The sequence below is a fragment of the Marmota flaviventris genome, chromosome 17 (assembly GCF_047511675.1).
Source record: "Marmota flaviventris isolate mMarFla1 chromosome 17, mMarFla1.hap1, whole genome shotgun sequence".
Taxonomy (NCBI): domain Eukaryota; kingdom Metazoa; phylum Chordata; class Mammalia; order Rodentia; family Sciuridae; genus Marmota; species Marmota flaviventris.
In genome coordinates, this window is record NC_092514.1 from 44,496,550 (window position 1) to 44,568,638 (window position 72,089).

At 41.9% G+C, this 72,089-nt stretch overlaps 1 protein-coding gene, 1 long non-coding RNA gene and 2 pseudogenes across 7 annotated transcripts in view; all 4 read right to left on the reverse strand.

The window, feature by feature from the left end:
* Positions 1–4,273: 4,273 nt before the first annotated feature.
* On the reverse strand, positions 4,274–24,549 carry LOC114082406 (ribonuclease SLFN12-like; annotated as a pseudogene).
* Positions 24,550–25,921: 1,372 nt separating this feature from the next.
* LOC114082465 (uncharacterized) lies at positions 25,922–47,806 on the reverse strand. Of its 2 annotated transcripts, XR_011705172.1 has the most exons (7): positions 46,895–47,806; positions 43,984–44,097; positions 43,231–43,302; positions 35,021–35,211; positions 34,351–34,401; positions 27,819–33,308; positions 25,922–26,260 (listed from the first exon to the last, which is right to left on the reverse strand). It is a non-coding gene; the product is annotated as an uncharacterized lncRNA (long non-coding RNA). The 2 variants fall into 2 exon arrangements; XR_011705173.1 differs by lacking the exons at positions 43,231–43,302; positions 43,984–44,097; positions 46,895–47,806 and adding an exon at positions 42,865–42,950.
* Positions 47,807–57,445: 9,639 nt separating this feature from the next.
* LOC114080978 (DNA repair protein RAD51 homolog 3) overlaps positions 57,446–72,089 on the reverse strand; it is a 32,780-nt gene continuing 18,136 nt past the window's right edge. For 2 of the 5 annotated variants that reach the window (XM_027922553.2, XM_027922550.2), the window contains exons 6-9: positions 68,825–68,891; positions 68,027–68,087; positions 59,136–59,199; positions 57,446–57,894 (exon numbers count right to left, since the gene is read on the reverse strand). In XM_027922553.2, coding sequence (XP_027778354.1) covers positions 57,811–57,894; positions 59,136–59,199; positions 68,027–68,087; positions 68,825–68,891 — 276 coding nt within the window. In that variant the 3' untranslated portion in view covers positions 57,446–57,810. Of the gene's footprint in view, positions 57,895–59,135; positions 59,200–65,253; positions 65,329–68,026; positions 68,088–68,824; positions 68,892–72,089 lie in introns of all 5 variants that reach the window. The other 3 variants (XR_011704954.1, XM_027922551.2, XM_027922552.2) reach the window with 3 other exon arrangements.
* Positions 69,790–69,959, reverse strand: LOC114080982 (small nucleolar RNA U3; annotated as a pseudogene).

Here is a 72,089-nt window from a genome sequence, read left to right on the forward strand (position 1 = left end):
AGATTTTTGGAACCAGAGATTAAACTCAGGGGGACTGAACTACTGAGCCACATCCCCAGTTATTTTTTATTTTATTTAGAGACAGGGTCTCACTGAGTTGCTTAGGGCCTTGATAAATTACTGAGGCTAGCTCTGAACTCAAGATCCTCAGCCTCCTGAGCCATTGGGATTACAGGCATGTGCCACCACATCTCGCTCTAGGATAAAGAACTATTGTCCTAAGGAGAAAAAGATATAATTACATAAAAGGATGTTTATTTCAGTGTTGTTTATAATTTTGAAAAACTGGAAACAAGCCAAATGCCCAGAACACCCCAGCCAGGATGTATCTGGCTCCACTGGATTCAGGGCAGTCCCTAGCTCATCTTTGATGAGGGAGAAACGCCAAACCCTGGTGCTCCTCTTCTTATGGAATCTTTCCATATCGGTGAGGGTTTCTACCTCTATCTCAGATGCTTTCCTCCAGAAATGAGTGAGAGAGATTTTTCAGGATTTTCTCAACTCAGATTCCTATTCAGAACTGTTTGTAGAAAAACAACCTTTCTCGTGAGTATTTACAGGGGCTACGTGAGTGATTAGGATAGCTTCAGTTCCGCCAAGTGAACAGACCTAAAGAATGCCTGGGGTTTTTCTTTGGGGGTAATGACATTTCTCTTCTTTTCATTCCCATTGGGGAAATTATGACCTTCATCAATGATGTTCTTTTCAAAATCATAGATTGTCTGACTAGATCCTGGGCAGTTTTTCATTGCTGTTAAAGGAACAGCAAACTGTCTTGATTTTAAAATGAAAGAATGTCTATCCATGAACAAGAAAAGAGTAAATAAAATTTGTGCACAGAATAGGTAACTAATTAATCTTTCTAATTGCTCTTAAGCAACGTATGTAAAGACTATTCAGGAAGAAGTGAACAGAAGCTAAATTGAAGTTCTCCAACATCAGGTGAAGCTGCTTAATCTGCAGCATCTCAAAGAAACATTTTTGAAAATTAGAGAACAGCATCATCTTTATAATGAAAAATATCTTTGTAGCCCAGTCCACCTTCCATTATCCAGGTAAGGCTTTGTCAAGTGTTATAGTTTGTATGTAAGGTTTCCCACAAAACCTCCTGTCTTGATTCAGGAATGTTCGGGGTAAAGTGATTGGATTGTGAGAGACTGAGAGAGCAACATGAAGACCAAAGAAGGAGGGCTGCCCAAACCCTTGGGAGAGCACATGGCACAGCCTTGTATCTTAGATGAGCCATCAGGGATGGAGTTCCAGGAACTCAGCTGGATTTTGGTCTTTCTTTGGCCCCTTATTTCTCTGTGCCTATTTCTCCCCTTTGGAGTCACAGTGTTTATTCTGTGCCATTGTATATTAGAGATTGTGACTTGCTTTTGATTTTACAGGGCCTCACAACCAAGAGTTTTCAGTTGAGACTTTGGACTTGGACTTTGGGGTAATTCTTACAATGTTAAGAAAGGGAAACTCTTGGAAAAAAATTAAATGAATTTTGCACTGTGAGATGGACATGAGCGTTGGGGGTCAGGTACAGAATGTTATGGTTTGGATGTGATGTATCCCACAAAAGTTTTTGTGCCAGTGCAGTAATACTCAGAAGTAAAGTGATTGATCAGGGAGAGCTGTGGCCTAACCAGTCCCTCCTCATGTGAATGACACTGGGAGGTGACAGTCGGTGGCTGAAGGAAGTTGGTAAATGGGTACCTGACTTGGAAGGGTGCATCTTCCCCACATTCCCTTGCCCTCTCCTCTATCTCTCTCTCTGCTTCCTGAATCTGTCATAAGCTGAACAGCTTCACTCTTCTGAGACATTCTCCCATGATATGCTACCTCATCTTGGGCCCAGAGTAATGGGGTCAGATGTCTATGGACTGAGACCTCCAAAACCCTGAGCCCCAAATAAACTTCTCCTCTTTTAAGTTGCTCTTGTTGGGTAATTTTATCACAGTGACACAAAAGTTGACTAAAACACCAAGTTTTTAACATCTGTATGGCATTTTAATAAAAACAATCTATATTGATTATCTGGTAGACATTTGAAAATCCCAAGGGCATGCTGCTCCCTCAGACAGTCAATCTCCTTCAGACTACATAGAGGGCTTCACCTGGTCCCTTGTGGCTTCAAAGATTGTAAGCCAGTAGGATGCAGGTACGACAGTTTCAATCTTGAATCATAAAGGAGATTGTTTTGGCATCAAGACTCACACAGATAACACCAGGGGGGAAATAATCCAATCAATAAATGGGCAAAGGAACTAAACACTTCACAGAAAAAGAAATACAACTGGTCAACAAACATAAGAAAAAAATATTCAACATCTCTAGCAATTAGATAAGTGTGAATCAAAACTACACTGAGATTTCATCTCACTCCAGTCATAATGGCAATTATCAAGAATACAAGTAACAATAGATGTTGGCAAGGATGTGGAGAGAAAGGTATGATGCAACCACTATGGAAAGCAGTATGGAGATTCCTCAGAAAACTCGGAATAGAACCACTATTTGACCTTGTTATCCCACTCCTCCTCAGTCTATACCCAAGGGACTTAAAAACATACTACAGTGACTAAGCCACATCCATGTTTATAGCAGCTCAATTCACAATAGCCAAGCTATGGAAACAACTGAGGTGTCCTTCAACAGATGAATAGAAAAAGAAAATGTAGGACATATACACAGTGGAATATTACTCAGCCTTAAAGAAGGATGAAATAATGGCATTTGCTGTTAAATGGAAGGAACTAGAAAATATTATGTGAAATAAGCCAATAAGTGAAATAAGCCAATCCCAAAAAACCAATGTCCGAATGCTCTCTCTGATTTGTGGATGCTGAATCACAACAAGGGAGGGTGGGGAGGAAAAGAATAAAGTTCATTGGATTAGATAAATGGAAATGAAGGAAAGGGAATGGGGGAATAGGAAAGACAGTAAAATTAATTGGCCATAACTTACCTAACCTGGTATTTGGATACATGGCTAGGGTAACTCTACATTATGTACAACCACAAGAGTGGGAACCTAAATAGAATAAGATACATTCTATGTATATATATTCTGCCAAAATATATTATATTGCTATATATAACTAAAAGTAATTGAAAAAAAAAAGATTCAAGAAGAATATCTTCCTCATGATTGTAAGTTTCTTAGGGAAACCACCAAGTTTTGCCAGTTCTGCTTTAAAGTTTGGGCAGTTTGGGAAGAATAGCCTTTAAGCTTATATCTAGTTCCCTGAGAAAGAGGGGAATCATCTTCTAAATTCTCAACTACCCTGTGGAAAGTGTCCAGGACTAGTGGATTTTCCTGGGAAATCAGAAGCACATCAAAGGTGACTTCCTCATTCTTTGGCAGGTGCAGATCCAAAGACCAGCTATTAGAGAAGACCAGCGGAGAGTGCTCATCCAAGTCCATGTCATTCTGTTCATTGTTCAAGTGCTTCCTCTTGAAGAAGAGTTCCCGGCAGAGGCTTTCTGGAATAGATCTCATCTTTTTCTGTAAGCACTAGATATGGAAATAATGATAACAAAATATAAAGAAGAAAACCCTGGGAACGTGCCATGGAAACTGTGTCTACTGTAGCACCAACCCTCCCACCCGAAACAGCTACGAAGCCTGTACAAAATAGAGCCAACTGTGGCGTCCAGAACTGGAGGGCCAGTGGGACAAGCAGGACGACAAGGCCAACACGTGTGATAGGAGCACAGGAAGCCGCTGCACTCTCCAGCCTGCTTCTCCCTCAGATATTTTCTGGGCCGTAGCATGGGTCACTAGAGCCCCGATAGCTGTCAACAGGCCACTGACATGAGGAGAAAGGAAGGGGTCCAAATCCTAGAGGGGCTAGAATCTGAGAAGAAAACCTCAGAAAGGATGAAACTGCAGAGGAGGAGCCTAAGTCAACTTACAAATTCCCCTCAACTCACTGATCCAGGATGAGAGGCTGGGAACCCAGAGAAAGCAGAAACCGGGAGCCTGAGGAACTGGACTAAAATTTCACCAACCTCCTGAGCTGAGCAGACACAGGCAAGAATTAAAGTCCCAGCAAAGAGGAGGCCCTGGGTGAACACCCTGACTTCAGCTTAGACTGCAGAACAGCCTCAGCTAGTAGTAAGAGCAAAATCTTAGCTAGAAAAGCATAAAACTAAACTTCAATTAGAGCAAGACAATCACTGATGCCCATCTTCCTGCCAGAAGAAAGGACAACCCTATATGAAAGGATAGAACATCTTTCTTTTTTTTTTTTTTAAAGAGAGAGGTGAGAGACAGAGAGAATTTTTTTTAATATTTATTTTTTAGTTTTTTGGCGGACACAATATCTTTGTTTGTATGTGGTGCTGAGGATCAAACCTGGGCCGCACGCATGCCAGGCGAGCGTGTTACCGCTTGAGCCACATCCCCAGCCCTAGAACATCTTTCAAAGTTTCCCTAATTCATAATCCCTGATATAATAGGAAATTAGGAAACATGATAAAGTCGGACAATTTGAAAAAAAAAAAAAAAACCAAAACAAACAATAAAGCAACCACGAGAAAAGGAAAAGACTGCTGAGTGCCAACTGTAATTAAAATATACCCCCAAATGAAGAAGAAATGAAAAGACAAAAATTTCCTGATTCTCTTACAGACTCATAAATTTGAAATCAATAGATAAAAGTCATGTCAACATCCTATCACTCTAAAAGGCAGTATCTGATATTAAGGGCCTTGTTACTACATGTGATAGCAGACCAACAGCAGAAACCAAGATTAACTGTCATGATACAAGGTAGCAAACACTTCCAACCCACACAAAGAAAAAGAATGGAAAATCAGAACACAGGAGCCATGTCAGAGGTACTCCAAAGGTCTAACACAACGTAAGTCACAAGAGGAGAGAAAAAGACAAAAGCATGATCTGAAGAGATAAACAGCAATGATTTTCTTGAAATTGACGAAGGACACCAGTCACAAACACAAGAAGCTCAGCAAGAAATATTTTAAAAAGAACAAATACCACTGGGCACAACGGCCCACGCCTGTAATCCCAGTGATTCCAGAGGCTGAGGCAGGAGGATCACCAGTTCAAAGCCAGCCTCAGCAAAGGCAAGTTGCTTAGCAACTCAGTGAGACCCTGACTCTAAATAAAATACAAAATAGGGCTGGGGATGTGGCTCAGTGGCCAAGTGACCCTGAGTGTTCAAGAATGGGGCGGGAGGAGGGGCCAGGGCGGGGAAGGAGAGCCTGGCCCACTCCCTGCAGCGCATGGAGATGTGGGACTTCAGCCTCAAGTAGCTTCACCAGTAGGTCGGTCGAGTTGCACAAGCTGCGCCTCCTGCTTGAGGTCAATGGGAAAGTCTTCGCTGTGACCAAATGCTGCAAGTTGTAGGGCCCCGCGGGTGCATATGGAATATTTGCTGGTAGGGATGCCTCCAGAAGACTGGCAACATATTGCCTAGATAAGGATGCACTTAGAGATGAATATATGATCTCTCAGACTTGAATGCAGCGCAAATGGAGAGTGTTCGAGAATGGGAAATGCAGTTTAAAGAAGAATATGAATATGTAGGCAGATTCCTAAAACCAGGGGAAGAACCTTTAGGATATGCAGATGAAGAAGGTACCAAGGAGCACAATAAACAGGATTGAACTCTGTAAACAACCAAAGTCAGGGGCCTTCAGAACTGCAATTCTTGCTCCCTTTCACAGACTGTCCAGTGTCTTTGGGTTTGATTCACCTGCTGCAACAAACATTCGACATATTGTGTACAAGATGTATGGGTCTCACTATGAAGACTTGAACACTAGACATTTTTTATGCTGCCAGACTCATTTGTTGCAGTTGTTTGTAATGTCTGGGGTGGCTTCATCGTCCTGAAAAGGAGGAAACAGGGATTTCTTAAACTGCAAGAAAGTCATGAGGTTACTTTTAGCTTTTTCCCTTTCTCTTTTATCTTCCTCTCTTCCCCCCTTCCTCCCTTCCTCCCTTCTTCTCATCTTCCCTTCTTTCCTACTCTCCCTTCCTTCCCCTCCCCCTTTTTTAAGATATCAAAGACAACCAGATGTGTATTTGCTACTCGGTGTTTTTGAGCACTGAGGAAGGAGGAGACCTGAGCAGGGGAGGAGGTTGTTACACATGAGTTGAGTAGTTTAGGCTACTGAAACATGGAAATGTGAATTCCCAAACTTTTCTTTTGGGGGCTCTGTCAGGGAAAAGAAAAAAAAAAACATTTCTAAGAAATCTTAGGAACTTAGAATGGATTTAAGTGAGTTCAAGTCAAAGCAGTTTCCCAATTGAGATCATTTGAAACCAGTTTGACTCCTTTCCTTCCTTCCTCTAGGTCAAATCAATATTTATTGTGCCTTATTTCATGTCCATAGACTTGAATTATTATTAGGGTAAGCCTTCACATGAATTCAGAAGTCACTACAAGCAGCATTGAGACTGAAGTTGGAATATTCTGTTGATCACAAAACCTTGATGTCATTCTGTGTATATAGAATGCAAAAGGAATAGTCAGTGTTAACTGACATATATGTTAATATACCCGAACTTAGTTAGCAATGTCATGGCCAAATACATTCTTCCCATGCTTTACTCTTTCCAAAACAAAAAACAAAAAAACAAATCAACAACTCTTATCCCCCAACAGCGACCTAATTTCAGGAGTCTGACCCTCACATCTCACTAGTGTGGGAGCAGGGTCATGGTGTGGATGTCTGTGTGGGTGTGTCTGGGTGTGTGAGGGTAACTTGCAAGGGACTCTTTTTGCAGAAACTGTAAATACAAGTATCGTTTTGATAAAGCATGTACAATAAATTTTTTTAAAAAGATAGAAATACATGAACAGATTTCCTATGTTCAAGGATAAAAAGACCGGTTGATAGAAATGTGTCATTCATTCCTAAATTTATCTATATATTTAATGTAACTGCAATAAACATCCAGAAAGGCATTTCTAAGGTGCTCAAGTAGATTCTAAAATTTATGAAAGGTTAAAGGACTGAAACTGTCCATATATTTTCAAAGAAAGAGAAAAAGAAGACTTACTCTTTCCGATATTTATATTCAGTTTAACATCACAATTCTGTAGGAAAAAACACACTGACCAAACATAAAAGAAATTCTACAACCACAGCTACCCATAGATGTATGCAGAAATACACTGGAGACGGTTGGGCAGATCAGTGGTGAGGGTGGGAAAATGGCTCTTCACATGGAACAAGAGGAAATAACACTCCGAGTCAGTGTCTACTGAAATGAATTAAATATTTAAAATTAAAAGGCTCAGAGCAAAACTAAAGTGTCCAGAAAACAATGAAAGGAAACATTATAGTACCTTAGAGTAGAGGAGCATCTCTCACATAAGGCACAAAGAGCACCAAACTTCAAATTTTTAACTGGTAAGTTTGACTCTCTTAAAATTTCAAACTACTACTTATCAGAATAGGCCTTAAGAAAAGAGAAAATGCCAAGCAGAAACTTGGAGAAGATATCCACAATCTGTAACACCTGTGACGACATGGTGATTGATTCTACAGTCTGTAAGGTATTCTAACAAAGCAAAAAGAAAATGACAAAGTCTAATTGGAATATAGACAAAAGACAGAACAGGCACTGCATAAAAGGTAAAGTACTTTGAACCAATAAATACATTAAGGTATGATCAACCAAATTAATAAACAGGAAAGCTAATGCCACAAAGATACTATCTTGTACCCATTTGATGGAACAGACAAAGACGAGAAGAGAGACAGAAAAACAAAGAGAAGTCTGACAATTGGAGGAAATGTGGAATTTCTAATATATTCCTGATGGGAGTAAAATGACCTGTCTAATCTGAAAAAAGTATCAGCATTTTCCTATTACTTGAATATTCTCACACCTCCTGAACCAGCAATTCCACTACTAAGTGTGCTCCCAAGAGAAACTTTCACCCATGCCCCAGACTACACATGAATATTCAAGATGACACTGTTTTTAAGGCAGAACCCAGGAAATAAGTCAGTTACCCATCATCAACAACAAAAAAAGGTAATGAGAGATGTAGGGGACTGTTGTGATTTTTCAGTGACTGAATACAGCCACATTGGGAGCTACATCTCAAGCTAGGCTACCCAGGGACATATATAGACAACATAATTTGCTTCAACTAAACTGAATTAGTTTGCTCTTACTTTCATGTACAGGAGCGCCTATTTCATCAATAAAAGTCTACTCAAATTCTGAGGATTACGAATTTGACAGAATTAATGGCAAAAACATCAAAGTATTTTGATAAACACAGAATGTGTTTCGATGACACACATCAAGACAGAGCTGGTTTCTGCAAGGGGGTTTTGAACAGTCACATCAACAAATACAAAGAAAATAGAATAAACTACCAGGAAGGTGACATCTCTATGACTGACTGAGAAAACAGTCCCAGGGCACCCTGTGACCCAGGACAGCCTAAGGAACTCTTTCTCTGGGAATTGTGAAGGCATGGCTGCAGTGTAGATCCCAAGGAGGAAGAGATACCAGCACTGACCAATGTCTGACAAAAGAAGCAGCACCCAGCATACAATACCACCCCAAGAGAGTGAGCAGGTAGCCTGCAACCAGCACAGTCAGAGGGGCAGTGTGCCCAGATGCCAAACATGGAGCTGTAGGATTTAGTGTATGCCCTGCTGGGTTGCAGTCTTGCTTTGGTCTGAAACCTCCTTGATATTTTCCTGTTCCTCCCCTTTGAACTGGGAATGTTTACCTTGTTCCTACTTACTATTTCAAATCAGAAGTAACATACTGTTATAACTTAATTTTTATAGCATCCTAAAGCTGAACTGCCTTGAGTCTCAGCATACACAACTCACACTATTGAGCAATGCCAAAGCTGTCAAAACGTTGGGACTCTTTGGAATTTGTGTACAAAATGTGGGTGCATTTTGCTTTGTTAAGATGGACATGAACCTTTCAGGTGGCTATAGTAGAATATCATGGTTTGGTACTGAACTGTTACCCAAAGACTCCTGTGTTAAAGGATTACTTCCCAGAGTAAGTGCTATTGGGAGTTGGTGAAGCCATCTAAAGGTGGGGCCTAGTAGAAGTCTCATAAAGAGCCCCAAGTGCTGTAATCAGAGCTTAATAAGCAATTCAAGTGGGAATTAAGAAGACCCTTCCCACTAGAGACTGTTAAATTGAGCATTGACATCTCAGGAATACTGATCTTGCTCCAGTCACACCTTCCCAACCACCCCGGCCAAATGTATGCTCATTGCTAATCCCCCTTCCGTAACCTGCTTCACCATGCACTTGATCCATTCCTCCGTGGTAAACCGCATCACTTGGTTCCCTTTCACATGCCAAGAATCAGGCTCCTCAACAAATACGGCACAGCAAAATCTGTCTACTTGGAGTGCACAGACGTAGCCACGATGTCTTTCTTCATCATGGACTTCAATGAGTTTGCATGAGTAATTTTGTCTTCTTCTCTTTACAGAAATGATGGACAGGAAGCTCCCTAATTGTCTTTTCTATCTCAGAAAGACACCAAGGCTGTACTCAAAGCCAATTACTTCTTTTGTTTGGCTATCTATACCAAAGAACAAATATCCCCCATCAGTATTTGCAAATGCAGAAACATACTGAGGTACCTCTTCTTTAATGAATTCCAACACATCTTCTCTTTTTCTTTTTTCTTTTTTTCCAAACACTAATTTAGTAGCAACAAGTGTTGATTCATAAAAGTTGACTTTACTTCTGTATGTAAGTTTTGTCTTGCTAAAAAACTCTGAAGGTGAGTCCACCACACTACTTTCTTCATGAACATCAGTAGGGACCTTCATTGCATTCGTTTTTGGTGTTGAAAATAATCTGGATCCAGTTTTCTTCTCTTGGAGGAAAGCCAGTGCATGGGTACCATCCATGACAATTGTAGATGTTATATTTTTGCTATACAGATTGGTTCTCAATGTGACAATCTGCTGACCAGAGCTATCCAAGCTCCATGATTTCACAAAAATCAAAAATGTGTTAGCATTCTGCATGAAGTCAAGGTAATTTAGAACACGAGGCAGCATATCGCTGAAAGATATTTCCAAATCTTCTCCTATTCCATCTTCATTATACTTATACTCTGTATTCTCGATTTCAGCCTTGATAACTCCTCCTCCAGAATTCAGCAAAGCACACATGGCTCATGAGACAGCCTCTTTCTGCCTTTTTCTCCTTTGTTTGTCCTTCATACTGTTCCTATTCTTCTCTCCAAGAGTGACTTTTCCTACATCTAAAACCAGCTCATTATAATCAGTTTCAAAATCAATTCTGATGTTTACGTCCACGGTGGCCATTTGGTTTCCAAGCTGAAATTCTTTCCTGTAAAACTGACAGAGCCATTAGAATGGGACCCATGCAGGAGTAAGCAAATTCTGAATTCTGAGGGAAACAGAGTGAAACCCTTTGTAGAAGTCGCCCTGGACTGGGAAGTACACAGCTAGGAAGTGACAGGTTTGGGGGCAGATTATCACATAAGACCCACAACTTACACTCTTACTGGTATTTTGATTTTGCTGCCATAGATTTCCATCATGCTCTTCTAATTCCTTAAATTTTCCCTTACTCTGTGCTTATATCATTCTTTCTGATCATTCATTTTGTATAGATTGTGTTTTCTCTTCTTTCCTTATACAAACCCCAGAAGGGAATCTATATTTTTGAACTTGTCCTTGAGTCAAGTTTTAATTATACAATTGTATCAAATTTCCATTGTGATTTTAATGATTTCAACTTTTACAGCTTTTACCTTCATTATCTCCTTTTGTAGGGAGTATTGGGGTTTGTTTGCGTGTTTGTTTTGGTACCAGGGATAGAACCAGGAGTGCTCAACCCCTGAGCCACATGCCCAGCCTTTTTCATATTTTATTTACAGACATGGTCTCACTGAGTTGCTTAGGTCCTCAATAAGTTGCTGAGGCTGGCTTTGAACCTTGATCCTTCCTGCCTCAGCCTCCTGAGCCACTGGGAGACAGGTATGGGCCACCACACCAGGCTATTGTAGGAAGTCCTTTGGGAAAATTGTCACTTGGAATTCTAGGGGCAATCAGCAATATGACATGTTAGTTATTTTTTTCTTCCTGTTAACAATAAATGTGATTCAAAATATTTGGCCCTTGCTCTTAAGCAAAGTGGGCCACGTCACTGTGTCCTTTTCCTATCAGAAAAACCACAATATCTTCAATGAGGGAAAATTCTTACACTTAACCTATCTGCATTATGGTCTGATTGTTTGTGTCCCCTCAACATTAATATGTTGAAAACCTTACCCCCAAGATGATTAGGCCTTTGGGAGTGGGGTCATGAAGACACAGCCCTTGACCATAGGATTCATGTTTTTACAAAAGAACCCTAGAAAGCGGGCTCAGCCCTTCTGCGATGGGAAGACACAGAGAGAAGCTGGGAATCACCCTGGGAGAAGAGGCCTCACCAGAACCCAACCATGCTGGCACCTTGATCTTGGACTTGCCAGCCTCCAGGACGGAGAGAGAAATACATTTCAGCAATTTATAAGCCGCCCAGCTCCCAATCAATGGTGATTTGTTACAGCATCCTGCATGTCCTAAGGCAGTCTGCCTTAGTCTGTGTACTTCTGATCCATTAGCTTGTGCCTTTGAGGCCACTGGCATTACTGCTTTCCTTTAGGTTGAAAACTAAAAGATCTTTGGGTTCATCAATAGGTATAGAGACAGTTGATAGAAAAGTCCATCCTAGGTAGTCCTCACTACCCAGAAAATGTTATCAGGAGGTCATAATCTTCCTGGCCACTGCTGGATCAGTAGTAGGCACAAGTGCAAGATATTACTCTATGATTTCCTCATCATGTGACCCAGACCCCAGAACACCTGATAATCCTATGTGAATGATGAGCACTCCATACAGAAAAGAGAGTCATAAGTCCATGTAAGAACAGTTTACAGGGACCAGACAAGCCTTTCAATACATGCCACCCCTCTACAGCATCAGAGTGATCACCATTCAACATAGAATAGGGGGCTCTGTGCTTTTGCCCAAACTTGCTGTGTGACACTAATGCCTTCCTCCGACAGACCTCCCATGTTCTTCCTTCTCCCCTTGGAATTTACACTGCACTGAAATGTGCAGAGAATGGTTTTCAAACTACAGGAAATCTGTATTTTTAAAGTCACTTAAGATAACCAGAAGGAAAGGCTCTGGGGCTTGCTTCTTGATGTGGACACTGACCCTTGGGAGGTTCTGAGCACTCTCCATGCTCTGGAATGCCCACCTTGAAATTTCCCAAGCCCCTTCCATGGCCTGAGGTAAACCAGGACTAGCAGTGTCCTCCTGGGAAGCTGCCCAAACCTAGAGAAGATGGCCCATGTCCCATTTCTCTCATTTTGAATACACCACGACCTTCTATCCAGGGATCCCTGGGCCTATTGGGTTGTCTGGGACCCTGTGGCTGGCTGTGGATCCCAGGAGAACACCCCACAGGACTATTTCTTTCACAGGATCAAGCCAGGTTGCCAAGTACATCCTCCCACCCGGTAGGTTATCTCAGTCTTTTGATTGTTTCCTGTAGATAAACATTTCGATTTGATGTAGTCCCATTCGTCTAGCTTAGGTTTTGTTATCTGCACTTTGGGGAACCTATTAAAAAAAAAAATCATTGCCCAAACTAATGTCATAGAGCTTTTCTCCTTTGTTTTCATGTGCTAGTTTTCAGTTTCTGGTCTTGCACAAGTTTTTCATCTATTTTGAGTTGATTTGTGTCTCTGTTGCAAGAAAAAGGATCTTATTTTACTCTTCTCCACGTGGATATAAAGACACTTGTTTTTTACAGCCTTTTTATTTATTTATTTATTTTTATTTTTTATTGTTGGTTGTTCAAAACATTACAAATTTCTTGACATATCATATTCCACACTTTGATTCAAGTGGGTTATGAACTCCCACCTTCACCCCATACACAGATTGCAGAATCACATCAGTTACACATCCATTGATTTACATATTGCCATACTAGTGTCTGTTGTGCTCCGCTGCCTTTCCCATCCTCCACCCTCCCCCCTCCCCACCTCTCCCCTCCCCTCCCCTCCTCTCTCTCTACCCCCTCCACTGTATAACCCTGAGGGTCTCCTTCCATTTCCATGCAATTTCCCTTCTCTCTCCCTTTCCCTCCCACCTCTCATCCCTGTTAAATGTTAATCTTCTTCTCCTGCTCTTCGTCCCTACTCTGTCTTAGTTACTCTCCTTATATCAAAGAAGACATTTGGCATTTGTTTTTTAGGGATTGGCTAGCTTCACTTAGCATAATCTGCTCTAATGCCATCCATTTCCCTGCAAATTCTATGATTTTGTCATTTTTTAATGCAGAGTAATACTCCATTGTGTATAAATGCCACATTTTTTTTATCCATTCGTCTATTGAAGGGCATCTAGGTTGGTTCCACAGTCTTGCTATTGTGAATTGTGCTGCTATGAACATCGATGTAGCAGTGTCCCTGTAGCATGCTCTTTTTAGGTCTTTAAGGAATAGACCAAGAAGGGGAATAGCTGGGTCAAATGGTGGCTCCATTCCCAGCTTTCCAAGAAATCTCCATACTGCTTTCCAAATTGGCTGCACCAATCTGCAGTCCCACCATCAATGTACAAGTGTACCCTTTTCCCCACATCCTCACCAGCACTTGTTGTTGTTTGACTTCATAATGGCTGCCAATCTTACTGGAGTGAGATGGTATCTTAGGGTGGTTTTGATTTGCATTTCTCTGACAGCTAGAGATGGTGAGCATTTTTTCATGTACTTGTTGATTGACTGTATGTCCTCCTCTGAGAAGTGTCTGTTCAGGTCCTTGGCCCATTTGTTGATTGGGTTGTTTGTTCTCTTATTGTCTAATTTTTTGAGTTCTTTGTATACTCTGGATATTAGGGCTCGATCTGAAGTGTGAGGAGTAAAGATTTGTTCCCAGGGTGTAGGCTCCCTATTTACCTCTCTTATTGTTTCTTTTGCTGAGAAAAAACTTTTTAGTTTGAGTAAGTCCCATTTGTTGATTCTAGTTATTAACTTTTGTGCTATGGGTGTCCTATTGAGGAATTTGGAGCCCGACCCCACCGAATGTAGATCGTAGCCAACTTTTTCTTCTATCAGATGGCGTGTCTCTGATTTGATATCAAGCTCCTTGATCCATTTTGAATTCACTTTTGTGCATGGCGAGAGAAAGGGATTCAGTTTCATTTTGTTGCATATGGATTTCCAGTTTTCCCAGCACCATTTGTTGAAGATGCTATCCTTCCTCCATTGCATGCTTTTAGCCCCTTTATCAAATATAAGATAGTTGTAGTTTTGTGGATTGGTTTCTGTGTCCTCTATTCTGTACCATTGGTCCACCCGCCTGTTTTGGTACCAGTACCATGCTGTTTTTGTTACTATTGCTCTGTAGTATAGTTTGAAGTCTGGTATCGCTATACCACCTGATTCACACTTCCTGCTTAGCATTGTTTTTGCTATTCTGGGTCTTTTATTTTTCCATGTGAATTTCATGATTGCTTTCTCTATTTCTACAAGAAATGCCGTTGGGATTTTGATTGGCATTGCATTAAACCTATAGAGAACTTTTGGTAATATCGCCATTTTGATGATGTTAGTTCTGCCTATCCATGAACAGGGTATATTTTTCCATCTTCTAAGATCTTCTTCTGTTTCTCTCTTTAGGGTTCTGTAGTTTTCATTGTATAAGTCTTTCACCTCTTTTGTTAGGTTGATTCCCAAGTATTTTATTTTTTTTGAAGATATTGTGAATGGAGTGGTTGTCCTCATTTCCATTTCAGAGGATTTGTCGCTGATATACAGGAATGCCTTTGATTTATGCGTGTTGATTTTATATCCTGCCACTTTGCTGAATTCATTTATTAGCTCTAATAGTTTCTTTGTAGAGCCTTTTGGGTCTGCTAGGTATAGAATCATATCATCTGCAAATAGTGATAATTTAAGTTCTTCTTTTCCTATTTTTATGCCTTTAATTTCTTTCGTCTGTCTAATTGCTCTGGCCAGTGTTTCGAGAACTATGTTGAACAGAAGTGGAGAGAGAGGGCATCCCTGTCTTGTTCCAGATTTTAGAGGGAATGCCTTCAGTTTTTCTCCATTCAGAATGATGCTAGCCTGAGGCTTAGCATAGATTGCTTTTACAATATTGAGGTATGTTCCTGTTATCCCTAGTTTTTCTAGAGTTTTGAACATAAAGGGATGCTGTACTTTGTCGAATGCTTTTTCCGCATCTATCGAGATGATCATATGGTTCTTATTTTTAAGTCTATTGATGTGGTGAATAACATTTATTGATTTCCGTATATTGAACCAGCCTTGCATCCCAGGGATGAATCCTACTTGATCATGGTGCACAATTTTTTTGATATGTTTTTGTATCCGATTCACCAGAATTTTATTGAGGATTTTTGCATCTAGGTTCATTAGAGATATTGGTCTGTAGTTTTCTTTCTTTGAAGTGTCTTTGTCTGGTTTAGGTATCAGGGTGATGTTGGCCTCATAGAATGAATTTGGAAGTTCTCCCTCTTTTTATATTTCCTGAAGTAGCTTGAAAAGTATTGGTATTAGTTCTTCTTTAAAGGTTTTGTAAAATTCTGCTGTATACCCATCCGGTCCTGGGCTTTTCTTAGTTGGTAGTCTTTTTATGGTTTCTTCTATTTCCTCAATTGATATTGGTCTGTTTAGGTTGTCTATATCCTCCTGACTCAATCTGGGCAGATCATATGACTTAAGAAATTTATCTATGCCTTCACTATCTTCTAATTTATTGGAGTATAAGGATTCAAAATAGTTTTTGATTATCTTCTGTATTTCTGAAGTGTCTGTTGTGATATTGCCTTTTTCATCCCGTATGCTAGTAATTTGAGTTCTCTCTCTTCTTCTCTTTGCTAGCATGGCTAAGGGTCTGTCGATTTTGTTTATTTTTTCAAAGAACCAACTTTTAGTTTTGTCAATTTTTTCAATTGTTTCTTTTGTTTCGATTTCATTAATTTCAGCTCTGATTTTAATTATTTCTTGCCTTCTACTTCTTTTGCTGTTGTTTTGCTCTTCTTTTTCAAGGATTTTGAGATGAAGTATGAGATCATTTATTTGTTGGTTTTTTTCTTTTTTTAAGGAATGAACTCCAAGCAATGAATTTTCCTCTTAGAACTGCTTTCAATGTGTCCCATAGATTCCGATATGTTGTGTCTGTGTTTTCATTTATCTCTAAGAATTTTTTAATTTCCTCCTTGATGTCTTCTATAACCCATTGATCATTCAGTAACCTATTGTTCATTCTCCAAGTGATGTGTGCTTTTTCCTTTCTTCTTTTATCGTTGATTTTCAGTTTCATTCCATTATGATCAGATAAGATGCATGGTATTATCTCTACTCCTTTATATTGTCTAAGAGTTGCCCTGTGACATAATATATGATCTATTTTTGAGAAGGATCCATGTGCTGCTGAGAAAAAAGTATAATTGCTTGATGTTGGGTGGTATACTCTATATATGTCAATTAAGTCTAGGTTATTAATTGTGTTATTGAGTTCTATAGTTTCCTTATTCAACTTTTGTTTGGAAGATCTGTCCAGTGGCGAGAGAGGTGTGTTGAAGTCTCCCATGATTATGGTATGGTGGTCTATTAGACTCTTGAACTTGAGAAGAGTTTGTTTGACGAACATAGCTGCACCATTGTTTGGGGCATAAATATTTATGATTTTTATGTCTTGTTGGTGTATGGTTCCCTTAAGCAGTATGTAGTGTCCCTCTTTATCCCTTTTGATTAACTTTGGCTTGAAATCTATTTTATTTGATATGAGTATGGACACTCCTGCTTGTTTCCGATGTCCATATGAGTGATATGATTTTTCCCAACCTTTCACCTTCAGCCTATGTATGTCTTTTCCTATCAAATGTGTCTCCTGTAGGCAGCATATTGTTGGGTCTTGTTTTGTGATCCATTCTACTAGCCTGTGTCTTTTAATTGGTGAGTTTAAGCCATTAACATTTAGGGTTATTATTGAGATATGGGTTGTTCTTCCAGCCATATTTGTTTATTTCTGTTACTAAACATGGTTTGTTTTCCTCTTTGATTATTTTCCCCCACTTTACTGTCCTACCTCCCACTGTTGGTTTTCATTGTTATTTTCCATTTCCTCTTCCTGTAATGTTTTGGCGAGAAGGTTTTGAAGAGATTGTTTTCTAGCTGCGAATTCTTTAAACTTTTGTTTATCGTGGAAGGTTTTAATTTCATCTTCCATCCTGAAGCTTAATTTCGCTGGATACACAATTCTTGGTTGGAACCCATTTTCTTTCAGTGCTTGAAATATGTTATTCCAGGATCTTCTAGCTTTCAGAGTCTGTGTTGAAAGATCAGCTGTTATCCTGATTGGCTTACCCCTAAATGTAATCTGCTTCCTTTCTCTTGTAGCTTTTAAAATTCTCTCCTTATTCTGTATGTTGGGCATCTTCATTATAATGTGTCTAGGTGTGGATCTCTTATGATTTTGCACATTCGGCGTCCTGTAGGCTTCTAGGATTTGGGATTCTGTCTCATTCTTCAAGTCTGGGAAGTTTTCTCATATTATTTCATTGAATAGACTGCTCATTCCTTTGGTTTGGAGCTCTGTACCTTCCTGTATCCCAATGACTCTTAAGTTTGGTCTCTTAATGTTATCCCATATTTCTTGGATGTTCTGCTCATGGTTTCTTAACAGTCTTGCTGAGCTGTCTATGTTCTTTTCCAGTTGAAATACTTTGTCTTCATTGTCTGATGTTCTATCTTCTAAGTGTTCTACTCTGCTGGTAGTATTCTCCATTGAGTTTTTAAGTTGGTTTATTGCTTCCTGCATTTCTAGGATTTCTGTTTGTTTGTTTTTTATAACCTCTATCTCCCTGTATAGTTGATCCTTTGCTTCCTGGATTTGTTTGCGTAATTCATTGTCGAAGTGATCTTTCATTGTCTGATTTTGCTGTCTAATGTCTTCCTTGATACTCCAGATCATCTGAAGCATGTATATCCTGAATTCTTTATCTGACATTCCATCTGCTGCAGCTGTTACCTCTTCTAAAGTTGCGTTGACCTGCATTGCTTGTGGTCCTTTCTTTCCTTGTCTTTTCATACTGCTTGCGTATCTTTCCTGTAGGCGCGGGCGGCGGCTCTGCTCTCTCCTTATTCCAATTGGGGTGTCATGGCTACCACGCCGGCAGGTCACTGGGCCTGTTCTGGGCGCTGGCGGCGGCTCTGTTCTGCCCCTACTCCAATTGGGGTGATGAGTGTACCACGCCGGCAGGCCACCGGGCCTGATCCGCCAGTCGGTTGCAGGTTTGCCTACCCTGCAGGCGCGGGCGGCAGCTCTACTCTGCCCCTACTCCAAATGGGGTGACGTTTCTGTCGTACCGGCAGGCCACTGGGCCTGTCCCGCTGGTCGGTCGCAGATCTGCCCACCTTTCGGGCACGGGTGGCGGCTCTGCTCTGCCCCTACTCCAATTAGGGTGGTGTGTGTACCACGCCGGCAGGCTCCTGGGCCTGATCCACCGGTCTGTCGCAGGTCTGCCTACCTTGGAGGCGCGGGCGGCGGATCTGCCCTGCCCCTCCTACCACGCCTGTGGACCCCTGGGCCTGATCTGGAGGTTGGTCACAGGTCTGCTCACCCTGCGGGCACGGGTGGCGGTTCCGCTCCGCCCCCACTCCAATTGGGGTCACGTGGCCACCACACCGGCACGGCCTGATCCGGGCGTGGGAGAAGGATCTGCTCTGCCCCTACTCCAGTTGGGGTGACGTGTGTACCACACTGGCAGGCCACTGGGCCTGACCCGCCAGTCTGTCACAGGTCTGTTTACCTTGCAAGTGCGGGCGGCGGCTCTGCCCTGCCCCTCCTACCACGCCCATGTACCACTGGGTCGTGGGTCTGCCCACCTTGCGGGTGCAGGTGGCAGCTCCGCTCCACCCCCTCTCCAATTGGGGTCACTCGGTCACCACGCTGGCGAGCCGCTGGGCCTGCTCCGGGCGCTGGCGGCGGCCCGGCTCCTCCCCTCTGGCTTGACGACAAATTGAGGAGACTCAGGTGTCTGTGCCTCACCCCCCCTACCAGGAGACCAACTGTTTCTGTCGCCGCTGGTATTGATGAAGTTCTCTCCTCCGCCGCTTTCTGATGACATCAGATCTCTGCCATGTTGGTATCCTATGCGAATGGCAGCATTTCGTTCCCCTTGCCGGGCAACCAAAGCAACGGGTGAGTCCTGACCGGCCCTCAGCAGGACCCGGACGGAGAAGCAGTTTCCGTGGGCTCCTAGCCCTGGGCCAGGGCAGTTCCGGGAGCCGGAACTCGGCCGCTCCGTGCTCGGTGTAAGCTCTGATAAGAGTAGGCTCCAAGAAGCAGTCCCCGCGGGCTCAGTTCCGGGAGCCGGAATTCGGCCGCTTAGTGCTTGGTGTATGCTCTGATAGGAGCAGGGTCCAAGAAGCAGCCTCCGCAGGCTCCCCAGCCCTGGGCCAGGGCGGTTCCGGGAGCCGGAACTCGGCCACCCCACGCTTGGTGTTTGCTCCGATAAGATCAGGTTCTAAGAAGCCCCCAGGCACTGAACCCTAGCAATCTGTCTGCAAGCCGCAGGCGAATGGCAGCCTGAAATTACCTGTTCTATGGCTGAATGAGCTGCGGTCAGTCTAAAGCAGGGATGGTGACGTCAGCTTTCCAACATGGTGGCTGCTGGCCTCCTCTGTGGTCTGACCGGTGTGGAGAACCAAGATGGACCACTTCCTTCCCCCGTCTCGAACCCAGAATTCAGCCCTGAGTACGGTGCTTGCACGGCTGGCAGAAACTGCAGCGCTGTATCCCTGCGTCGCTATCTCCTCGTTTCCCAGCGCGCGCTGCAGACTCTAGCCGCGGGGCGATTTGCTGAATAAGCAGTGTTACCCTCCGTGCGACAAACCTCTGGCGTTTGAGTCCCCGTAGCCGATCCTCGTGCGATGGAAATCCTTCCTCCAGGTTCCGGAGCACCCCACTATTGCTGGAAATTCCTAACAAGATAGCCTTTAGCCGTCCTGACTTGTCATACTCCCACACAGTGAAGCAGCACACGGGGGCAATGCACTCCCCTCGCCGCCATCTTCCAAAGTCTCTCCTTTTTTTTTTTTTAAATATGTCCAGGGGTCTTACCTTTCTCAGGGAGAGGTTCTGCCAAATTACTTTCTTCATAAGCATGAGCTATGTTCCCCTGGTTTCCATGCCTGCAGAGCTTCTGCCGAAAATCGGGCATTTAAAACAAAACTACCATGTCTCCCAATCTTTGCAGACCAGCTCTATGCCAGGGCAGCTCTTTACAGATGAGCTGATCCTATTCTGATCCCAGGGACCAGCTTGAGGTCAAAGTTTAAGTCTTCTCAGGTATATTGTAAGCATTCACTCTGCCTATTCTGCATGGAGTTTTCTCAATTCCTCCTAATAAATAGCTGCTTTTGAATGTCTTGATTACCCCCCAAATCTTCACCACCCTCTGCTCCTCTCATGGGCCTTGGATTGCTCATCTGCAGCTGTAATCTCTTGCCCCAGGCATCCACCGGTATGTGGTCTCCCTACAACCTTCACATGCAGTGGCAGGCACACTTCCCCATGAAATGAGATCCAAGTTAGGTGGTCCAGAGACCTATCCTTCAGCCAGTGCCCAGGCAGGTTAGAACCCTGCCAATCAGGTTTGCTCTGGCCCTGCACTTCAAGGGAAGGGACTGCAAACAGTGCTGCTGCCCCCTGCAGCCTGAGACTTTGCCATGCCAGGGAGAGGAAGGGCAGGGGCAAGAAAAAACATCAGGATCTTCTCTGCAGGTTTGAATGTGGCTGCTTCTTGATTGGGCATCTGCGTGGTTGCTGTAAACCTCTGACTTTTACTTCAGTCAGTTTCTGTTGCTTTGGATGTTTCCACAAGGAGGAAGCTTCCTAGTCTCCACTTTGCTGACATGAGCCCTCTCATTGTTCTTTTCTTTCATTCTTTTTTCTGTTTTCTTTTGTTTTTATTTTTCCATTTTGTTTTTTCGAGATGAGGCCTCACTATGTTGCCCTGACGGGCCTTGCCTTTCTTGCAACAAGCAACCATTTGGTCTCAGCCTCTCTAGGAGCTGGGACTACAGGTTTGTAACATCCTGCTGGCTCTATCCTCATTTTTAAATAATAAATTCAGTTTGTTAATAATTTGTTTTTATGATATTCCTTGCTTTTTCATGTTCTACTTCCACATCATTGCTAGATTTTGTTCACATCAACTTTTATGGTGACTTTATAAAATCAGTTGGGGATCGATCCTAGTTTTCTATCCTCTAACATCATACCCAACATGGTAGCTTTCAGTGGCAGAGTTTACCAAGGTCTGTCACACTTGCAGAAACTAAAATAGAAAGTTTTGAATCTTCCTATCTTATATAATCACTTTTGGAAAATAATGATTACCTGTGTTTATAAAATCTTACAAACTGCTGCATAATTTTATAGGTAGTATAAACATACTGTTATGTAATTATTCCTGTATACCTGAGAATTGAAGTTGCTTTCCAATGTTTATTTTAATAATTCTAAGACCTCGGCACTGTTAGATTGAGACTTGGGTATTCAAATGACCTCATCGAATTTTCATGGAGCCCAAGAGTCCCCTGGCTAAGTACTTCAATTCTATGTACAGATGTGGTTCACACATAAAGAAACAGCCGCTTGGACACAGGTTGGAAGGCCACAGCAGACCGAAAGAAATGAAACCAGAGTACAGAAAATAAGAACTGAAACCCTGGCTCAGAAAAAAAAAAAAAATCATATAAGGGAAGAAACAGTCTGGACATGTAGAAATCAAGGCTCAAGCTAAAACAAGAGGTTTTACCTGATCTTGTACATTCGGAATTAAATTAAGTATACAAAGTGTATATACACACACTGTGAGTGGTTGATGGAGTTTGAATTACTGGAGCAGCTGATGAAATACTAACAATTGGAGATGTATTATCAAATGATTTCCTAAAGGATTGTATCAGACTTTCAATAGCAAGGTTCTCTTGGGCAGAAGGATTACAGGGCTCCACCCTGGGCCTGTGCAGGCTGCTGGTTCTGAGTCTATAACAAAGTAGCCGCCTGCCCTCTGAGGGGCCTGGAAAATCAGAGCTGTGTCCTAAGACATCCTGAGACCTGGGCATTCATTCAGATGGGTCCCCTAGGCCTGGGCCCCTCCAAGAAAGCATTGGAACAGAACTCTGACAGCTCCCAAAACAGTGAGGCTACAGGAGAAGTCTTGACTCCTGGTAGAGGAACAATGAAGAAGCCAAGTAAGCAAAACTGTTTCAGTTTAAATTGATAAGAAATACTGTTTTAATGGGACATCATTATCCAAAAAAGCAGAGAAACGTGTCTATTCCTGCCATGCTGAGCTTTCTTCACAGTATTAGGGCACAATTGGGGTCCTTTACCTCATTTCTTTGTATTTCTTACACAACAGGGGCAGCTGAAATATGAGTCACCTTCCTGTCGACCAGACAGAAAAGATCCTCCATCTCTATTTCAAGAAGGGCAAGAGAGTCAGTTTCACTTCTGCTCAGTGACGCATTTGAATTTCTCCATCTTAGGTTCATGCCCTTCCAGGAGGAATATGGTCCCTCATTTCATACTGTAGTCTCTGGAAGTAGACTGCTGTCACCTTTCCTCCCAGCCCCCATTCCAACACCCTCTGCATCTGGCCCTGCTACTAGGGACACTTCTGGTTCATCCACAATAAGCAAAAGGAGCAGCAGTCAATCACACCTGCCTCCCCACCCCCAACATGCCTAAGGAGCCTTCTCATACCACTGGGGAACTCGAAACTAGTGGCAGCTGTAGAAGAGGCTCCTTTAGGGGAACTTGTGGGCTGGGCTGGGTCCTTGGCCATCTCAGTCCAACACTCATGACTAGGTACAATTTTCACCATCCAAAATCAGTCTTCAGGCATATATCTGGGACACAATCCTTTAAAAAAAAAAAATAAGCTGGAGACTGGACTCCACCAAGTCCCTAGTACCTTAAACTCAATGGCCTCCATGAACCCTTGGGTCTGGGTTCACAAGTTAGTTGTTTCCTCTAAATTCCTTTATTCCCTTGACGGTGGGAGAATTCTGTGAGGTGTGAAGTCTGGTAGAACTGCACAAGAGTGGCACCCAACTGACAGGAGAGACTAAGGAACATTCCTGGCCCCTCCTTGCTTACCAGTGCCACGTTCGATGGCATCTGGGAGGACAATGTGGTCATCTTTCTCCTCTTCTAGTTTATGAACTTTGGGCAGGGAACTACTGTGCTTGCTTTTTCTTTCTGGACCTAGACTGCAGTTCTTCAGTGACACCCCCACATTTCCTCAACTCCACTCAAGTTCAGATCTCCGGGAGGATGGGGCACCCGAGGTGCCCTGGAGACCACACGAGCCTGACCTGCACACTCGGCTAGTGCCTCTCTAACCCCGTCTCCTAAACCACAGACCCCAAGCTCCTGTCTCAAAGCTGTTTAAGGTCTCCCCTGTCCAAGCAGGGACCAAAGTCCTTCTGGCACACCATACCCCGTGGTCCAGAGTTCAAGGTGACAGTCCTCAATGGCCTGTTAAGGTTTGGGAGAAGGTGATATGAACACTCCAGCAAAGGAGCCAAGTTTCCCAGAAAAGATAGACACCATTCAGTCTGGAGACTGGGGTTGGGGTGAGGGTCTTCCAGAGAGAGGTGGAGTTGTGCTGCTGGTGCTCCACCTCGCCCCAGAGCCAGATGCCTAGACCTAGGGGTGGGAGTAGAGTAGAAAACTAAGGCTGGAAAATGTGGCTAAAGAGCAGGCCTCACTTTCCAGTGCATTGCCCCCTGAAACAAGACCCCTTGCAAACACCAGTGCACCCAGTGCATGCACTGGCCCTTGCATAGCAGGTGAATGCAGGTGCCAGAAAAACCCAGCCAGAAAAGAGAGCACCCTGCCTCAGAAACTTTCTTCCCCAGGCAAAGTGCAGAGGGAAACCTACCGAGCCCGTCTATGTGCTCTCCACAGGGTAGTTGCCCGTAGATCCTTCCAGCTCTTCTGCTTTCTGTTTCCTGCACCCTGGTACCTTGCACTCTCAGAGCGACTCTCACACAGAATTTTCTAGATCCCGCCTTCTATCGGGCTCATGATGCTCAAGGAAGTGAGGGCACTATGCTCAATTGCACAATTGTCATTTGATTTGTCAAATTCGAAGAAGTATCTCCCTGTAGCGGGGTAACTCAGTATTTCCAAACTTTACTCCCATTCGCAGGTCACTTGCTGTCACATTGCTGAAAATCCCAGGTGCCTCCAGCAACAGGGAGGACAGCTGTCAATGCCTAAACCAAGGGGCAAGGAGGGGCTCCTCCACAGAAGGCAGAGTCCAATGCCTAGAGCTTGTAGAACAAGGAGCATCATGGGGACATCCTTTCACTGAGAGTCTACTATGGCTCCTGTGGTGCGACACAGCCTACCTGCCTCTTGTTTCCCCTGGCTCTGGTCCACATTATGGGGGTACGTTTCTCTAGCTTAGCACTTCTCAAAACGTTACCAGAAATCACAAGTCACCGGAAACCACAGCTTTCAAATGCTCAGAAAGACAAATGGCAGTGGAGAGTGTACAAGTCTGAGCTGCTCTCACTGGGGAGCTCCTCCCCAGAGCCCACTGGGACTCAGCTGCAGACTGTTGGAGATAGTCTCTGCTGCACATCTACCCAGGAGGCAAAGCAGACCACCTGTTCACACCCACAACACAGATACTGAGAGCGCAGAGCTGGGCCTCATCTCAGTTCTTGTACTCAGTGAATGGTTACACAACACAATGGTTAACATAATAGTTACTTTTTATTCCATGTTTTTAGATTGGACAGAGGTTTCACAAGATTTTATTAAGAAAAGAGAAAGGGTAACTTTTGTACATCAACAAGCTTGATTGCAGACATAACTTTTTTTTTTTTTTAGTTGTAGATGGGCACAATACCTTATTTTATTTTTATGTGGTGTAAGAATCAAACCCAGTGCCTCACACATGCTAGGTAAGTGTTCTAACACTGAGCCACAACCCCAGCCCTGCAGACCTAACTTTTACAAGAAAGAGAAACATGACCTTTACAATAAAGAGGAGCTAAACCACAATGAGCTCTCTAGAAATCCTGTTGACTTTTTAAAAATATCTTGTTTACTAGGAGAAAGGCTTATATATTACAATTAAGGTGGGGATCTTTTGGACACTACATCATTTGGAGTATTTGTGGTACATCGTTACCCCCTCTGATGCTCATTAATTAACCCTTTAAATCAAAAAACATCATTATCTTCTAGGCTTAACATTTTATATAATGCCGTAATCTTAATTTCTCTCTCTGTTACTCCCTCCCCAACCCAATAGCTGCTTCTGTAGTTGACCCAATGTTTCATTGTAAAAGGGAGACAAACATGAAAGCAATAAACAATAGCATAATCCATACTATGTCAATTAAACTTTTGAATCCACCAAGAATAGAAAAACCATCCTCCAAAGAGTGAGCTTGGTTCCCAAGCCTTAATGCCCTTTCAGGTTTGAACTAGTACATGTGCTAGTTGTTTTTTTTTTTTTTTTTTTTTCAATTTAATTAATAAGTTTAAATTTTATATAAGAAAAGTATACATATTTTTATGACCATTAAAGTGTCCAGACTTCCTTTTAAGCCTTAGTCCTTTATGAATTTTTTTCAATTAGTTATATATAACAGCAGAATGCATTTTGACTATTAAACACAAATGGAGGCAACTTTTCATTTCTCTGGTTAGACACAGTGCACAGTCACCCCATTCCTGCAATCATACATGTACATAGATTAATACAATCCACCTCATTCCACCATCCTTCCCACTCCCATATCCCCTCCCCTCCCACACTCCCCTCTGCCCAATCCAAAGTCCCTCCCATCTTCCCTTGCCCCGCCCCCCATTATGGGTTAGCTGTGTGTTTGGTTGTTGTCAGTCCTGTATTAAAGACCAAGGAAAGGACTGTGTATATGACAGAAGTAAGGGGTGGCAATGCACCATAGTATGAGAGCCCTCTTACAGGATGAAACAGTCCATTTGTCCTGTTGCTTAGTTTATTTTCCTCCTGGCATTGATCAGCCAGCCCTCAAGTGGCTGAAGCAGGGCTGTTGTTTCCTCAAGCTTTGGTGTGTGCAGGCTAGCCAGCTTCCAGGGTGACCAGAGCAGGGCTAGTGTCCTTCTGATCCTCAAGCTTCTCTGGTGTTTCCTTCTTCCTGATGGTCAGCTGAAGGGGAGCAAAAGAATGTACATGAGATTCTATTACAGACAGTCTAAAAAACCAAAAAGAACAAAATATTACATAATACACTATGTATATGTGTGCGAGTATATATATGTGTATGTGTGTGTGTGTGTGTGTGTGTGTGTGTACACACACACACATACATTTGGTGATACTGTAAAGAGGAGTAAAAAAGTTGTGGACACTGCTCCCTGTGTGTGCGGCAGAGGTGGGGGATATCCTGGAAGGTTTGAACTACATAGATTTATCTCAATGTAACTTTAAACAAATTTGAAAACAGCTTTTAATTCCATGAGCATGACCCAACATTTTATGCTTTGGTTTATGACCTTCCATATATTATTATTTCCTCTAAAAACATGATGTAAATTTCAACTCCCTACCTCACAGGTCAGTTGTCATCCAAAGGTGCACTTCTAGGTGTGTCACCTTTAGTCTGAGAATATATTTCTGCATGGAAATATTGCTGAATGCCTACCTGGCTCCCAAGGTGAGGTAGTGCAGAACAACTTGATTTGCCCATGGCTTATTGTCGGGAGCTGCCTTGGATGCAGATGCCTTTAAGCCCTGATGCACCGGGTTCTGAACAATTATTGCATTCAGTCTGGCAGGGCAGTGCCAGGTTGCAGTAATGTGGGCGTCACCCCAGCTCAGATAACAAGGCATGGCTCCAGGTGTAGGCATCACCCACTTGGGTTGAGTTACACTCATCTGTTCCCTTGTATTCCGACCCCTTTGCCCTTTTTGGGATAAAATGTTCTATGGAAACTCCCCTTGTGTGTCTCCTATGTAACAATAAAGAATTCCAGTGGCTCTGTGTCTTTCCATGGGCCCTTACGTTCACAGAGCCACCCCTGGATTATTGAAAAGGTACTTCTGTGTGGTTGTGTGCCTTCTTTGTCATTTTCTTAAGTTATTGGAATAGTCAGATTTATGAACCATGCATTAGGTCTCCAGCTATGACAGATGGTGATAGCTTATCATCCTCACCATCTTTGTTTTATCAGATGCAAAACCAAGGTTGTACCTAGTTCTGGACCCTGGACAAGGTCACCCAGTTAAAAGGGATGTGAATTCAGCTCTACCAACTCTGATGCCTTTGCCTCTCCCCACACTACCCTTTGCAAGACAAAACTAGGTAACATATTTTTCCTTTCTTGATAATCTCATGGAAGAAGCCAATGTCAGACTAACTTTGGTAGTTCTAGGAGGGTATTTTCCCAAAAGGGGGCTTTTCCCCAAGTCCAGGTGGGTGGAGTCTGTCCAGTCTGGCTCATACCACTGCCCAGAGCCCAAGAGCCCAGATGGCTTTCTCTGGAATCCAGAGTCCCCTTCAGAGAGGAGTGTGAGGGTGAGTTAGGAAGCTGCTTCCAGGCTGGACTCCCAGAGCAGCCAGAGATCCCTCTCCAGCTTGCCCCACAGGGTCAAGGTCCAGAGGAGGCCAGTAGCTCCACCTCTGCCCCCTCACCAGCAGGCTGGACCCACCTAGCCCCGCCCACTGCCTGCTGTGAGGACTGCAACCTTTGTTTAAAGTACTCACTTGTTTTCCTTGGATGAGTTCCCTGAGTCAGCACAACTCCTGCTCAAGGGCCCAGAAGGATTGGTGGGTGGTCCTGGGGGAGGAAAGGCAGGCGGCAAGCGGTGGGCACTGATGAGGCGACTGGGATGGAGACTGCCCAACTTCCCAGCTTCTGTGGTCTTGGGCAGCACAGCAGCATCTTTGGGATGGAATCACTGAAGAGGCCTCATGGAGTGGTAGCATCTGGTGGCAGCAGCAGCAACATGTAGCTGCTTCAGGCGTAGGGCATCAGGCGAGGGAGGTCCGGAGTTGAGAGTTGGCGTGGGGGTGGCAACAGCTGAGGTGTTGGCATCCAGCTGCAGTTTGGGAGATCCCTTGCTGCATACTCACAGTGGCGGTGGCAGCAGAAGAGTCCAGAAGCTGCTGTGGTGACAACAGAGGGATGTTGCCATGATCATTTCTGTCCTGCAGTGCCACAGGAGTCTGGCTGCAGTGGGTGAAGTGGGCATCCAGTGCTGAGTATCGCTGTCTTGCGTCCATGATGGAGTCTGGTGGTGGCAGCAACAACATGCAGCTTCATCCGGGAGCCGGCATGGGGCACTGGAGTCAGGCATCATGGCGGGGGGTGAAGGGCATTGACGTTGGGCCCTTGGTGGGCAGCATCATAGTCCAGCTGGGGTTTGGGAGTTTGGTTGCTGCACGGTGGCGGCAGCACCAGTAGAGTCTGGAAACGGGGCTGAGGACACAGAGGCGTCCAGTGGTGAGCATCTTCATCCTGCTGGGGTAACAGGAATCCTGCTGCAGTGGCATCTGGCGACCATGTGGGGAGTCCAGTGGCTACAGTGAAGAGCTCCAGGCTGGTGGCGGCAGCGAGGGCGCAGGGCAGTGAGCCTCAGAGTGGAAGGGTGACGAGAGGCTGGAATGGCCTCTGCAGTGGCTGTTCCAGGCCCTGGGTCTTGGTCCTGGCTGAGCGGCCTGTTCAGGAAGCAGCACGTGGGGGGTGGCAATACCCAGGCAGCTGCTGAGGACCTTAGGCTGCCCACACCTGCCTCGCCTGGCACTGGCCATGAGCCCGCTGGGTGACTGCTCGCCCCATCCCCGATGTGGCCTCTGCAGGGGAACTAGGCCATCTGCCAGGTGGGGCAGCCTTGGGAGAGGACCCCCACCTTCCTAAGAGACATCCCACCTGGGCTGTGGGGGGAGAGAGCAGAGGAACTAGGACCTCTTCATCCTCAAAGTGCATTTCTGATTGGAAGCATTTCCTCTCAGAACTGGAACAGGACAAGGATGCCCTCTCTCACCTTCTACTCTACATAGTCCCGGATACTCTAGCCAGAGTTTAAACTATACTGCTGTTTAAACTCCACTACAGCTTAGACTACAGGACAGAGCTGTAGATGAAAGAAATTAAAGGGATAGGAATAGGGGAAGAAGAACTCAAACTATCCCTATTTGCTGATGACATGATTCTACACATAGAGGATCCAACAAAACTCCACCAGAAAACGTCTAATATTAACAAATTCAGCAATGTCACAGGATATGAAATCAATATTCATAAATCAAATGCATTTCTATCTATTAGTGATGAACCCTCTGAAAGAGAAATTAGGAAAACTATCCCATTCACAATAGCCTCAAAAATGAAATATTTGGGTATAAATTTAACAAAAGAGATGAAAGACCTATACAATGAAAACTAAAGAAAGAAATTGAAAAGACTTTCAAAGATGGTGGACCAGAGGGAAGCAGCATCTGTGTTGCTCTGTGATCCAGATCTCTCCTAGTAGGAATTCTGCATCTCTTGACAGTGTTAGAGGCCCCAGTACAGCTTCTCTCTACAGAAATGACCAGCGCTGTGACCTCGCGCAGGACTCAGGGCCTCAGTGTCCGAGCAGGACCCAAAGCCAAAGTTGCAGTTCACTTAAGACTTGGCCAGCGCCTTAGCAGAACCACCTACCAACACATCTGCAGACCGCCGAGATTCGCTCCACTCTCACGCAGGTCACTCAGCTGCTACCTCCCCACAGCACAAGGCCATTGGTTCCCCTGACATCACCAGACACCCCGGCTCTGGAAGCACACCGACTACATCTTGGAAAGCATTCCTTGCCATTTTGAGGTGGGCGTGGCTATCAGATCCTTCCCCTTTTGAGCAGGTACCTGATTCCAATTCCTCCCTCATGGAATTAATATTGTCAAAATGGCCACACTATCATAAACCTTATACAGATTTAATGTGATTCCAATTAAAATCCCAATAACATTCCTCATAGAAATAGAAAAAGTAATCATGAAATTCATTTGGAAAAATAGACACAGAGAAATCCTTATTGACAAAGCAATCCTTAGCAAAAAGAGTGAAGTAGGAGACATCACAATATCAAACCTTAAACTACTACAGATCTGTAGTAATAAAAACGGCATGCTATTGGCACCAAAATACACATGTAGACCAATGGTCCAAAATAGAAGATACAGAGAAAAACCCACATAAATGTAGTTATTTCATTCTTGACAAAGGTGACGAAAACATACATTAGCTAAACGATAGCCTCTTCAACAATGGTGCTGGGGAAACTGTAAATCCATATGTAGCAGACTGAAATTAAACCACGATCTCTCACCTTGCACAAACACTCAAAGTAGATCAAGGACCTAGGAATTAGACCAGAGACCCTGTACTTAAGAAATAAAATCAAGAATTAATAATGGGATGGATTCAAACTTAAAAGCTTCTTCTCAGCAAAGGAAACAATAATATGAAGAGAGAGCTCACAGAGTGGGAGAACATCTTTACTACACGCACATTAGATAAAACACTAATTTCCAGGATATATAAAAAACTCAAAAACTTCAACACCCAAAGAATAAATAACCCAATCAATAAATGGGCTAAGGAAATGGACAGACACTTCACAGAAGAAGATACACAGTCGATCAACAAATATATGAAAATATGTTCAACTTCACCAGAAATTAGAGAAATGCAAATCAAGACTACTCTAAGACCATCTTACTCCAGCCAGAATGGCAGTTAACAAGAATACAAGCAACAATAAGTGTTGGTGAGGATGTGGGGGGGAAAGGTATACTCATACATTGCTAGTGGCATTGCAAATTGGTGCAACCACTCTGGAAAGCAGTATGGAGCTTCCTCAAAAAACATGGAATGGAACCTCCATTTGACCCAGAAATTCCACTCCTCAATCTATACCCAAAAGACTTAAAATCAGCATACTAGAGTGATGCAGCCACATCAATGTTTATAGCAGCTCAAGTCACAGTAGGTAAACTGTGGAACCAACCTAGAAGTCCTTCAAGAGCTAAACTGATAAAGAAAATGTGGTATATGTGCACAATGGAATCTTAGCTTTAAAAGAGAATAAAATTATGACACTTGCAGGTAAGTGGATGGAGTTGGAGAATATTATGTAAGTGAAAAAAGCTAATCCTCAAAAACAACAGGCTGAATGTTCTCCCTGATAAGTGGATGCTGATCCATAATGAGGGGGGCAAGGGAAGAATGGAGGGACTTGGGGCAAAGGGGAAGGATAGGAGGGACGGGCATGGGGTAGGAAAGAGGGTGGAATGAGAGGGATATCATTACCCTAGGTACATGCAGGACTGCACATATGGTGCAACTCTACATTGTGTTCTACCAGAGAAATGAAAAGCTGTGCTCCATTTCTGTACAATGAACCAAAGTGAATTCTGCTGTTATGTACAACTAATTAGAGCTAATTAATTTTTTTAAAGTACATTTCTTTGTCTAAGGGTGGCAGAAGACCAAGACCAAGGACGGCACGTCTTGGGGTTCCCTCTGCCATCTATGCCCTCCACCCTTGTCCCGCCCCAGGGATGCGCTTTGAGGGGGAGGATTTGTAGCCCCACCCCCCACTGCCTCTGCTCTCAGTGGCCACAGTCCAGGAGAGATGTCGCTGGGGAGGGTGGGTGTCCTCTCCAAAGGCTGCCCCGGCTGGCAGCGGGCCTACTCCTCCCGCAGAGGCCGCAACCCAGGGAGGGGCAGGGCGAACCCGGGGTGGGGCGAGCTGCCACCCGGGGGGCTCAGGGCCGGTGCCAGGCGCCACCTGCGTGGGCAGCATAAGGTCCTCAGAGGCTGTGTGGGTACCACCGCCTGCCGTGTCCTGCTTCCTGAGCAGGCAGGCCCTGCCAGGAGCAAGACAAGTGGCCTGGGGAAGCCACAGCACAGGGCACCCCATCCTCTGGTCGCCCTCTGACTCTGAGGCCCACTGCCCTACGCTGTCGCTGTCGCCACAGCCAGTGCTCCACACTGTGGCCACTGGAGTCCCGACCTGGCCACCAGAAATGCTGCCAACACCTCCACTGCACTGGAAGCAGACTCCCGCCACCGCCAATGGATGAGGATGCTCCTATTTGGACGCCTATTTCCATGCAGCCACCGATTCAACTGGACTCCCCAAAGGGCCTTAGGGCGCCCAGGCTCCCTGATGAATGCCCTGCCCACAGAGGGATGCCGCTGGTTGCTGGGAACCTCCAATGTGGAACCCTAATGTGGAACGTTGAGGATGGCTGCTGTTCGCTTCCACACTGCAACTGGACTCCTCCACAGGTGGCGCCTACACCTCCAGGCTTGGGGAGGGTGTGGGCACCCCATTTTATCTGTGCCACCTGTTCATCCTGCCAGGGGATTAATTCACTAATTGGCTTTAGGCTCTCATAACAGGATCATTTCCCCTCTAAACCTTCTTGCATTGTCTCACCCATGAGCTTTTGGGGGACACCGAGAAACTCAACCATATCGCGTCTTCATCAGATAGCTTAGCAAGATCTTCTTCACGACTTGCTGTAGCTTCTACATCAGCACTTGCTGCTTCACCCTGCACTTGTCTTATATGGAGATGGGCCGCTTGCCTCCAACATCATGAACCAAATTCTGCCACCTTCAGACTTCTTCTGGAGCTTTCTCCCTTCTCTTGGCATCAGACAAATCTAATGTTTTGGCCTTATCTGGATGCGGTTTTGGCTTAAGGGAACGTGGCTTGTTTCATCTGTTCTCCAGACTATGAAAACTTTATCCCTATCAGCTGTTTTGCTTTCTTATCATTCACATATGCCCTGGAGCAGCACTTTAATTTTCTTTATGAACATTTCCCTTGCATTCTCATTGGGACTAACTATTCAAGAGGCACAGCTTTTTTTTTCTATCCTTTCTTTCCTTCTTTCTTTTTTTAATAGTTTTAGATCAACAGCATGCCTTTCTTTGTTTAGCTGTTTGTTTGGTTTTTTTTGGTTTTTTTTTTTTTTTTTTTTTTTTTTGTAGTGCTAAGGATTGAACTCAGTGCCTCATACATTCTAGGCAAGCACTCTGCCACTGAGCTACAGCCCAGCCCAAGGCACAGCTTTCTATTTGGAATGCAAAACATGGAACTCTTCCTTTTATTCCAACTGTTCAGTCCATTACAGAGTAATTAACTGGTCTAACTTCAATATTGTTTCTTAGGGAATGAGAAGAAGGTGAGTCATGATCTGTGAAGCAATAAGAAGACACATATTAAGTTTGCTGTCTTATATGAACAGGGTTTGTAGTGTCACATGACATCTAACCTAGTTAACGTCACAGAACACAGTAGGGGATAAAATGCCCTGAAATCCTCACCACCCTTTAGGCAGTCATCTCGGCTCCATGCACAGGGGTCCTGTAGGGGGCTCCATCTTCAGCTACTCAGTGCTGGGGGTGGCACAGCCTGGTGAATGGATTGAGCACTATTGTGTCAACATAAATGTTTGTTACTAAAATACTTACAATGCCATCCCAGACATTTAAAAAAAACCACCATCACAAAAAATAAAATAGACAGTTTTAGTGGGAGGAGGCGGATAGCTGTGGTGGGGCATCTGGCACAATGTGCAGGTGCTCACACGTGGGAGGTGCCCTCAAGGACTTTAGAACTAGGGCAGCGAGAAAACATTCTAGGAGAAGTGGAGGCTTCTGGTCTAATCGTTTCTTGACCCCCTGCCTCTGGCATTTGTGTGTGTGTGAATTTTATGTAGCTGCCAGGGAAGATGGCTGACTTTGAAAGAATGGGATGGCAGCTTGGGTCACCACCTGTACCAACTGGAAGATAATGATGTAAAGGGCCTCTCCTTCAGCTGGAACCTCCCAAGGCCCCCTGCATGGGGAGCTTCCCAGAGAGTGTCCAAGCAGGTCACATGCAGCAGAGCAAAGGGGGCAAAACTGTGAGGCACATGTGTGGGTGGGATTCTCCCCTCACTTTCTCTCCAGTCTCTATACAGAAAAGCATGGGCAATCCAGGCTGGGATTGGCTGTGCTGGAGAGGGATCCTCACAGGGCCTGGCTCTGGGCTCCAGCCACGCCTCTCTTCCTTGGGTACCCAGAATCCCACCACAGCTTGCTTTGTTCCTTCTACAGAGTAAGCCCCAGACCTCTGTCCTCTGCTGGGAAACAACAGGGTAGACCCTGAGGTCTGCCCAGCCATCCTCTACAACAGCCCCCCAAGTGACCACTCTCGAGACAGCAGCCCTCCCTCTTGGCCCAAAGAACACTCACTTCTTGTCTTGAAGGTACTCCTCCTCAACATATGGCTGGAGGCGTCCATACCTAGAGAATACCAGGAGGCTGTGACCTCTAATATCCTGTGTCCCTCATCTGTCGAGATGCCTGGTGGACTTGACTAACTTACTGACAATAACGGGAGCTCAGGAGGGCTGGGAGAGTTTGTCTGCACTGATTCCTAAATGATAGGCCAAGTGCCTGCCAAAGGTAGATGCTTCATATATATTTGAGCCATGAATGAACCCAACCACCTGCTGCCTGGCTACCTCAGGGCCAGGACCCTCTCAGTTGACCCCAGGGGTCCCTGTTCTGTCTACAGGCAGGTTGGAACCCTCCCAGATGCAACCCACAGACTCCTTCCCAAATGTGGAAACTGCTTTTCCTGAGGCCTCAGAAGAGTGAGGTCTGAGGCAGAGAACTTCCTCTCAGGGAGGGGACAGGCCCCCAGGGAAAGGCCAGAGCCATCGCCAGCCTGTGTCCCAGGACCACTCTGAGGCAAACACTCCTAGGGCTCATCCTACTTGGATTTCTAAACACCCAGGCAGAGTTCTCCTCTGAAAAACCCTACTTTCCTCAGAGCTGACGGAGGTTCAGAGTGATGCCCTGCATTCCCAACACCAGGCCAGGAGATGGCCATGGGCCAGGGCTTGGAGGTGATACACACCTTTTACCCAGCAGCTCCAGAGCCTTCTGGGTACTGGCCAAATCTTAGTACAAATACAAAACCCCATGGACATAGGGGGTGTTACCCTGCTGCAGGGCAGGCACCAGGCCATCCTCGAGCTCCCAGAGAAGTACTGTGAGGGTTTCCACGAGACAGGACACATCCACTGATGAACCTTGGTCATCTTCTCCCTAGGATGGGCAATCAAAGAGGGACATTTCAACAGGAAAACGGTAGCCATTTGCAAAAGGAATCACTGCCATACGTCAGGGGAAATCAAAATATTTTCCCTCCATATTCTCAGGAGACATCACACACACACACATACACACACACACACACACACACACACACACACACACAAACCTGGTGAGATCTGGCACTTTTGAAAGGGGAATCTGAATGTGGGTTAAACTATGGACACCTGTGGTGCCCTGTCCTGTCTCACTTCTGGTCTCCTTGGGAAAAATTGCCAGAGTCGTTGGGACACAGCGCTGACCCAGCACCTCCACACTCAGGAAAAGCCCTGAGGCTTAAGCACCCACAGATCTGTAGACAACAAGAACTCATGGCTCTGGGCTTGCTGTCTCAACACCAGTGAGCAGACTGGGACTGTTTGTGGACTGTGAGTGCCTAGCTACCAGGGTTCCAAGTTCTGTGAGTTCCATGGCCAAGGAAGTGAGGTCACTGTCTCAGGAAGTCCTTTGCTGAGTCCCTTTCTTACACAAGATGGTTCCAATGGCCCACTGGGCTGCAGTCTTCCCATGACATAGGCACAGGTGGACCCAGTTACACCAACACACCCTGGATCAGGCCCTCAGACAGGCCCGGGTGTAGCCAGCTCCCTTGGTTTGGGGAGACAGAGCTTGGTTGAGACCCTTCCCCTTCTTGTGGGTATGTGTGTGGCCCTGAGGAAGTCATTGTGCCTTGCAGGGCCTCCATAGCTTCTCAACATGTTCCCAGGGGTCATTCTAGCATCTGCTTTAGAGGTTGTCATCAGGGACATGTGCCCACACATACATGGACTCCCTGAGAAACCCTAATCCAGGAGTCATGCGTCTCTAATGCACAAATATACAGATAACATGACATAGGTAGTTAAGGGACAAAGGATGACATCCAACTTTACCATGAACTGAGTCCCACAGTGACAGAGGGAAAGTCAGCTCCTCTCTTGGCCATGGTCCCCACTCTGCACCACTGGAGGGTTATTTTCAGAGATAGCCTCCCCTTTGCCATAGAATTGCCCCAATGTCTCTTCCGAAATCAAATTGCCCCAATGTCTCTTCCGATCGTATGATGGGGTACACTACAGGGGATTTCAAACACCACAGCATCCTGTGCCCAAAGTCTGTAAAAGCTCCCTCCTCTCTCAGTGGATCCACATCAGCATCTGGTTTCTAAGAAACAGAAATCAACAAGCCTCATGGGGTATCACTTCCAAGTTTGAGTCACGGGAAGTCTAACTTAGTCTGGCTCCACAGGCCCACAGCAGAGGGCACTGCTGAAATTCCAGAGGTTTGTGGGGAAAGTTGGTGGGGCAGCAGGCAGAGACCTGAGGACCCCATGAAATGGCAAGGAGCTGGCATTTCTGTGCCTCCGTTTCTACATGCCTCCCATAGGTGAAAATGCTAGGGCTAAAAAATTCACTGATGCACAAAACATATAAGAAGCAAGGATGGTGTGGAATGGCCAAGAATTTGTTCCATAGCATGGCCACGACCACGGAAACGGACTTCTCTATCTCCATGTCTTTAGGGAAAGGCAAAGCCACTTCCTTTTGTTTTGTGTGCAGTTTAAAGCAACAGTTTCCTCCTATTCTTCCAACTAAACTTTGGAGGCAAGATCCCAGTAGTATGAACAAAGAAGCATCTCAGAGGCAATAGTACTCAATAGCTGAGGCTACTGGAGCAGAGAGAAGGACAGACAATTCAGCTTTGAGGTCTGGAAAGGAAATAGGAGACCAGTCCCTGAAGGGGACACTCACAAACCTAATGCATGTTCACTGAGCGCCCTGTGCTCACTGTTGAATGGAACATGAGGAGCTGATGTCTTTCCATCTCCTAAGGAAGTTCCAGATTTAGTTAGCCATCCCAGGAGACTCAGGACCATCATCCTTGTGCACAAGAGCTAAGTGGCTGCTCATTACCTTCCCACCAAAGGTGAGAGGCAGGTGATGCTAAGTTCTTTGAACTGATACTGAATTGAAAAATATTTTAATTGTATATGCTCTCCTGAAAAACCAGTAAATTCATCAGCTTCAAATTACTATAAGAAAGAACTAAAGGGGAGAAGATATGTTAAGCAAAGTAAAGATATGACAAAAATTCAACTTCCAAATGACCTAAATGCACTTGCAGCTTCTGTGCTATTTCCTGTTGCTTATAATACATAGCAGGTTTCATATGTGCTGATGGTGCCTTACAGGCTCCTGGCCTAACAGGAGAGGCTTTCCTCACACTAGAGCAGCTTCACCAAGCATCTGGATTTACACAGCTGCAAATTTTGAAAAGTGACACTAAATGATATCTCTCAAGATAAAGATGTCTGCTCAAAAACAAATATTAAAACTAGATAAAATTCTACTAGAATACAAAAATGTAGAAACTACGATGACATAACAAAATATTTATTAAACTCTAAGCATGTTATTTATTGACCCCCAAACAAATATTCCTATAGCAATTCTAAAAGACATCATCCTTATTCTTCCTTGAATTGCTTCTATCCATCAGAAAGATGTCATGTTCTTAAGGCTGGTTGATTTATTCCCTTCAAATGTGAATAAAAACCCAAATCTCAAAATTCCACAAAACCATTTATAAGAAGGGAAAATGTCCTTCATCCAATTCACAATGCAGCTGCAAAAATTCCCAATAAAACCAGAAACAGCCTATGAGAAGGTTTCATAAGAATTGCAATTAGCTATACAATGATATGCAGAAACCAGTTTTTTAAACACTTGAAAGTGCTCCTCAGCCACATCAGAAGCAACTAAGATATTTATTTACCACCTATTAACTCAATTTCCACAAGGAAAAAAAAAATCTTCCTCATGCTAAACACGATAGATGAAGGAAATGCAGTGTCAAAGAACAGCTCTCTTTGGTCATCAGCTCTGCGCTTCCCAGTTCACACTGAGGTTGACTTTCATCTTGCCCACATGGACCAGGACACTTAATTAACACACAGTCAGGGAGCCTGCCCTAGAAGGCTACTACTCCCCAGAGACTAGTACATGTGCTCCTTTGGCTTTCCTGACACTAACAGGTTATGAACATCCTTTCTTCTTAAAGAATAGGCTGATGGGGCTGGGGTTTGGGTCAGTGGTAGAGTGCTTGCCTAGCATGTGTGAGGCACTGGGCTCAATTTTCAGCACCACATATAAATAAATAAAATAAAGGTCCATTGACAACTAAAAGCAATATCAAAAAAAAAAAAAAAAGAATAGGCTGGTGAACACAGCACATCAGCTGTTTCATGTGAGTACTGATATCTATTAGTTGTTGATAGCTGTCCCATTCCCAGGGTTACCTGCTATTAAAAGGCAAGCTCACTGGGGAAGCACTGAGGACTCCTATCATAGCCTCCTGCTGAAAACCTCTATTGAACTCCTGCTTCAATCCTAAGCCTGCTGCTTCCTCAAACACAAGTCTATTGCATGATTTTACAAAGAGGGGGAACTGATGGAAATCACTGAGGGGCTGGAACACCTGAAGAAGGTCAGCCTGGCAAGTGACTAGGTCCTCTTCCAGTCTGACCTCTTTGGAACAATTTGGAAGAAAATGATTTCTAGACAAGTCACTTGATAACAAATTTATAGTTTCATATTTGAAAGCACCACCAACGAAAGCTTTAGTTACCAGTCAAGATATGCAGTTCATGAGTGTGTCATTATGAGAAGTAACCAAGAAAAGGGTTGTGGCTGAACTCGGACCATAGAGAACCCTCAGTGATCCACAGTGGCATAGGGCAGGGGGAGAGGTAGGGTCAATATGGGTAAATTCAATGCTCAGGACAATATTAAGAAGACTGTTAGATTAATTCAAACTATAATCCCCAGCCCTTTACAATAACAAACCATCCATTTAAGATCCACTCTCCCTCCTCCTGGCCATTTCCTAACAAAAGTACTAAGAGGCTCAGATCTGGCCAAAATGAAAGGCCCAGCAGGGCTTGGAGGCACACACCCGTAGTCCAAGCATTGGGGAAGATGGGACAGGAAAATATGGAGTTCAAAACTAGCCTCAGCAAGCTAGAGAGGTCTGAAGCAACTTAGCTAGACTCTGTCTCTAAATAAACATATTTTAAAAAAAAAGTCTGAGGATGTGTCTTAGTGGTTAAGAACCCCAGGTTCAATATCTGGTATAAAAATAAATAAATGAATGACTCATCAAATTTTCAGTCCTCTGGATGGTTCTGTATTTTCAGCAGTGCCCATCAGGAACCATGGCGATGAGGTTACCTTCTAGAAAGCCAATCACATTATATATTCCCACATCCAATACTGCTCAAAAACCTGTTCCCCTGGTTTGGATTCATCTCAATGAAATGCCTGACTGTGCCAGCAATGCTCCTGTGCAACGACTGTGAAGCACTTGACAACTACTACACTCAAGGCAGGCAAGGCTGGCATCCTGCACCTTTGGGTTCAAAGGCTGGAGAGTCCAGGTTCTGGCAGGGACTGCCCTGGCTTATTCTCCTTTGTGGGACTTTCCAGGACTTGGGCACCATGGGTCCAGCTTAGGACCTGCTAAGACACCCTAGCTATGGGTGCTTCTAATTTTACTGCCATCTCCAAAGTCATCCGAAGCAGAAACCCCTACGATCAATGCAGGGGACCAACACCATTTCCAGAAAGGCCACCTGCACTTGAAAGTCCATGCTGTGGAATCACTGGCTTCTACGACTACAGACCTCCCTCCAGATGTGATACTGGCCTTCGGAGCACTGAGCATCTGCTCCAAAAGAAGAGAAACTCCAAGCCCAGACAGCAAGCCTGGAGCATGAAAACCTGCAGCACCTCTAACCAGAATACCTCCAGTGACCAAGGGACAAAAGACAAGCAGCAAACATGAGCAGGGAGTCACCAATGCCCCTCCATTTAATGCTTGACACAAAGGCCACCCAAGCAGAAATCGAGGGGCCAGCACCACTCCAGAAAGACCAACTTGCATGACTATGCCCTTGGCAGTGTCCTCAGTGGAACCTGAGAGCAGAGAACCTGGGAGCAGCCTGTGGGTAATGAGCATCTCCTTACTAAGAGGAGGGACCCTCGAGCACCAGACAGACCTATGAGGCAAGCTTGGGCCTGACTCTCTGTGGCCCCCACCACCAGAGTATTTCCATGGTGACCAAGTTACACAGGACAAACAGCAACCATGATCTTGGAGCCACCTAGGCCCCTCCTTTCAGTGCCATCCCCAAAGGGCCCACCCAAGCAGAAATGCCCAAGTTTGTCTCGGGGCACCAGCACCACCATGAGCAAGGCTGCATCTAGGTGCACATCTGTGCTGGCCTCTCAACCTGGCAGCTCAGCTGGACCAGCCACCAGACCATCCTCTTCCAGGTCAGGACCCACTCCTGTGGGGTCCAAGAGAAAACTCTTTTGCTAAGATGACATCCACCTTCTCCCACATGGGACCTGGTGGCAGACTGCTTAGATGCATAGCACAGGTCTCACCCTGACCTCTGTGATCCTGGGGCAAAGTGGAGGCTCAGAGACATGATGTCCCCTTCCCTCTCACTTCCTGGCAGCTTTGCCCTCAGAGTTGGGTAGCAGGAGGTTTTCATTTTACTTGGCTCTCTGGTCAGGCTCCTCACTACTACAGAGGCCCTGTCCTGGCTCTCTGGTTTCCTTGTTGTTTGAGCATCTGGGAGTTCTCTGTCCTTAGGCCATTTGCTTGGATGGGGAAATTTGAAATTGGCTTGTGGTCCAGATAATGAGAAGGGATATGAGGTGCACAGAGGAACCACAATGTTTGGAAGGTCTCCTTCATAATATGTAAGTATAGGAAATATTAAGCCCAGACTACTCACTAGAAAGAATTTTCACAGAGTGCTCTGCTTATAGCTATAAATCTGTGACCAAGAAAAAATTATTTTCCCACTCTAACAGAGCATGGCCTCTGTATGGGCCAGAATCAAGAGAAAAATGGCCTTTAAGGAGGTCACTGGATTATTAGTCTTATGCAAATAGAATTGTTTTGTCAAAGACCAGGAAAATGGGATGAAATACGTAATTTTTTTATTCTACATAAATAAGCCTGTTCTAGACTCCTGGTGGGAAGACCTCCAGAAGCCTCTGCCACCTGGTGGGGGAGAGTGGAGAGCCACAGGGTGGGGTGGGTGAGCTGAGCCAGTGAGGTGCATGGGCTGCAGTCCTTCAGGGACCCTCAGTTGACCTTCACAAGAGAATCACAGAGGACAGGGTGGCTGAATCAGGAAGGCTGGAGGGATTTTCAGGTAACTTTAAAATAAATCTCACTGTGGGGAAGTGGGGCAAAGAGGAGGTGAGTCAGATGCCCCTTGGCTACCACTGGACAAAGGGGAGTGAGCAGAGGAAGGGTGTGCCACCCTGCCTGCCTCAAGGTCACCTGGGGTATGGAGCTTGGGGCAGAGGCCTTCACAGGCCCACATTCCCAGCTTCCTAGACCACTGGACCTTGAACCCAGATTCCTGAAGGTGACAGGAGCCAGGGGCTCACCTCCTGCCAGGTACCATCCTGCATGTTCCAGCTGCTACCAGCAACTCAGGTTTCAAGCTCCAACCAGGTCATCACCCCCTTATAGAAGCTTCCTAGACTTTTTATACCCCAAGTGGGGACCATGTGGTGCCTCATCCATGTTCTACTAACACCTCTTCTTGTTACTTGTCACAAGAACCCAAACTGTCATTCAGTCGCTCAGTGTTTCTCCAGTGTCCCCTGCATGCCAAGTGACATAGAAAGACATAAACTAATCCATGTGAATGAATAGACAGTGACAACCTGAGGCCAGTTCTCTACAGCAAAAATCTTGGTCCTCTGAGAACAAATAACCAAAAACCAGGCCTGACAGGGTAGTAGAGAGTGCAGGGAGGGCTTCCTCAAGGGGGTGATGGCCCGAGATCTGAAATAGAAGTAGAAATTACTTCTCTGGGCCTCAGTTTCTCCAACTCTAAAGCAGGGAGATCCTGTGTGTCACCCACCACTGCCCCTACAGAGCCGACCTGGAGTTCAAGTTAAGACAGATGTGGGGACAAGGTGCAGGGAAAAGAGCTACATGGAAATGGCCAGCAGCTTTGAGCTTTTTGTCTTGTTATGGGTGAGGCAGGGAGGAGGTGAGAGCTGGGAGGGGTGGAATAGGGCCAGTGGAGGTGGTGAGAAGGGAGGGTTTGGGGAAGTTCAAGGCACAGACTCAAAGACAGTTGGAGGATGGAGCAGGGAGGGGTGGTGTCTCCCTGCCAGACCTGGCTCTTTCCATGGTTTGGCCCAACCTTCTTTTCCTTCTGAATCCTGTCCCCCTCTGTCCCTGCACCCCCAGCTGCTCACAGGTCATTCCTCTGCCTGACCCACACACTCCCGCTGCCTGGCCTTGCTCATGCAGTCCCCTCACTCGATCCCCTCCCTCTCCTATTGGTCTCCCCCTCTGCACGAATTCCCCAGCCACAACCATCTCTTCATTCTTCTCTGAGCCCCCCACCCCAACTTGATGGGTCCCCCCCTTCCAAGCTCCCGGCATCTGGCCTCCCCTGCAGGGTTCTGCACATGAGGCTCTGGAGCCAGATTTCCAGAATTCCAGTCCCAGCTCTTCCAGGCAGGACCTTGACTAACTCATAATTCATGTCCTTTCCCAGATCCTCACCTTTACCACCAGGGAAATGGGTGATATGATTCCCTCTGTAAATATATGCAGCCTGGTTCATGGAGGTATTGATGCTCCGAGGTGGACTTCAGGGTTCCTGTAAGGGGGCGCCTTTTGGCACTTAAAGGAGTGGCCCTCGTGGCTCAAAGAACAGAGTTGGTTTTTGTCCCCTGTAAAGTGACCACTATAGGGATGGTCTAGTTAGTGGCGCTGAATATGTCGAAGCCCCATTTACCCTGTAAATGCTGTCTCATGCTTCTCTTTCCTTTACTTGAGGAGGAGATGAACAGAACCCCAAAGACAGATATGAGATCCGGGAGCTAGTTTGGGCTCCCAGGTTCCTGGATTGTATGGGGACAAACTTACAAGTTGAGGTGGCCTTTCCGAGGGTGGTGATGGTTCCTCCCAGGAGAGCTTCAGGGGTTCTGCACGGTCAGGCTTTGGGGGATGGCATGAATTGCACAAACATCAGTGGTTGCTTGCCCTGGTTTGTATTTTGCCTTCTCTCCCTTGGTCCTCATGGTGGTGCTCTGCCTAGGGGCAGCCACTGGAGCTGTTCTGTCCCAAGCTTGCCCCATGGTGTTCTCTGGTTTGGGGTGTCCCTCTACTTTTTTAGCAGATGCCTATTTCTGCCATGGGAGATGGAAGAACTGGGGACAAATCTGTCCTCCAAGTTGCAATTGAGGCAACTGACACTGGCAGCATTAAGGGGGATGAAACTTGGTTGTCCCATGCTGACTGGGACTGCCTGTTCTTGGGACAAACACTGGTCCCAGGCCCTGGCCTCTGAGTAGCAGCTGCAGAGGCTGATGGACTAGTTGCTCCAGTGGACTTGCAGCCTGGCTGCCAGCAGAATGTGTGTGGGTGCTGGCACGGGCCCCCATGGTGGGATTTCTACGTCTGTCAGCACCAAGGGCTGAGTGGGTTGGGCTGCCCAGGCTGGGGGCCTGCTATCAATGGTGGGAATGGAGCTACCCCTGGACCTGGAGCTCCCAGGTGTCCAAACTACTGACAGCTGGCAGAGGTGGGGGCTCTGGGCTTCTTCCTGTCAGAAACCCCAGGTGGGATGGTGGCTCCAGGGATGAGGGGCTGCTTCCCATGGGGAGCGTGTTTCTTTACCTTTCAAGATGGCCGACTGAGGAATCAGACCAGAGACTCTGCATCTAATAGAAGATAAAGTTGATCCTCATCTTCATCTCGTGGGGGCAGGCCCCAAATTCCTTAATAAGACTCCTATAGCACAAGAGTTAAAACCAAGAATCAACAAATGGGATGAATTCAAACTGAAAAAGTGTTTTTCTCAGCAAGAGAAATAATATGCGAGGTGAATAGGGAGCCTACATCCTGGGAACCAATTTTTACCCCTCAAACATCAGATAGAGCTCTAATCTCTAGAGTATACAAAGAACTCAAAAAGTTAAACAACAAAAAAGCAGATAACCCAATCAACAAATGGGCCAAGGACTTGGACAGAAACTTCTCAGAAGAGGACATACAATCAATTAACAAATACATGAAAAAATGCTCACCATCTCTAGCAATCAGAGAAATGCAAATCAAAACCACCCTAAGATACCATCACACTCCAGTCAGAAAGGCAGCCATTATGAAGTCAAACAACAATAAGTGCTGGCGAGGATGCAGGGGTGGGGGTGGGGGGGAAGGTACACTCATACATTGCTGGTGGGACTGCAAATTGGTGCAGCCAATTTGGAAAGCAGTATGGAGATTCCTTGGAAAGCTGGGAATGGAACCACCATTTGACCCAGCTATTCCCCTTCTCGGACTATACCCAAAAGACCTAAGAAGAGCATACTACAGGGACACAGCCACATCAATGTTTATAGCAGCACAATTCACAATAGCTAGAATGGGGAACCAACCTAGATGCCCTTCAATAGATGAATGGATTTTAAAAAATGTGGCATTTATACACAATGAAATATTACTCAGCACTAAAAAATAACAAGATCATGGCATTTGCAGGGAAATGGATGGCAAAGAAGGCCCAGTGTGAGAAGGTGGCTGTAGGCAGAGCAGGACAGCCATTGCCAAGGAAGAAATGCTCATCCATGGGGAATACGGGTAGGCCACAGAAATGAAAGTTTCCTTTGCCATCATATCTATAGGGGGACCTCTGAGGCTGCCACCACTTCTGGAACTGGCCTGTCCAGTCACCACTGAGGACCTGAACTGGGAGAAACAGAAAGCTCCGCAGCACATCCACTGCCTTCTGATGGGTGCGTCCCAGGCCATCTGGGACAGCTATACCATGCCCCCCAACCCCAGCCCATATGTGGGCCCCCTCTACCTGGGGAGGGGCCAAGCCTCTGGCATCAGTGGGCCTCAGCCAGACCTTGCCTTACCACCCCAGCACTGCCTCCCCGCCCAAAGTGGGTGGGCGCTGCTCTCTCCTCCCAGAGACACCCTCCCACCTCCAAACTTTGTGTCCCCCTCTTCCACAGCCTGCCAACTGTTGCTTGGCCCTTCCTCCCAGGCCCTCTCCCAGCACCTTGGCAGGCTTGGCTCTGAAGCCAGGGGCTCCCTTGGGGGCCACCCTCATGAACACCATTATGACTTCACAGTCCCCCTTCCCCCACATCTGGGGCCTCCATCTGACTCCAGTAGGAACTTCCTACTCTCTCACCAGGGCCAAAAGCCCAACAGTACTCACAGGGCCTCAGCAGTAGACAGCTCCAGTCTGCCACCTTTTTTTAAATTTTTACTTATTTTTTTAGTCATACATGACAGTAGAATGCAATTTGATGTATAATACATACATGGAATGCACATACATCAATCATATTGTCTATTCTATTCTGCTGCCCTTCCTATCCCCCCTACTCCTCCCCTCCTCTCCCATCCTTTCTCTCTATCCAATATAATGTGACACTTTTTTTTCTTTTTCTCATTACAACATCATACATGTATTCTGTATAACAATGAGGTTCTCCTTCCATCTTCTGTGCAACTCCCCTTCTCCCTCTTTTTCCCTCCCACCTCTCTTCCCTATTTAGTGGTAGTCTTCTTCTCATGCTCTTCCTCCCTATCCCATTTTGAGTCACCCCCCTTATATCAGAGAAGACATTCAGCATTTGTTTTTAGGGACTGGCTAACTTCACTTAGCATAATCTGCTCTAATGCCATCCATTTGCCTACAAATGCCATGATTTTATTATTTTTTAGTGCTGAGTAATATTCCATTGAGTGTACCTTTTTCCCCCGCATCCTCGCCAGCACTCATTGTTGTTTGACTTCATAATGGCTGCCATCCCTGGGGATGAAGAGTACCCTGGGGCAGCTTGCTGTTGGGTGGGCCTGGAGCCCTCCTCTCCAGGGTTTGGAGACCTCTAGTGGAGCTATAGGAGCTCTGATGGCCTTTCTCTTGGAGCAGGAGCTCATACAGAAGGCCCAGGATATCTCAGCTCTGACTTGGGAACTCTGGGTGTGGAAGATTCCCTGCCTGGGCACAAAGGAAGGCAGGTGGCTATGGGCCACCAGGAGCCTAAAGTCATATTGTGCTCCTCCAGTGATATGGGCTCCCCCTCTGATGTTCTCTATATGCAGGGCCTTCCACTTGCTCATCCACCCTTGGCCACTGTCTCCAAGGGCACTGAGCACAGTCTTCCCTGGGCAGGGCTCTCGGGTATACCATGGTGCTACAAGCTGGCAAGCAGTGGCTCTCTGCCTATGCCATACAAGGCATCTGTTTGCCGAGTGGGTGGTCTAGGCTGCAGGAGTTAGTGAAAGGTGCAGCTGACAGCATCATCTTCTTAGGAGACCAGGCATGTGGAGGATGGAGGTAATGTCCAGGTCTCCCAGGACCTGGGACCAGCAGCAAGGAGGCACTTTGCTCAGCTGCTGATGTGCAGTTCCAGGATGGCAGCAGGAAAACCTGGGAGTTGTGCCACGGGGCTGGCCAGAGTGGCCAACCACTGTAGATAAGGTCAGGGGACTGGACTTCATTCGGGACACTTCTGGCAGGTCCGTGCCCGCCAGGGCCGGGGCAGGGTTGAGGGACAAAGCTTACCCTGAGAAGTACCCATGGCAGCAGTAAGGGTTAGGGAAGACGACGGGATTCAGGGATTCCAGAGCTGAGCACAAAGGGTCCTTCTTCTGCTGCCAGCGCGGCTTGAGGCGAAAGGGCAATGTCAGACCCGTGGCCAGGATCCAGCTTTTAAAGGTTTGAGTAGATAATGCAGCGAACAGCAGCCATCCTCAACGTTCCACATTAGGGTTCCACATTGGAGATTCCCAGCAACAAGGAACTTCCAGATTTAGCTAGCCATCCCAGGAGACTCAGGACCATCATCCTTGTGCACACAGAGCTAAGTGGCTGCTCATTACCTTCCCATCAAAGGTGAGAGGCAGGTGATGCTAAGTTCTTTGAACTGATACTGAATTTAAAAATATTTTAATTGTATATGCTGTTGAGAGCCACAGCCGAAGGGGCCCCAACAAACTTCCAGCTGCCAGCAACCAGCTGCCGGCTGATGATTGGCTCACAGCAGCCCCAGCAACATCTAGCTGATTGGCTCCTCTGCGGTGATGCTCATTGGGCTGTTTCCCTGCCCTTTCAGACCACGGAGCTGCTCATTGGGGGACTTTTTTGGCTCCGCCCACGTGACCCAGCCAATCGGCCTCAAGAGCAGGAGGATTGTGGGAGGTGGGGAGAAGCTTGTGGGGGAGAGAGAGGCTTGTGGAAAGCCGGTGGTGGCAGTTGAGGTTCTGAGGGTTTTTCCTGAGAGGCTGTTTTGTTTGGCGTGTGTGGTTCTAAAAATAAAGTTAGTTTCTTTTGACAAGTGGCTCCTGATTGTGCCCAGCCAGATCAATGCCTATGCAAATATTTTAAGGCTAGGCCTAATGATGAATGTGAAGTAGAAATATAAAAATGTGTATTTTAAAATCCATATTTGAAAACTGAAGGAGGAAGATTGGGGTACAGCTCAGTAGCAGAATGCTTGCTTAGCATGCATGAGACCCTGGGTTCAACCTCTACCTCCACAAAAACAAACTGAAGGATAACTAATATATCATTTTAAAAATATTAATTTAGCTAGTTGTATTAATCCCAGAGCCTCCATAGGTTGAGGCTCTTAGCAATTTAGGAGACCATCTCAGAAAATCAAAAGGGCTAGGGATGTCACTCAGTGGTAAGCACCCCTGGAGTGTTTAGTACCCCAGTACCCAAAAAAAAAAAAAAAAAAAAAAAAAAAAAACTGTTGTCAAACTGATTAGTAGGGAGCAACAGAATATCTGGCCACTGAAAAACCAACTGAGCAAATAGAAATGTTTTAAATTGGAAACTTCCTGCTCTAATTCCCAAACCAATTGTATATGGTGGGTTTTTTTGTTTTGTTTTTGTCATACTGGGGATTAAACCTAGGGGTGCTCTACCATTGAGCTATATCCCTAACTTTTCAAATTTTTTGACACAGTCTAAGTTGCTAAGGCTCACCCCTAATTTGCAATCATACTGCCTCAGCCTCAGCCTCCTGAGTTGCTGGGATTACAAGTGTGCGCAACCACACCCAACACTAATATAATTTTTAAATCATCCCCACTTACTTGCAAAAACATCACTGCTATAATTTATTACTTTTCTATTGCTGGCTAATATGATCAAATTACAGGCAACTGTTCAAAAATTAAAGATCTCTTCCAATATTAATAGGTCCACATGTATTAAATTTCACTAATTTCTAACCTTTTCCTTAAAGTTTTAACCATTAATAACACTTTTTCTTGGGGCTGAGGTTGCGGCTCAGTGGTAGAGTCCTCGCCTAATACATGTGAGGCGCTGGGTTCAATCCTCAAGGCCACAAAAAATAAATAAATAAATAAAATAAAGGTACTGTGTCCAACTACAACTAAAAAAAATTAACAATTTTTATTATCTTATGTAGTTGTTTGAACAATAAAAACTATTTTTGTACTTTTTATGATATCCTTACAAAAGAGGAAGGCAGCAAGGGTTGATGGTAATTTGATGATGGTGCCATAGGTAGACTGCTTCCCTCAAATGAACTAGGCCCAGGGTTCAATCCCCAGCACCAAAAACAAAAAAAAGAAACAACAACAAAAATGTTAATGGATATAATGAATGACTTTTCTAAGGTGAACTGACTGAAAAAAAATCTGTCAATATTTTGCTACCAGTTTTCACTTTATAAAAATCAGAAAATGTTGGTAAAAATTTACCCTTATTATCACCTAATTTTTAATTATTTTTTACGTAGAATATATATATGTAAGCATTCAGAATGATATTGATCATCTCCCTATTCTAGTCAGCAGATGACTAGAGCAAATGAAAACAAAAACCCAGCTGCTTTTTTAAATAAAAATTTAACAGGCAACTAAATGTGAAAACTGTTCACAAAGGTGTTTTCCATGCTTAGATAGTAATGAATACTTTATTCTTAGTTGAGCTGATGGAATTGAGCCATAATGACATTTGTGACTAGAAGGGAAGATGGAAATGATTCCATTAACCTAGAGTGCGGTACCATATGGTAATCATAGGTGGTAGAAGAGCTGTGTTGGACAAGGGTAGAAGTAAGCCATGTGGCACAGACATTATCAATTACCACACATGGTAACCATGCTGACATAATGTATCCTTTCCAGAAAGGAAATGATTTGGGCATATGAAGTGGTTTGCAGCCTTGTGAAGGAGTAATCTATAAATGACATATCTGGCACCAATACAGCACACAAGGTTTCCAATAATTCTGCAAGATGAGGATTAAGATTTGATGAAACTCAACTGGTCATAATAGTGCATACCTGAAATCCTAGCAACTCAGGAGGCTAAAGAAGGAGGAACCCAAGTTTGAGGCCTGCCCTGGTAACTTGGCAAAACTGTCTCAAAATAAAATAAGGTTGCTCAGTGGCAAAGCACCCCTGGGTTCAATCCCTTGTACCCCCAACCAAAAAAAAAATTGATGAATCTCTATACCAAATAACAATACATCAGTTATTTGCACAAAGGCAGCAAATTAAAATATGTATGCAAAACACTTGGGTCTTTCACACGTAAAATTTTTTCTCAAATATTTAAAATTGTTATATAAAAATTCTGGAATTTCTTAATTTCTGGAAATACAGGCCAATAATGTTAAGACTATATGATATAAAGTCTATGGGCAAACATTCAAAATTATATTTAGGGAGACAGAATTATAATTATTGTTTCAGGGTACTGAATTGGAAAGAAACAAAGATTAAAAGAAAAAAACTGTTTTAAGAAAATTTAAGCCAGGCATGGTAGCACATGGCTGTAATCCCAGCACTTCAGGAGGCTGAGGCAAGAGGATTGTAAGTTCAAGACTACTCTCAGGGAGCTGTAAAAAATAAATATATAAATAAGCAAATATTCTTTCAGATGAGTGCAGGATGAATTGAATAAGAGATTAAAGGCTGAAATCAGTTGGGCAATGGAACATAATGATAGTACAGGAAAGAATGGTATCTGTGGGAATAAAGATCTGAAATTCTCAGAAGGCACTGAAGATACAATTTGGTAAGATCCAGCAGAGAGGCTCTCAGGTGGCTATGCCAGTTACCTACTGGTACAAGACAAACTATCCCAAATCTGAGTAGCTACAAAACTATACTATGTTTCATAACCCTGTAGATTGACTGGGCTCAACTAGGTGATTCTCACATGCAGGTCTCAGGAGGTTACAGTCAGATAGTAGTTGGGATAGAGTATCTGGAGCCTCAACTGGGCATGATGTCCAAGATGACTTACTCACATTATACATTTTTCATTAAAAAAACAGTGAGTAAACAATGATTAACATGTAAGTATTTTTTCAAGATATTAATTTGATTGTGTTGCTAAACTGGCAGTTGATACTAGCTGATGGCCAAGAGCTCAGTGAGGATTGTCAACTGTAATGTCTACACATAATATCTCCAACATGATGGCTTGGGGTAGCCACATTTATTATATGGTGGCTTGGGCTTCAAAAGTGAGTGTTCCCATCAATAAGACATAAGATACATAGCTTTTTATGACCTAGTATCATAAATCAATATCATTACTTTTATGTTACTCTACTAGTCAAAACAGTAACTGGGCCTCTTTTAAATTCAAGAGAACATAATATACTCCATCTCCTGATGGCAGGAGTGCTAAAGAACTACCAAACTTTTACATTAATGAATTTATGACAAAGTTCAGCAAGTTGGACTTGGAGGCTCAGAAACATGTGTGGATATTAACTATTATAATACATAAAATCAATACATAAAAACCACAATGACAGCTATGAATTTACAGTGAGAACTATTAATTCAAAGGAGACCAGACATTTGCACTGATCTGCCTTTAACTGGGAAATCCAATTATTAACCAGTTGATAATTTACATGGAATAACACTTGGTTACGATTAAATATTTAATGGCATCAAGTCAGGATAGTTTTTATACAACTAAAAAAATGTAAAATCACAATATGAGATGTCATTTAAAAACTAGCAAGCTGGCAAAAAAACCCAAAATAATGTCTTATCAAGAGTGAGGCCACTCTTGGGCTGGGGCTGGGGCTCAGTGGCAGAGCGCTTACCTAGCATGTGTGAGACACTGGTTTCAATCCTTAGCACTATGTACAAAAATAAGCAAATAAAATAAAGGCATGATGTCCATCTACAACTACAAGAAAAAAAAAAAAAGTGAGGCCACTCTCAAAAATCACTGATGGAAGTATAAACTGGCAATGTCTCAGGAGGACAATTTGGTAACATCTGTCAAAATTTTAAATGCATATACATTCTGAACAATTCCTTATGGCTTTATTTAAAAAATGAATCTCAAGGGCTGGGGATGTGGCTTAAGCGATAGCGCACTCGCCTGGCATGCGTGCGGCCCGGGTTCGATCCTCAGCACCACGTACAAAGATGTTGTGTCCGCTGAAAACTAAAAAAAATAAATATAAAAAAAAATTATCTCTCTCTCTCTCTCTCTCTAAAAAAAATGAATCTCAATATCCAACCTCATAAAAGTGATTAAATAATAGTAATCATTCAATAAAATGCCATTCAGTGATATTTTAATTGAGAAAATTCTACAATTGCTGATACAAAAAAGAAAAGTGCAGAATAGTGTGTATGTTATTTAAGATGTGAGTGTTAAATTAAAAATAGAACTGGGTGTGATGTTGCATACCTATAATCAAAACAGCTCAGGAGGGCTGGGGATGTGGCTCAAGTGGTAGCGCGCTCGCCTGGCATGCGTGCGGCCGGGGTTCGATGCTCAGCACCATATACAAACAAAGATGTTGTGTCCGCCAAAAACTAAAAAAAAAAATATTAAAAAAATTGTCTCTCTCTCTCGTTAAAAAAAAAAAACAAAAACAGCTCAGGAGGCTGAGGCAGGAGGATGGCAAGTTCAAGGCCAGCCTCAGTAACTTAGTGAGACGCTGTTTCAAAATGAAAAATAAGGGCTGGGGGTTGAAGTTCAATGGGAGAGTACTTGCCTAGCATGTGTGAGGCACTAGGTTCAATTCTCAGCACCACATATAAATAAAATAAAAGTCCAGGGGCTGGAGTTGTGGCTCAGCAGTACAGCGCTCGCCTAGCACATGCGACACCCTGGGGTTCAATCCTTAGCACCACTTTAATTAAAAATTAAAAATAAATAAAATTAAAAATAAATAAAAAAATAAAGGTATTGCATACAACTAAAAAGTAAGTATTTAAAAAATATAAATAAATAAAAAAGGTCCAATGACAACTTTAAAAAAAAATGAAAAAAAGGGCTGGGGATACGGCTCAAGTGGTTAAGGGCTCTGGGGTTCAATCAGTACCAAAAGAACTGGTAGACTTTCTATCATTAGATCAGTTGTGTATGTAATCGATTAGCTTTTCTCTGAGCCTTGATTGACAAGACTTCTTGATACAAATTTTCTTTATATTATATGGCTATTGGCCTTTGTCTTTTATCTTGTAGTTTTTAATTTTGAAAATAGGTTAGAATAATACAATTTCTGTGAGTTCCCAAACCTTTCTGAGGGAACCCAAGTTTTATATCCTCACAGAATAAGTAAAACATAAAATCACAGAGTAATGGTGTGTTTAAAAACTCACATTTTACTACACATAATGAGAATCAAATGGATAGTTGAATCACAGAAGGGCGTATGTCAATGGTGAACAAAATTGGAAAAGAGGCAAAGGAATATACTGTGGTCAAAAATACATGAAATCTTGTCAACATATTTTATGCCAAAATCAGTTCTGAGGGAGCAAAATGTTCTGTAAATTTTAACAGTAACAGTAAATTTAGGCACTGATGTTAACTAAAAATACATATTATGAACAGCCAGCCTCTCTTCTGCAACTGTTTTTTTTTAAACAACAGAATATTTCAACTTTGCATCTCAAAACTGAAATTCAATTTCTTACAATGGGAACCTAAGTATAAAAATGTATTTATACTGGACTCTTTTCAATATTTTCAGTATTGATCATTTAAAGTAAATATTTAATAATACCTCTACAGAAATAGAAACCACAAAATTTAGACCAATGAAATTAAGCAATCACTTAGTACTAGCTTGCTTATAAATAAGATAAAGACATGACAAAATAAAGATGCCAAAATTGACATGATTTGTTAATGTCTCAACTGGAATTAGAATGCAAGTCTTGTAAATCTATTCTTATGATCTTTCTGTCACATTATACTATAATTTTATCATTAAGATGCAAATATTTTAGTAAAAACACTACTAAGAAAAATAAAAAACAATAACTAAAGGGAAAATAAAAAATAACTACAGAATGAAAATGAATTATGATTAAATTAAATATTCCAAAGCTAAATCAGCTACCTACCCTAAACCTGGTTAGCAATGAAAGTCCATAAGTTTCAGAAAACAAAAAAGGTATTATTTTATAAAAACTTATAAACTACTAAAACACTTTAGAAATAATCCAAATGTCTAGCAACAGATGGATAAAATATAGTGTATACATAAAATAGAATACTATTTAACCATAAATAGGAATGCCACAATATGGACGAAGCTTAAAATCATGCAGAATGAAATAGACTGGAGACAAAAGAAAAATTATTATATGATTCCACTTAAATGAAGTATTTGAATTTAGCAAATTCATAAAAACATAAAATGATTACCAGGAACTGGAGGAAAGAAGAATGAAGAATTATTACCTAATAGGTTCAGTTTCTGTTTAGGGGCGATGAAAAGTTTTGGAAATACTGGTGATGGTTGCATTACACCAAGAACATAACTAATGCAAATTAGGTGTACATTTAAAAAATAAAATAAAGATATTGTGTCCACCTATAACTAAAAAATAAATATTAAAAAAGTAGAAATCTTATTTGAAATATTCAATAAGTAGTAGTTAAATGTGTTAAGCATTGATGGATAGATGTAAAGAAGAAAGGAAAAAAGCAGATAGGACAAACTATCACATCTATCTTATAAAAGTGTTAAAACAATGAATGATGTAAAAGTGCTCCATAAATAATAAAGCACTACATAGTGAGCTGGAGTTGTGGCTCAGTGGTAGAGTACTTGCCTAGCATGTGAGAGGCCCTGGGTTTGATTTTCAGCACCACATATACATAAGTGAATAAAATAAAGGTCCATCAACACCTAAAAACAAATATTAAAAAGTAATAATAACAAAGCACTGTATAAACATATATCCCCACCACACACACACACACACACACACACACACACACACACACACAAGCACATTTGAAAAAACTTAAATTTATGATGAAAGATGTTGGTGGGATAATTTCTGTTTTATCCAGCAACATAGATCTCTATCTGCATTTGAAATGTTAAGCTCTGTCCTAAACAAAACAAAACCCTGAATTAGATTATGTGAATCTTTTTAATTAATTTTTTTTGTAATTGTAGATGGACAGAATGCCTTTCTTTTATTTATTTTTATGTGGTACTAAGAATTAAGCCCAGTGCCTCACACATGCTAGGCAAGTGCTCTGTTACTGAGCTCCAGCCCCAGCCCTATGTGAGCCTTTAACCTCTATATTTTATTATATACTATAACTTTAATAACTTACTTGGAATCAAACTGATTTTCCAAGTATATAAGTGTAGAAAGGGTTTCTCAAAGAGCAAAATTTAGAGTATTTATTCTTTCCAGAATGAATAATTTAAAAAAAAATGTTTTTTAGTTGTAGATGAACACAATACCTTCATTTTATTTCCTGATTTTTATGTGGTGCTGAGGATCGAACCCAGTGCCTCACATATGCTAGGCAAGCATTCTACTACTGAGCCACAACCTCAAACCCAGAATGAATAATTTTTAAAGTAAACTGTATTAAACAGCCTGTGTTGTATTAACTATAGCCAAGGAATGATAATATACTAAACTGATATTTTTAAAAAGAACAATGAAAATGTTTTCTATGTATGTGTGCAAATGTATTTATGTTAGCTTTCCATCACTATAACAAACTCCTGAGATAAGCGACTTATTAAAAAAAAAAAAAACGTTTGTTTTGGCACACAGTTTCGGAGGTTCTAGTCCATGATCAGGAGGACCCATTTATTTTAGGTCTCCAATGGGGGTGCTGGATGGCAATGGCAAGAGCAAAACTGGCAGAGCAAAACTGCACAGCTCATAGTCAGGAAACAAAAGAGAAAAAAAAGGAGAAACTGGGGTCCCAAATCCTTTTGGGGCATCCCTTCAATAACATAAAGATCTCTTACTATGGCAGGTACAGTGGCATACACGTATAATCCCAGTGGCTCAAGAGGCTAAAGCAGGAGGACTTCAAGTTCAAAGCCAGCCTTAGCAACTTAGTGAGGACCTGAACAACTTAATGAAAACTTGTCTCAAAAATATAAAAGGCCAGGGCTGGGGTTGTGGCTCAAGTGGTAGAGTGCTTGCCTAGCATGTGTGAGGCACTGGGTTCGATCCTCAGCACCACATAAAAATAAAATAAAGATATTGTATCCACCTAAATCTAAAAAATATATTTAAAAAAATTATATATGTGGCTCTGGGTTCAATCCCTGATATTAAAAAAAAAAAAAAAAAAGAAATCTCTCACTAGGCCCCACCTCTTAGTTTCTACTACCTCACAATAACACTTACCCCCATGAACCTTTATATTTACGTATGTTAAAAAAAAAAAAATCACCAGAAAGGATGATAATAGCAATGGCATGAAATTGAGTAAGGCAATATACATCTTTTCAATTTACCTTACTAACTACAAGATAAAGCCTGCATGAAGCACTGGTCTGCCAGAAAGTAAGACTACTAAACTTCTAAGCTCATAAACTGGGGACAATAGGTATAATATCACATCATTATGAATTAAAACCAAGTAACAGAAAATGCTAGGGGAAAAGTTTACAAACTGAAGAAGAAATAATAATCTTTGAAAAATTAAGCTTTCAAAGAAATAAGGAGGCCCTGTGTGACAGTGCATGCCTGTAATACCAGCAACTCGCTGAGGTAGGAGGATCAAAGGTTTGAGGCCAGCTGGGTACAATGGCACACACCTGTAATCCCAGAGGTTCAGGAGGCTGAGACAGGAAGATTGTGAGTTCAAAGCCAGCCTCAGCAAATTATCAAGGCCATGTCTCTAAATAAAATACAAAAAAGGGCTAGGGATATGGCTCAGTGGTTAAATGCCCCCGAGTAATCCCCAGTACCAAAAAAAAAGTTTGAGGCCAGCTTCAGCAATTTAGTGAGACCCTAAGCAACTCAGAAAGACCCTGTCTTCAAATAAAAAACAAAAAGGTCTGGGGAAGTAGCTCAATGGTAAAGCACTACAGGTTTAATCCTCAGTACCAAAACAAAACAAAAAACAAGAGCTAAGGAAGCTGCACCATGGCTCAGTGGTAGAGCACTTGCCTAGCATGGGCAAGGGCATGGGTTTGACTCCCAACATTCAAAAGAAAAAAATAATTTTTCTTTCTTTCTATATAGGAAACAAAGTAAATTTTGTAAATGTATTCAGAAATATTAAGAATCAAGTACCAGACATTTTTATATGATTTGGAAAACACTCAAAAATCCAAAATTTTAATTTATTCAAGCAGGGTTAAGATTATTCAAAGAAAAATGTCAACACATCTATAATTCTAGAATGAATAACATCATGCTTCAAAATGTAAAAATAAATAATTGCAGGCTTATAACCTTACTCTAAAATGTTTTAAACAATTTCTAGATAACTGCATCAAAATCTTTCTTGTAACATTTTAAAATAACAAAAATTAAACAAATGGCTTAGATTTTAGAACTGAATTCATTAAATTCAATTTGATCATCTAAAATTTGCATCCTACCCATAAAACTGAACAGGATATGCTGACTCATGGTTTTTACTTTACAGTCAAAAAAAAAAAAAAAAAAAAAACCAGGTTATTTTAAAGAATTATTAAAATTTCATTTAAAGAGAACAAGTAAGAGGGCTGGGGCTCAGTGGTCGCGTAATTGCTTGGCATGTGTGGAGCACAGGGTTCAATTCTCAGCACCATATATAAATAAATAAAATAAAAGTCCATCAAAAACTAAAAAAAAATTGAAAAAAAAAGAGAACAAATAATATTTTAAAAATCCTTTATTCCTATGATTTTCCTAAGCAATTGGGAAAAAAAATTTACTAGTCTGAACAGTAAATTCAGATTGGCCACACGCGAGTAGCTTTCCACAGTTGGAAAATGTAATACCTATGTTACCTCTTACTGAATGCTACTGAAAATGAAACCAAAGCAAAATGTAATTGTAGAACACTGCTTTAGAAAACATTTTTCAGAGAATCACATCCCTTAAATACTTTTCCCATTTACTTCATATAATCCTGATTCATTCATGTTATTGTGTTTATACTTTAAAGTAATGAGTATACTACTTATAAACAATGAATTTCACATCAATATATTTGTATATTGTAGATTTGTTTTGGGGTTACTGTTCTTCCTCTGGTTCTCGTGACCTTTTCCGGGTACTCGATGAACCTTCTGTGGCAACAGCATCTCTAAATCCCTGAGGCTGAAAAATGAAAAAATATACAAACATGTTTTAAGAACATTTAAAATAAAGACTGGTAGACAAATATTTTTAAGTATGATAGCTACTTTTTTCTTGAGATAGAATTTATTAACCATTGTGAATGAAGAGTTATGATAAGCCTTGTGGCTGGTCCAAGCCAGGATTATATTGAATACTTATTTACCACAAATACAGAAAAAACACTACATTATAAAAATATCTTCTAGGCCAGGCACAGCGGAACACTCCTGTAATCCCAGCAGCTTGGGAGGCCAAGACAGAAGGATTGCAAGTTCAAAATCAGCCTCAGCAACTTAGCGAGGCTCTAGCAACTTAGTGACATCCCATCTCTAAATAAAATATTAAAAGGGGCTAGTGATGAGGCTCAGTGGTTAAGTGCCCCTGGGTTCAATACCCAGTACTTAAATTAAAAAAAAAAAAAAAAAGTTTTTTAGGACTGTAAGTATATGTAGCTCAGTGGTGAGGCTCCCAAGCACCCTAAAAACAAAAACAAAAGTTCTCTAAAGAACAATCAGAAGTTCTCTAAAGAACAATCCTCAGAAACTTTATGGTAGCTATGTTGGAAAACATGAAATAGTTTGTACTAATTCTTAGGTACTTTACAAATTTATTTTCACAATTAAATACTTCTAAAATAAAAAGTTTTCCAAATAGGCTTTTTCAAATGCACCTGGGTAGTGCAAAAATTAAATGGTTAATTCAGCTGCAGAATCTCCATTTCTGTTTTTGTCCTTATAAAAATGAGATGCCAAGATATACTTGGGCTCAGCAATGTTGATAAATATGCATATTTCAGCCAAATATGTATGTTCTATGATGTTAATTCACAAGAAAATTAACATTTTAAAGTGTACTATATTTGGTGGCTATGATAGATCTATAATATCTACAGACCAAAAAAAAGGTAATGTTGGTATTTTTTCTTTTCTGAAAATCTCCAACAACTTTCACTTTAAAAATCTTTAATATACTGACATTACATATGCCATGGAACATACTACCCCAAAATAAGTATTTCCTCTGTTCTTAAGAATAAATTTTAGTCCAATTATGACTACAATATTCTGTATATACAACTATTTGGGGGATGTTCTAAACATCAAAAGCTGTCCTCAAATATGTTTGCTGCCTACAGAAGCTAACAAAAGCAATCTGTAAATGATCTCTTCAGATAATTACTGCCCACCACACCAAAATCCCACTAATCAAAAAATACTGACTGTGATCTGAAACAGTACTGTGGATTCCTTTTGGCTTGGTGATTTGTACAATGTTGCCAACCTGCTTAGAGAAAAAGCATACAAATATATAACTTTAATTAATTACTTCATATGACTGATTTCATAATTTATGCTAGTTTACTGTAATTCAAACATTTGGTTCTTAAGACACAGAAGGGAAAGAAACATAAAAAATATTCTCCTGCTAGAGGAAGTGGCACATACTTGAGTCCCAGTTATCTGGGAGGCACAGGGAGGAGAATAATTTGACCCCAGGAATTCAAGGCCACCTCCTAAAAAATTTTAAAAACTCCCCTCTAAAATTACCTATACTTATGCATGTAATAATTATAATAATATAATAACAATAGATTGTTTATATAAATTCCAAAGCAACAAAAAAATCCAATGATTCAAATTAATTAGTTTAGATACAATGAAGATGCCATTTATGCTAAAAGGAAAGGTTAACAGAAAATAATGATAGGAAATTATTATTAATAAGAATTAAAAGTTATACTGTATGATATATATATATATATGACATCTCTTGAAAAACTGTCACAAGACTACAACCAAAAAGTTAATAGGCACAGTGGCAAACATCTGTAATCCCAGCTACTCCAGAGACAAAGACAGGAAGATGGGGATGCAGTTCAGTGGTAGAGTGCCTCCTGAGTTCAATCCTCAGTACTAAAGGGGGAAAAAAAGCTAATAGTTATTACAAGGTGAAAGTTGCTTATTCATTTATATATTTATCTACTTTTTCACAATCCTTCTGCAGTATTTGTGCACTTTTATGTGTTTTTAGAAAAGCAGTAAGATAATTTCTTGGAATATAAATAAAAAATGTATGATAAAAAGATAGGAAGATGCACTGTTTTAAAATGATTCTGTAAAAGAAAAATCAGTGTCATGACAGAACAAGATCCGTTTAGGTAGAATTTTATTATGTACTAAACAAAGTAAAAAGTAAAACTGAAAGTAGTTAAGAAATAAAATCCTAGCTGGAAGCAGTGGGAGATGAGTATAATCCCAGCAGCTTAGGAGGTTGAGGCAGGAGGATCTTGTTAATTATATTCAAATAATGTTAACAGAAAAAGAAGAACTTTAAGGCTTTTAAAATTTACTTTAAAAACAGATATAACAGCCACAATAGCCAAAAGACAGAAGCAACTCATGTTCATTGACAGATGAATAAACAAAATGTGATATATACATACATAGAATATAATTCACTCTTACAAAGGAAGGAAATTGGAGGGGAGTGAGTATGGGAGTAGGAATGATAAAATGAATCGAACAGTATTATCCTATGTACATATATGATTATATCACCTGTGTAAACTCTACATCATGTACAGCCAGATGAATGAGAAGTTATACTCCATTTATGTAGGATATGTCAAAATCTATTCTACTGTCATGTTAACAAATTAGAATTTTAAAAATATCATTAACTATTAAAAAAAAAATAAAAGGAAGCAAATTGACTACGCACTGGAGCATACAGATAATTCCGATTTGAGCTAAAGCAGGAGAATCCCAAGTTTAAGACCTGGCTCAGCAACTTATTGAAAACATCTCTCAAAATGAAAAGGACTGAGAATGTAGCTCAGAGGAAAAGCACCCCTGGGTTCAATCCCCAGTACCAAAAATAAATAAAAAACTAAAATTCTAATAAGAATGGTAAAAATAAGCTGGGCTTGGTGGTATACACCTGTGATCCCTGTGACTAGGAAATGTGAGGCAGGAGGATTGAAAGTTTAAGGACTGAGTGGGCAATTTAGCAGACCCTGTTCCAACTTTAAAAAAAAAAAATACTGGGAGTGTAGCTCAGTGATATATAGCACACCCAGGTTCAACTCTCAGTATCACAAAACAAACAAACAAATAAACAAAAAAACCCATAAAGGCTAAAATGAGTCAGCTTCTCAGGAGCTGAAGCAAGAGGATCACAAGTTCTAGGCCAGTCAGGATAACTTAATAAGACCTTGTCTAAAAAAAAAAAAAGGGCTGAGGATGTAGCTCAGTGTTAGAATCCTTGATTAGCATGTGAGGCCCTAAATTCAGTCCCCAGTATTGGGGGGAAAAAGGTAAAATGGTAAATTTTGTGTCTACATAAATGCCATTTAAAAAAACTAATAAAATAAAATGCAGATTCTAAGTTAGAGAAGTAAATCACAGACTTTCAGGGTTATAAGGATCATTTATTTGCACACAATTCAACACTGATTTGTTTTCAAAGTTAATTCAAAAAAGACATTTTGGTTATGATTTGTTACCTCCCTAATTTCAAAATTATCCCTCTCTTCAAACATAATTCAAAAGAAAAGCAATTAGAGACTATGGTCCATTAGCTTTCTGTTCTAGGTTTGTACTTTCAGGATGAAAACAGCAGAATCCAAAATGTCATGTACTCTATAATTACAACTTAACATACAAATAAAATAACTGCTAAGTAATATGTAAGAAAAGAACATCTGTGTTAAGAAATGGGATCCTTAAGTTTTTTCAATGCTTTAGGGTTGATTTTTTTTTTTTTTTTTTAAGAGATACTGGGGATTGAACCCAGAACACTCTACCACTGGGCTATACCCTCAGTCCTTTCTTTTTAAAATTGTTTTATTTTGAGATGTTATCTCATTAAATTCCCAGGCTGGCCTTGATCTTCCTGCCTCAGATTCCTGAGTACCTGGGATTACAGGCATATAGGCTTTGATATTCTATCTTTAATGCATAAATATTAAGATAAATAAAATCACTTTTTTTTTTTAAAAAAGTGCTGGAAAATGAAACCAGGGTCTTGTGCATGCTAGGCAAATGCCCTACTATAGAGCTATATTCCTTGTCCTCGATAATTACTTTTTGATTCAAGAAAACAAAAATTAGCTAACTTGAACAATTAATATCTTAAATCACCTCACATCACCAGTTTGTCCAAAAAGGTACTCAATGCTTCTAATTTTTTCTGAGAAAATTATTAAAGCAGTACTAAGCTTTTAAGAAGTTTACACATTCATTAAGAAGCCTAGCTGAGCTCAGTGGCACACACCTGTAATCCCAGCAATTTTTGAAGCTAAGGCAGGAGGATTGGAAGTTCCAGGCAAGCCTCAGCAACTTGGCAAGGCCCTAAGAAAATTAGCAAGACCCTGTCTCAAAATAAAAATATTAAAAGAGCTGGAGTTGTGGCTAAGTGGTAGAGTGCCCCTAGGTTCAAGCTCTACTACCAAAAAAAAAAAAAAAAAAGAAGAAGAAGAAGAAGAACACTTAAAGAGAGATTAAGATTTCAGATTGACGGGCTGTGGTTGTGGCTCAGAGGTAGAGTGCTTGCCTAGGATGCATGAGGTACTGGGTTCAATCCTCAGCACCACATAAAAATAAAATGAAGATATTGTGTCTACTCAATTTCTAGGTGAAAATAAGTTTTTAAAATGATATGTCTGGATTTCAAAATATAGTCTCAAGCTTCCCCCTTCCCTTGCCACTGGGGATTGAACTCAGCAGGCCTCACTACCTCGGAGCAACATCCCCAGTCCTTATTTATTTATTTATTTTTATTTTGAGATAGGTCTTAGCATATTGCCAAGGCTGGCCTCAAACTTATGATCCTTCTGCTGCAGTCTCCCCAGTTGCTGGAATTTACAGTCATGTGCCACTGTGCCTAGCATCAAGATATCTTTTTAAGCAAGAAACTGAACTAAAGAATCACTTGGCTCAAGGCCCCAACTGAGATGAAGCTTAACATATGGCTGAACTACATAGTTTGGGTCAGGAAGAAACAAGACAGAAGCACAATTTGTGCTCTAAAGCTGAGCACACATATGAAACACTGTGTGGGGGTGTTGATATATTACTCCACTCTACCACCAGATCTTCTTGGCAAAGAGTACTGTAATTCTGAACAATCTTGGCCTCATATTATCATGAATATGCAAATTAGAGGAAAACCCACATAATATGAGGACACAGATAAAAGCATTTCATCTAAGAACTTTTGGAATATTATTCCATCATTAGCCAAAAGTTAGAAATCAGATGTTACTGATAAAGGATGGGGGCTGGGGTTTATAGTATATTTAAGTTCAATTCCCAATATAAATGTGGCTATTCAAGGGTTTTCAGTTTTTTGTTTGTATTTTGGTGGTACTAGGGATTGAATCCAAAGGCACTCTAACACTGAGCCACACCCCCAGTCCTTTTTAATTTTGAGACAAGGTCTCACTAAATTTCCAAGACTGGTCTAGATCTTGCTATCCTGCTGCTTAGCTGGGATTACAGGCATGTGCCACCTCACCTGTCAGGTTTTCAGTTTTTTATCTCAAAAAATGTTCATTTTTATAACTGTTTTCCTCTGATATAAATTTCTACTTCCATCCTTTCAAGAGAAACTAAAAATTTAAAAGCATATAATATTTCATGCAACATTGAGTTGAGAGGTGTAGCTCAGTGGTAGAGCACATGCTCAGCACATATGAAGCCTCAAATTCAATCCCAGACACTCAATTGACAGTGACTGCAGCTGGGAGTGGTAGTACATTCCTGTAATCCCAGTGGCTCGGGAGGTGGAGGGAGGGAGGAGGATCCCAAATTCCAAGATAGCTTCAGCAACTTAGTGGGGCCCTAAGCAACTTAGTGAGACCCTGTCCAAAAAAAATAAAGAAAAAAAAAGATTTCATACTTTTTTTTTTTTTTTGGCACTTAACCACTGAGTCACATCCTCAGCCCTTTATGTATTTTATTTAGAGACAGGGTCTTGCTTAGGGCCTCGATAAATTTCTGAGGCTGGCTTTGATTAATAATCCTCCTGCCTCAGCCTCCCAAGCCAAAGGGATTATAGGTGATTTCATGCAATTTTAATGACTTGAAGATATCTGGTTTCACACAATGAAGAACAAAATTATTTTAATTCTACTAAATGAAGCTAACTTATTCTGATTATTATAAAGTATGCATATTACTTTTCATATATCCATAGGCTAGAAAAAAATAGTGTAGAAACAGGATTTGGGAGGGGGGGTTGGGGGGAGTTACTGGGGATTGAGGTCAGGGGCACTTAACCACTGAGCCACATCCCCAGCCCTTTTTATATTTTATTTAAAAACAGGGTCTCACTAAGTTGCTTAGGGCATTGCTAAATTGCTTAGGGCCTTGCTAAGTTGCTGAAGGTAGCTTTAAACTCTCAATCCTCCTGCCTTGGTCTCCCAAACTAGTGGGATTACAGGCATGCACCACCATGCCTGTCATGAAAAAAAGATTTTAGCTAAAAAGAAAATAAGAGCTACACATTCAGATTTGCTGGCAATCAATGCAATACTATAATTACCTTCTAGAAATAGTTGTTATAGGAAAAAAAGAAACAGACTCTATCATAGAGTCAGCTATAAAATGTGCATAATATTATCAACTTTATAGTTTTCTGGAAAATAAAATGAAAGTATACATATACACAGTGTTTATTCAATAAAGGGCAGTAATAAATATTCAACAAAAGGAAGCTGTTATTTACTAAGCTAACCTTTCTGGGTTTTTTATTTCATTTTTGCTTTTCTATTTGTTTGTTTTTTTACCTGGGGATCAAATCCAGAACCTTACAGACTTTAGGCAGGCACTCTACCCCTCAGTCACAACCCCATCCTGGTTCTCTCACTTTTAATAATAAAAGGCCTAGGGCTGGGGATGTGGCTCAAGCAGTAGCACACTCGCCTGGCATGTGTGCGGCCCAGGTCCAATCCTCAGCACCACATACAAACAAAGATGTTGTGTCCGCCAAAAACTAAAAAGTAAATATTAAAAAAAAATTCTCTCTCTCTCTTTAAAAAAAAATAAAAGGCCTAGATTTTTCAAAGAGTTATTGAAAAGATTATTTGAAATGTTGAACATTAAGTTCTTAAAAAAATACCTAGCACAAGCAAGCATGTACAATATAGTGTAGAATATAGGGAAATTTTCATAGTACAGTAGATTTGCCCGGTTCGATCTATATATAGTATCAATGTTCTATACTGTTTTCTAATTTCTTAAGAAAGATCTGTAAGAAACTGAATTAATATAATCGTTAACTCTTAAAAAGTAAGCATGAGGGGCTGTGGCTGTGGCTCAGTGGTAGAGCACTCACCTGGCACATGTGAGGCACTGGATTCAATCCTCAGCACCACATAAAATAAAATAAAGGCATTGTGTCCCTCTACAACTAAAAATACAGATATTTTAAAAAAAGTAAGCATTATTTTCTGACCACATGGGTAGCATCTAGAATTTGACAAAGGCAACAAACTCACCCTTTCTGTTGAGTTCATAAAAAGATAAAATGTCTTTCTTTGCTCCTATTATTTTCCTTACTTCTAAAATACATTCTATTAATGAGTATTCAGTAACAGTCCAGACAAGAGCTATTGTATATTAAATGCTCAGGAGAATTCCTAAAAGCATGTATACAATAGGATGTACTTTACAGAATAACCTAAATCTGGGGAAGTATAAGCAATGTGGTGATGGTTTTTTTTTTGTTGTTCTTGTTGTTGTTTTGTATCAGGAATTGAGCTCAGGAGCACTCGACCACTGAGCCACATCTCCAGCTCTTTTTTGATATTACCTAGAGACAAGGTTCCACTGAATTGTTTAGCACCTCACTTTTTGCTGAGGCTGCCTCAGCCTCCCTAGCCACTGGGATCACAGGCGTGCGTCACTGTGCCCAAAAAGCAATGTTTTTTAAAACTCTCAGCTGGAGAGCTATTACCAAGTCTCTACAATAAGGTTTGTTGCTAAGAAGAGAATTCCTTTTGTGAATCGAGTACAGGTTAAGTATCTTCAATCTGAAAATCCAAACTTCTACAAAATGTGAAATTTTTTGAGCACCAACATGATGCTGTAAGTGGAAAAATTCCAAATCATGAAACTTTATTTCATCTACAAAATTATGAAAACTTGTATAAAATTACTATCAGGCTATGTGTATATTAAAACACAAATGAACTATGTTCACACTTGGGTCCTATTCTTAAGATATCTCATTATGTATTTACAAATATTCTAAAATTTGGGGGGAAAAAAACAGTTCTAAAACAACTTCTGGTCCCAAGCATTTTGGGTAAGGAATACTCAATAAGTATACAATAATTTATTTACAGAATTAAGGGGAAATAGGTAATTATAAAACACTATTCATTACTTTTATGGTTTGAATCTGAAATATTCCCCATAGGCTCATGTGTTAAAGGCTTGGTCCTCAATGCAGCAATGTTCAGAGGGGATTTTCAGAAGTGACTGAATCATGAGGGCCCTAACCTCATCCATAGTTAACCCACTGATGGATTCACACGTGAATGGATATTGGTAGGTGGTAAAAACTGTAGGAGGTGGGACCTAATTGAAGGGATTGGGTCCTTGGGGACATGTTCCTAAAAACTACATCTTGTCCCCAGCTGCTTTCCTGGGCCCCCTCTTGCCACCATGAGGTGTGCAGTTCTTCTCCACAACACCATGCCATGATATTCTCTTCAACAGAAGCCCACAGTGATGGGGACCAAGCAACTATTAAATTGCTTGAAACTGTGAGCCAAAATAAATATTTCCTCCTTTAAATTGTTTTTCTCAGGTTATTTTGTCACAACAATTGAAAGCTGACAAAATTATGGGGGAAATTTTACCTAAGCTCTTTGGAAATACCATCTCTCTCTCTCTCTCTCTTTTTTTTCCCAGTCCTGGGGCAATCTACCAATAAGCTTACATCCCCAGCACCCCCACCCCCACGCCCTTTTTTTTTTTTTCAGTTTTGAGAAAGGGTCTTGCTAAGTTGCCAAGGCTGCCCTCGAACTTGCAATCCTCCTGCTTCAGCCCTTCCCAAGTAGCTGGATTTACAGTGTGTGCCACCATGCCTAGCTGGAAATACTAATCTTTCAAGGAAACAAAGACTACACAAATCAATGCAAAATATGTATGCCCAAGTGTAATTAGTTTTGCTATGAGCTTAGTGTCACTAAAAACTAACTTAGGCCTGTTTTTTTTTTTTTTTTTTCAGTTTTAGAACAAATAAATGCAACTTAGAAAAAAAACAATGTCACTGACTAGGCCCAATATGTTTTTAGGTGATTATTCCACCTTTACCCATGTACTGCCTCAGTTTGGGGGTGATTATTCCATCTTTACCCATGTACTGCCTCAGTTTCCTCCATTATTAGAGTATTTCCATGCCAAGGTCTGTAAGTAATGCCAATTAATCACAAGGCAGAAAAGCTGGCATGAATCTGACATTTTTTGAAGGCACAGAATAAAAGACTTCATAGCTTTCAATGGCCTATTTTAAAGAAAAGGAAAGCTGGTTCATTCAATAGCTCAGCAGCTTTAAAAACAAACACAAAGGTTTCATGCTGCCATGATTTTATTTTAAAGAACAATACTTGTGAAAGGCAGGTAAGTAACTGGGTAATAAAAGCAGAATAAAAAAAAGACACAATTTCATACAAGAATTATATTAAGCAACTAAAAAGCCATCCTATTTTCCATATTAAAATTAGTCCTAAAGCTAACCTCAAAATTTTTCTTTTGTCTTTATTTTATTCTTCTTTCAGTTCCTTCCAGGAACACAGAGTACCATTCTGTATGGCTAATAAATTACTTCAGAGAGCTTTAGAAGGTGGCATTCCTTAGTCACCTACTTGTTTCAGGTGCATGCACCCCATCATTTTAAAATTCCAAAAAATTCTCTATGTAGTTAAATGTGCAACACAACAATATGCTTCTATGTTTAGTATAAGTAATGCCAGACGAGGCAGCAAAAGCATTAGTTTTGGGTCACTATAAATCTCATTCTGGGAACTACCTAAGAAACTAATAAGTAATGAGCATAATTAACCTAATATTCACAATTATTAACTTGTTTCTGTACCTACCTTTGCATTCTGTCCCACTGAAAAATTAGTCGTATTGTAGCAGCATGTCCCCAACTCTCCCCTGAAAGAAAAGAACAAAACTTAATATTGCCTTGCTGACTAGGCTATAAGTTCCTTAGAATACCTCTAACAAAATATAGTTTTACTTCATCAAATTTAACATAACAAGAATGTACTTGGATTTAAAAATCAAAGGACGTGAGTCACATGCTAAGATTAATAGAGTTTTACCAATCTAGGGAAATACTACAAATCATTAGCCTCTTTTTTTTTTTTTTTTTTTTAAGATGGGATCTATGTTGTCCAGGCTGCCCTCAAACTCCTGGACTCAAGCAAGCCTCCTATCTCAGTCCCCCAAGTAGCTGAAACGATAGATGTACATCACTGTGCCTGGCAAAAAAAAAAAAATATATATATATATATTCTTACAGATTTTAGTGGAAATACATCTTGTGGCATTTTGTTCTAACAAAATCATGCTGAGGCTTGGAACAGAGTCATAAGTCTACTCATGGTAATATGATATGTATTTAAATGGATTACTCTTTTCTCTTAACTACCACTGTGAGGTTTTGATAGTAGCAGTAATTTTTTGAATATTTGTATTTCAGGTACTTGACAGTAAATATTCAGTAACTGTTAAATTAGTGAAAGGACACTGTGCTTGATGCTAAGATTTATCAATAAGCAAAATAAACACTCTCTGCTTTCATAGACCTTATAGCACTCAATAAACATCAAATGAAAAGGCAGAAAAAAATGTTAAATTAAAAATGCTCATCTCATTAATTTACCTACCTAATGCAGGAACCAGCAAGGCCTGATTTTTATCAATCTTTGTTGTCATTTGATTGGTTAAAATTACCTAAAAAAGCAAAAATGTGGGAAAGTCAGACTCACCTGAGTCTCTCCCCAAAATGATCAAGTACACTCTCCTGTGATTTCTAAATACAATAACTGCTAAAGAAATTGTTAAACACAAACATATTTAGATTAAAAAAAATTTTCCAATGCACATGCCTGTAATTCCAATGACTTGGGAGGCTGAAGCAGGAGGATCACAAATTCAAGGCCAGCCTCAACAACTTAAGGAAGCCCTAAGCAATTTAACAAGACCCTGTCTCAAAATAAAAAACAAAAAAGGCTGGGGATTTTGCTTAGTGGTTAAGTGCCCTGGGTTCAAATATTTAGTACCAAAAAAAAAAAAAAAAAAAAGTGTGCTCATAAAAATAGTTATCTAAAAACTTTTTTCCCCCATATGGAGGATGGAACCCAAGGCCTTACCCACATGCTCTACCACTGAGTTACACCCCAAGCCTAGCTGCCAAGTCTGGAACTTGCAACCCTCCTGCTTTAGCCTCCCAAGTAGATGAGACTACAATTGTATTCCACCACACCTAGCACAGTATTAGCTACTATATTGAGGGCTTGCCACAAACCCAGTAACATTTTGGGTGCTATACATATAAATACAAATATTAATCTTGTCAGTTTTAGAGCTGGAGAAACTAAGGCAGGAAAAAGTACGTAACTTGACAAAGATCATAGCTGTTGAACAGAGCTGGCAGATCCCAAAAGAAGAGTATATTGAGCCAGGTGTGGTGGTGCACACCTGTAATCACAGCAGCTGCAGAGGCTGAGGCAAGGAGGATTGCAAATTCAAAGTCAGCCTCAGCAGCTTAGTGAGGCCCTAAGCAACTCAGTGAGACCTGTCTCTAAATAAAATATAAAAAAGGGCTGGGGATGTGGCTCAGTGGTTAAACACTTCTGGGTTCAATCTCTTCCCCACTAAAAAATAAAGAATGATCATTAATGATAGGCAACAGTTGCAGCAAAGCAACATCAAGAATTGGTGTTACTCTCAGGAAAGAAAACTGTACCTCTTCCTTGTTCACAGTGCTCTACACATTCAGAGAAAAAAAAAAATTTTTTTCAGTACTGGGGGCTGGACTGAGCTACATCCCCAGCCCTTTTTATTTTTATTATTTTGAGACAAAATCTAAGTTGCCCATGCTGACAATCAAACTTACAATCTTCCTGCCTAAGCCTCCCAATCAGAAAACTTTTTAATAAGTAAGAAGGGGGGGGTGGGGGCGGCAGTAGAAAAGTGGTATGGCATAGGTTGGACTCTAGAGCAAAACTCTGCAGGTTCCTTACCATCTGTGGCCTACTGTGAATTGCCTAACCTTGATAAGAACAGAGAAGTTCTTTCTGTAAAAATGTTAGAATAAAATAAACCAAATCAAATAATACATAAAGACTCAAAGAACAAAAGCTTCATAACTTGGAGAACTAGAAAACCTTCACTTTTAAGTTTTAGGCTGGGGTTGTAGCTCAGTGGTAGAGCACTTGCCTAGCATGTGTGAGGCACTGGGTTCGATTCTCAGCACCACACACAAATAAATACATAAAATAAAGGTTCATTAACATCTAAAAAATATTTTTTAAAAAAATTCAAGTTTTGTGCAAGTCAGTAAGATAACCAGAACAGCAGCAGCAACATCATAGTGGTAATGAATATTTATTGAGTACTGAATACATTCCAGAAACTTTTAAATACAATTTATTTTCATTACCTTATCTAATTTTTACAACTATTCTATAATGGAGTACTATTTTACTTATACTATTTTTGGTACTTTATTTTGGTACTGTATTTTTGCAGCTTTATCACTGAGCTGCATTCCCAGACCCTTTAATTTTTTATTTTGAGACAGGGTCTCCCAAAGTTATCTAGAGCTTTGCTGAATTGCTGAGACTGGCCTTAAGCTTGCAATCCTCCTGCCTCAGCCTCCAGAGTCTCTTGGATTATAGGGGGCACCACTGCATGTGGCTAAATTTGATTGTTATTCCAGTTTTACACATAAGAAATCGGAGGCTTAAAAGATTCAGAGTTCTTTACCATTATTGCCTCCCGCAGAATTTTTTTTTTTTTTTAAGCAGAGTCTCCTAAATTGTCCAGGTTGACCTTGAACTCTCAATCCTTCTGCCTCAACCTCCCAAGTAACTCAGATTACAGTTATCTATTGTTTGTTTTTTCTTTTGTACTGAGGATTGAATTCAGGGGCACTTGACCACTAAGCCACATTCCTAGCCCTATTTTTTGTATTTTATTTAGAAACAGGGTCTCACTGAGTTGCTTAGCACTTTGCTGAAGCTGGCTTTTAACTCGCGATCCTCCTGCCTCAGCCTCCCAAGCCACTGGGATTTTAGGCATGCACCACCGAGCCTGGCTAGAATATCTTTATTCAAAGGAATATGTTTAGAAAGGAGACAAATATGGCATTAAACTTTATCATTTTACAGAGAAAAAACACGTGAGAAAAAAATATGAGCTCTAAATTCATAAAGTATAATACAAATAGAAATAGGAAAACTCAGTAACCAGATCAAATTCTAAATTAAAACTATAATACTTTGTTAGTAATAACCAGTTGTTGCTATACTCAGAGATAGCCTTCAAAGCTAAAAATATTACTAATTCTCTTGGATGAAAAAGTGGCCTATGGTAAAAAATCCATGTTTTTGTTTTAAAATTTTTAGTTGTAGATGGACATAATACCTTTATATATTTATTTTTAGGTGGTGCTGAGGATAGAACCCAGTGCCTCACACATGCCAGGCAAGTGCTCTGCCACTGAGCTACAGTCCTAGCCAAAGATTCCATGTTTTGACAATCACTTTATTTTTTTTATTTTAGGGATTGAACCCAAGGCCTTGACCATTCTCCACATAATCTATGAGCCACCCCTCCACACAACCCCAACAGTAAACTTTTATCTTTTGGTGGTACTAGGAAGTAAATCTAGGGCACTCTATCACTGAGTTACATCCCCAGCGCACACCCCATGCTTTTTTAAATTTGTTTTTCTTTGCACCAGACTTTTTATTGGTGCATATAGTTGTACATGATGGTGGGATTTATTGTTACACATTAGTACATGCACACAAGATAACAATATAATCTGACCAATATTCCCACCCCAGCACTTCTCCCTCTTCCCTGGTCCCCCTCCTTTTCCCCTACTCTACTGATCTCCCTTTGCTTTTCATGGGATTACCC